The sequence below is a fragment of the Gorilla gorilla genome, chromosome 14, assembly GCF_029281585.2.
Source record: "Gorilla gorilla gorilla isolate KB3781 chromosome 14, NHGRI_mGorGor1-v2.1_pri, whole genome shotgun sequence".
Taxonomy (NCBI): Eukaryota; Metazoa; Chordata; class Mammalia; order Primates; family Hominidae; genus Gorilla; species Gorilla gorilla.
Genome location: NC_073238.2, coordinates 125,662,771 through 125,734,859, shown reverse-complemented (window position 1 = coordinate 125,734,859; position 72,089 = coordinate 125,662,771). Strand labels below are relative to the sequence as shown.

General features: G+C 44.5%; 1 long non-coding RNA gene and 1 pseudogene across 1 annotated transcript; both read right to left on the bottom strand.

The window, feature by feature from the left end:
- Positions 1–38,983: 38,983 nt before the first annotated feature.
- LOC134757022 (uncharacterized) lies at positions 38,984–60,752 on the bottom strand. Its single transcript, XR_010130627.1, has 4 exons — positions 59,522–60,752; positions 46,046–47,200; positions 42,153–42,739; positions 38,984–40,512 (listed from the first exon to the last, which is right to left on the bottom strand). It is a non-coding gene; the product is annotated as an uncharacterized lncRNA (long non-coding RNA).
- On the bottom strand, positions 54,374–59,512 carry LOC129526494 (poly [ADP-ribose] polymerase 1-like; annotated as a pseudogene).
- Positions 60,753–72,089: the final 11,337 nt, after the last annotated feature.

Below are 72,089 nucleotides of genomic sequence, written 5' to 3'. Positions count from 1 at the left end.
CTTTCTCTATGGCTGCCCTTAACATTTTTTCCTTCATTTCGAGCTTGGAGAATCTGATGATTGTGTGTCATGGAGTATCTTAGTGGGGTTATCTTAGTGGGGTTTTCTGTATTTCCTGAATTTGAATGTTGGCCTGTCTTGCTAGGTTGGGGAAGTTCTCCTGGATAGTATCCTGAAGTGTGTTTTCCAACTTGGTTCCATTCTCCTCATCTCTTTCAGGTACTCCAGTCAGTCACAGGTTCGGTCTTTTTACATAGTCCCATATTTCTCAGAGGTTTTGTTTGTTCCTTTTTATTCTTTTTTCTCTAATCTTGTCTGCCTGCCTTATTTCAGTAATATAGTCTTCCATCTCTGATATTCTTTATTCTTCTTGATTGGTTTGGCTACTGATACTTGTGTGAGCTCCACGAAGTTCTCAAGCTGTTTTTCATCTCCATCAGGTCATTTATGTTCCTCTCTAAACTGGTTATTCTAGTTAACGGCTCCTTCAACATTTTATCAAGGTTCTTAGCTTCTTTGCATTGGGTTGGAACATGCGTCTTTACCTCAGCGAAGTTTGTTATTACTCACCTTCTGAAGCTTACTTCTGTCAACTTGTCCATCTCATCCTCCGTCCAGTTCTGCACCCTTGCTGCAGAGGTGTTGCAATCATTTGGAGGAGAAAAGGCACTCTGGCTTTTTGGGTTTTCAGCATTTTTTTCATTGATTCTTTCTCATCTTCATGAGTTTGTCTAGTTTCAATCTTTAAGGCTGCTGACCCTTGGATGAGGTTTTTGTGGGGACTTTTTTTGTTGATGCTATTGTTGTTTTGTGTTTGTTTGTTTTTCTTTCAATAGTCAGGACCCGTTTCTGTAGGGATGTTGCAGTTTGCTGAGGGTTCACTTCAGGCCCTATTCATCTGGTTTACTCCTGCACCTGAGATATCACTCGAAGAGGCTGGAAAACAGCAAAGATGGGTGCCTGCTCCTTCTTCTGGGATCTCTGACCTCGAGGGGCACCGACCTGATGCCAGTAGGAATGCTCCTGTATATAGCATGTCTGACAACCCCTGTTGGGGGCAGAGGGTCTCACCAAGTTGGGTAGCACAGGAAACAGTACTTGTTTAATGAGGCACTTTGGCTGTCCCTTGGTGGAGGGGGTGTGCCGTGCTGGGGAAAACCCACACTTCTGGGCTGCCCAGATTCCTCAGAGCTAGCAGAAGGAAAGACTAAGTCTGCTGGTTCGCAGCGACTACAACCACCCCTCCCCCTAGGGAATCAGACCCAGGGAGATCAGAATTCTGTCCCTGAGCCCTTGGCTAGAGTTGGAGTTCCTGCAGGGAGGCCCTGCAGCTGCAGTGTTGGCTGCTGCCCTTCCCCCAAGGAGCTCAGACATCTTAGACAGCAGGCAGCCACAGCAGTGGTGATGGCCGCCCCTCCGCACAGGTGGAAGGGAAGTGGGTATGTCTGCAAAAGCCACCATGAGAGATCCTGGTAGTAATGGAAATGTCCCTCGTCTTGACTCTATTGATGTCCATGTCCTGTAATATTGTACTATAGTTTGGCAAAATGTTGTCATGGATAAATCTGGATAAAGAATACACGGAATCTCTCTGTATTTTTCCTTATAACTTCATGTGACTCTACAATGGTCTCAAAATTTAAAAATCTAACTAAAAGAAACTCCCAAAAAAGATTAAATCACAGCTCCTACTTTCACTTTTAAGCACATTCCCTAGATTTTAATAAGCTATTGTTAACACAGTTAGATTACACCTCTATTTATAGCAAGAAGGAAAGATTAATATAGAATTGTCAAGAATGTTATTGGCCATTTCATAATATATACATATTTCAATACATCGTGTTGTACACTATAAATATATACAATTTTTATTTATAATTTACAATACATTTTAAAATCTAAAAAATGAAAAAAATAATGTTTTTGTCATAAGACATTCTTACTAATATAGTAAGTTTCCTTTTTACAACAGAGAAGAAAGGGAACCTGTCTTGGTCCATTTTGTGTTGTTGTAAGAGAATGCCACAGACTAGATAATTTATAAAGAAAAGAAAATTATTTCTTAAAGTTCTGGAGGCTGGGATGTCCAAGATTAAGGTGCTGGCATCTTGTGAGAACCTTCTTGCTGTGTCATCCCATAGTGGAAGTTGCAAGGGCAAGAGAGTGCTTGGGAGAGCATAAGAGGAGCCAAACTCACTTGTATAACAAATTCAGCCTCTCAATAACTAACCCACTCACTCCAAAAGACATTAGAGCCCTCAGATCTAATCACCTCTTATTAGGCCCCACCTCTCAACACTGTTGCATTGGGGATTAATTTTCCAACATGTGAACTTTGGGGGATACATTCAAACCACAGCAGAACTTATTTTAAAAGAAAATGTAACTGATTGTAAAAGTCAAATACATGGCCTTCTGGTAATTAAAGTGGATGAAGTTTTAGATACTAAGATGGAGGCTTACTAAAATGTATATAAGAATTTTATATATAATTTTCCAATAAAACTTGGCATTTGTAATATATTTAGACTTGAATACTGTAATAATTTTACTCTCCAACTGCTTATATATTTATTGTTATTCTACCTTCAGAATAAGCTCTGCTAATAAAAGAACTACATCTTCACAGAATAAGGCAGGGAGGTAGCCTGTCATTCTAGGGACAAAGGATACGTTTTATGTTAAAAAGCAAATTTCTCTGCCCCACGATTGACCAGAGCGTGCCCCTCACTAGGAAGGGGCCGGGGCCTGTCCCCGGGATTGGCTTGCATCTCCCAGACTCAGGTGGCCCGGGGGCTCCCAGGCTTCAGTTTCTGAGATGGAGGCAGGGAGGTGAGGGTGGTGGCCCCAGGGCCCTGCTCCTAGGCCCACGGGAAACCGGACGGAGGACCCTGAGCGGCTCTGGCTGGCACCTCAGAGCAGAGCAGGGATGGGGGAGCGGGGGTGGCCTCAGAGCCAGAAGACCCCGGGACCGGAGCAAGCGCCTGCGGGAGGAGGCTTGCAAGCCCGGGTGTGCGGCCTGTGCCGTTGCGGGTAGGGCCAGAAGCCACGATGGAGAAAGAGGAGGTGCCTTAAAAACAGGCCACGGCCTGCACATGAAAAGAGACGGGGTGGGGGTGGCCCGGCAGCCCTGGAAGCCTCCAGCCAGGCCTGGTCCTCCTCGCCGAGAGCCTGTGCTGCAGGTGCAGGGGGCTGGACTACGGGGGGCCCCTATCTCCAGCCGGCGGGCTCTGCTGCCTCCCACTGTGGAAGCCAGAAGGAAGGGCACCTGCACTCCTGCCCCTGGGTCTACTGGAGACCAGCCTGGGGTCCTACCAACCACCCACACCTCCATCCATGCAGCAGGGCCCCTGCAGACTCGGCCTCGTTTTCTGGGTGAGGACGTGGCACCCCCAGGCCGGGCGCGCCCACCCCTGAGAGGAGCTCTCCTTTACGCACAACCCCAGTGTGGAACTCCCAAGTCATCCATGCTTGGCTGATGCTGGGTTTTGGGGCCCTGGCTCCCTAAGGGGCCTGATTGTGCACCCACAATGACGGGGAGTGGGTCTCACGCAGCTCCTCAGAGGCCTCACCCCATCCCAGCTCCCACCCTCCAGACCCGCAGGCACCCCCCAGGGCCGCACCTCCCGGAAGCCCTCCATAGCCCACAGATCTGACCTAAGTCCTGGTGACTCCTACACTCCAATGGAGTCGTAATCCCTAAAATTGAGGGGGGACTTTGCTAGGGTGGTTTCTACCGAGGATTAATCCCTGGAACAACTCTCTGAATAAAATAAAATAAAAGCTGGCTGCATGGTCAATAACCTTGGTAAACCTCTCTCGGAGATACACAATATGCCATAATTTCTAGGAGAACTTGCAGTGGAGAAACCTGTTTCAAATTTCTGATTTTATGAACTTGAAAACTAAAATTAAATTAAGTTTTTATCCTAAGAATTTCTGGCCTTTGCCATGGAATCATTTCTGCATGGCCAGGATTCTTGATGGCCCCTTTAGTTTTAAAGGGAATCCACACCTAAAGGAGTCAGAGGCAGATTCAGATAACTAAAGCACCGCTCCTGAGACCTAAGTGGTGACATTGCCTTTGCTTCTACACCGAAAGTCACACAAAATCTAATTTCTCGGTTTCTAATTATGATTAAATAATTCATATGCTGTACTACATTAAATCAAATCCTGTCAATCCCCGCCCCCCTGGCAAATGAACTGTCACTTAATAGACTATTCAAAAAACAGCCAATGCTCTGAAAGATAATTGCTTTCAATTTTCTAAGTTTTCACTTATACAGCATAATAAAGGCAAGCTGATATGACCTGACTTTTTACAGACACCGTTCTCCCAAGCATCTGGTCAATAGTATATAAATATTTACAAGGAAAAATTAGTCAAAGAAAAAAGAAACCTTCATTATACAAATCGATTTCTTTATAATGCTCATCAAAATTGTAAAAATAAAATACTTTGTTAACTTTCTAGTCATTCCTGTTGCCACACTGCTTCAGCTGGTGGCGTCAAGAAATTTAAGTTTAAGGATGTTTTTGTTCCACAACACTCCTACTCGTGTTCTGTACTATTTTAGAAGTTATCTAGAATAGTAAATTAAATCTGTAAGTGTAAACCTTGAAAGGAGAGAGAAAAGAATAGATATATGTAAGATACAAAAATTTTCACACTTTACAACCTTGAATACCAAGATAATAAAATGCTCTCTATATTTTCTATGTATTTCAGTTTAATCTAATAATATTGCAAAAAAAAGTTTCTGAAGAGGATGCTAAATAACAGCAATGACATTATCACTTTATAAATATACCCTTGTCGTAGATTTTGCTAAACAAACAGTTCTTTTAAAGTGACAAATATAAGTTATAACATGGAGCACTTCAGATTCAGAAGCCTCAGCAAATTATGGTATCTTTTGGCGATGAAGACTTTTAGAGACAAATGTGAACAGTGCAGCCAGCCTACTTGACTTAGTGATTTACAAATGCATTCAACTCCGACGTGTGCAACACGACGTGGCTTCTCCCACACGCCGCTCCGCTGAAACATGGCGCACTCGTGGGCAGAAGGGCAGGACACCTGCAGCATGCAGTTCCTGCAGGACGTCGATGGGAATTTCGTGTCTAGCAGTGCAACGAACATCACCCGCAGCTCCCTGGGAGGACCGCGAGCTTCACGTGTGGGAGCTGCGCCGCCCCCTGGTACCCAGAGACACGCGGAGCCTGGGCTCCCTGGCTTTGTAATGCTCGTTAAAGTCCAGCCTGAAGCTAAGAAACCGAAGACTCTCGTCAGAGCTGGTCGTCAGTAACACCAAAAACTGCTGCACGATACCCTAAAAAGAAGCAAAAGGAGTAAAATATTGTTTCAGAAAAGAACGACCCACAGACTTATTCCCTGTACCTTAATCTCCTTTGGGTTGGGTTTGTCTTTCCAGATCAGCAGGCCCTTAGTAAACGCTCACTACGGCGGGAGTCCAGGGAGCGAGAGCTGCTGGGACCATGGAGTGCACACGGCCAGTGCACCTGCATTAGGAATGGGCACCCTTTTACAAGGACAAATTAGCGATGAATACATTTTATTTGAAAGCAACTAACCAATAGGTGTTTTCACTTTGTTCTTAAGTTCCACAAGAATAAGCAAAACAGCAACGTAACAGATGTTAGAATATTCTATTCTTTTTATTTTGAATGCAAAACTCAGTGCCACACATTTCATCTTTCACATGACTCATGAAAGAGGATTTCGTCCTAGAGCCCTCACTGGAAAACAAATTGAGAACATTGGACGGGTCTACATTCCCAGCCATGACCTTCAGGTTCAACGCTGTTGGGTGTGAGGCTGCAGCTGCCTTCCTGATGGGCGGTGGCATCACTGCCATCACCTCCTTATGTGGGGTCACAGACCACATGTTCAAATGCCTGATGCAGAAAAATAATATTAAGTGGAATGGAATAATCTTTAATACTTCAGTTTTAAAATAATACAGATTACAAAGGACTCCATATTTACTTTGCACAATGTGATCTTATTTTATTAAAAATGTCATAAGCACAGTAAAAAGAAAGGTTTATGTAAAAATATCAACAGAGGTTATCTGTGACATGCTCAGTGCTTTCCTTAATAGATATTCAAAAATTTCTAAAATGCACAAATATCATAAAATTGGGGAGGGAAGTTTTTTTTAAGCACCAGTAACCATCACCCTTAATCATGGCACCATTAAGTCTTTCTTAAAAAAAATTAACATCATTTTCCTAGTATTAAAATGAGCAAGCCGAGATCAGCCAACTAAGAGATCCTTTTTTTTTTTTCACAGAAGACTACTTCTAATGATGAATATTTAAGGAAATGTCAAGACCAGGCTCAATTATATAGACACTTCAATCAAAACAATGATCACGTGGATTCAAATGTTCATAAAATGGAGTCCAAATCTTACACTTTCAGGGTACTAAGTGTTACACTCAGGAGTCTCTCTACTCAGGTCTCTCCTTAACAATTTTGTTAGCTGCAACTTAATAAAATATTTGAGAATCACTTTTCTAGGATCACTAATATTCACTAGCCTCACTCTTTGCATGATCTTTAACAGCAAATCAGTCTTCCCAAATTGAGATTATTAACTCAGTGATTTTAGAAGTAACAGGGCCTTGAGCTCTGAATGAATCTAGAAGTCTATCTGTTTCCTTCACATTTAACTTTAAAGTTGTATTAAAGCATCATTCAAAAGTAGCCTTTCATTTTCTTGGCCTCATAATCAATTCTCTGTAATTATTTAACATTGCCTTTGTGGTATGAGAGTGGGAAAAGCACACTTAACATAAAATGAATGGCTGGCACCATTATGTTACTCTACACTTAAATTACTACCTGGAAATCTAGAACCATAACATGAGATCACAACAACAACCACCTTTAGCTACACAGTGCATCATCCTACAGAACTTTATTAAAATTACAAAAATGTCCATCTTCCCCATGTGCATCCTAGAAAACAGCACAAGATATAAAATTCTAATCAAATTTATCAAAATTTGTTTTGTCATATAAGGAATTAACACCCTACATGTCTTTACAGCAGGCCAACAGCTTATGGGGTGAGTTGCAGGGTGCCGCAGACTTTGTCTTCCCCCTCGTTTCCCCAGGGATAATTCAGAGCATTGCTCTCTTCTCTTGGCTCATGTAAATCTGAAAATTTTTATTCCAGTGCTGTCCCAAAAAAGACAATGCTTAAGAATCCATCTCTAGGATTAAGATCCATGTATTAGTCTGTTCTCACACAGCTATAGAGAACTACTGAGACTGGATAATTCATGAAGAAAAGAGGTTTAATTGACCTACAGTTCCACAGGCTTAACAGGAAGCATGACTGGGAGGCCGCAGGAATCTTACAATCATGGCAAAAGGTGAAGAGGACGTAGTTAGTAAATATTATTTCATTTCATTTAATCGAAAGCACCTCTTTACATGGTGGGAGGAGAGAGAGACAGACAGCAAATGGGGATGTGCCACACACTTTTAACCATCAGATCTGGTGTGAACTCACTCACTATCATGAGAATAGCAGGGGGAATTTCACCCCCATGATCCAATCACCTCCCACTATGTCCTTCCCCCAGCATTGGGAATTATAATTCAACATGAGATTTGAGTGGGGACACAGAGCCAAACTATATCAATCCATTAAGATAGAAACCACCAAAAGAGAGAGGCAGTGAATGAGAGGGAGAATGTGTGTCTTCGTTATCATTTTCCTTTAGCCTAAAATGATTTAAGCGCCAGGGACACAGAGAACCTGACTCTGAGAAGTGCAAAGTGAGGATGTGGCAAAGGAAACCCTTTCATGCTTGAACAACAAGACAGGCATTTAGGAAATTGTGGCAGCAAAGATCTTTCTCCAACTGTGCCAAGGACAGAAACTGATCGTGTCCAGACTTGGTTTTATGAGAACATGCACTATAAGAACAAATCTTCAATGATAATACTGGCTCCTAGCTATAATCAAGCAAATATCTATACATGTCCATACATGTACATTTTTACAGAATAGACTTTACTGAAATGTTCTTAGGAAACAGGACTTGAATAGATGAATGCATTTCTTCAATAATATGTTTAAGCACCTTTCAATGTCAAGTTCCTGAGTTGAGTGCCAGAGGGAACACAAATTTACCTACCACAGAACCTGCTCTCAGGGAGCTCACAGGAAGACATGGTAAATGAATGAATGAATGTAGTAAGATGAAGGAGGTGATGAATTATGTGTGTCAGCCTGAAATAATAGAAATGATCAGAATCCAGTTTAAAAAGCTTATTCTGGTGAAAAGCTGGGAATGACCATCTGGAAGACAAAGACACTAGAGAAGTAGGGTCAGCACTTTGAACTTAAAAGTTGTTTTGCTTTTATATATAGTGTCATCTGAAGAATCATGAGGTTCATAAATTTGGAAAAGAGAGCTTTATTTCTCATAAAGGGTTGCTGCCTGTAGGCTGGGCATCCTGTAGGCTGGGAAGCGTAGCCTCTTTCAGAAGCTGAAAGCAGGCACTTCAAGGGAGGGAAGGATAAGACAGGAACTTATGTTGAACAGATTGGCTAGGTATACATATTCTACAGGTTATAAGAGGAGCTCTGAATATTTTACAAAGGGGAGGCATAGGCATGTGTAGTAGAGTAACATATAAGTAACATGTATCCCACCTTTACTTTGGGGTGGAGACTTATCATTTAAATGTATTATAATTAGATCCTATACATCAAAAGGTAAAGCAGATGACCTGAAGGCCCTCATTGTGCAGTCTCTTTAAACTGATCAGAACCACTCCATGGTTGGTGGTCTCTTACCAGGAAGGAATGTCAATCAGTTGCTGTCCACCAAACCGGGGTAGTGTCAGGTGATTGGTTGAAATCAGCAGTCAAGTAAGTCTTTCAGGAAGGCTGGTTTTTGTTTAAACCTTAGGAAAAGAAAGTCTAATGGCATTTAGCAAAGGAGGGTCTATCATGAGGCCCATCTGACATCCTATACTGTCATGGCTGAGAGCTGTTTTTTTTAAGGTTTCTCCAGGGTCCTCTTGGCTAAGAGGGGGTCTGTTTAGTCACATGGGGGGCTTAGGATTTTATTTTTTATTTCTCATTAGGCAGAAAACAAAGAAGTTTAGTAGGATTATAACATTTTCTATGCAAGGCTGGTTTATTAGTTGCAAAAATTTAATTAGTGCAGTTTGCTTTTTTCTCCATGTGACACGTTTTCTTTTCTTTACAGCTAGTTTTTGTTTCCAATTTAAAAGTGTATATTTAACATTGTATTTCAGGCAATGTGATAGCCAAAGTCTTTGTGTGAGAAAGGTAAGAAGGATGTGAATCTATAACAAAGATCACTAGTGAAGAGGGAAGGGGTCTTTCTTGTCACTCTTTAGTCATTTGCAGCATTTTACAAAACACTGTAGGTAAGGAAGAAGGCTAATCTATAATCAGAGAAATAAAGATTACAGCTGCCTACATTACAGCTGCCTGTTTGCATGACTCAGATCCCATAATCACATTTCCTTAAGGCTCGAAATATTTCAAAGTTTCAGTAGCTTAGATTTTGAATTACTTATTTTCACATGTGAAGCTAAAGTCTTACAGAAATTCAGAGAAGGAAGCTAAGATATTATGAAATACATATATTTGGTCTTTGCCAGTTTTCCTGGCATACAACTCCTAAAATCCTTGGAAACTTCAAAGTGCTGTCTTTTTGTTTGCTGATGTTTACTGATAGCTTCAGGATATGGTTGGCCACCAGAAAGATAAAGGCACAATTAGAGGGCTAGGACTTTCAGTCCCACCTCCTAATCTCCAGGGAGGGGAAGAAGCTGGAGGTTATGTTGAGCATCAATGGCCAATGGTTTAATCAATCATGCCTACATAATGAAGCTGCCATAAAAACTCAAGAGGACAGGGTTCAGAGAGCTTCCAGGTGGTTGAGCCTGGGGAGGGTCCTGGAGCGTGATACCCACGGAGGGCATGGAAGCTCTGTGCCCTCCCCAATACCTCACTCTGCATCTCATTATCTGTATCCTTGATAGATGTATCCTTGTAATATCCTTTACAATAAACTGGTAAACACAAGTTGGTGTTCCCCTGAGTTCTGTGTGCCACTCCAACAAATTAAACCCAAAGAGGGTCCTGGGATCCCCGATTTATAGCCAGTCAGTCAGAAGTTTCAGAGCCTGGACTTGCCACTGGTGTCTGAGGCGGGCTGTCTTGGGGACTAAGCCTCAACCTGTGGGATCTGAGGTTACCTCCAAGTAGATAGTGTTAGAACTGAATTAGAGGGACCCAGCTGGTGTCCACTGCTTGCTATGTGAAGAAACCAACCCCACCACATTAGGTCACAAAAGTCTTCTGCATTGATGGCTGCTGAGGTGTGAGAGGAGAGGAAGAACAGGGTTTGAGAGATTTTCCTAAACAGCTGAACACGTGGAGGTGCCTAGAGGGTGGCACACCCCTCTCCCATGCCCTGTCCTGTGCACCTCTTCATCTGTAGTCTTTGTAATGTCCTTTGTAATAAACTAGCAAACATAAGAGATTTCCTGAGTTCTATGAGCGGCTCCATGGGATCCCTGATTTATAGCTGGTCAGTCAGAAGACAAGTGAACAACCTGGGGTTTGTGATTGGCACCGGAAGTGGAGGCAGTCTTGTGGGACTGAGCCTTCATTCCGTGGGGTCTGACGCTGTCTCCGGTAGACTCAGCACTGACTAGGCTGGAGGACTCCCAGCTGGCATCTGCTGCGGAACAGATTGATTGCTTAGTATATGGGGGGAAAAATGCACACATTTGGCCATAGAAGTCTTCTGTGTTGATTGTGGGGTGAGAGCAAAGGAAAAGCAGTCTGTTTTTTTCCCTGCACAAGCCTAAGTCCAAATGGGAACAGTCACTTATTCACTGAACAAATTCTTAGCACCTATCGTGAGCCATGCATTGATCTAGATACTGAGGATACAGCAGTGAACAATTCAGAAACAGCCACTATCCCCCTGGGCACTGTTCCAGTGGGGAGATAGACAAGCCCATAAACAAATGAAGATGAAATTGGATGCATTTGGCACTCCTGGGCAATGACAAAAAGCAAAGGCAAGCTAGAGATAATACAAACAAAAAGGGTGTGTGGAGGGAGGCCATTTTAGATTGGCGGATTCACCTAGAAAGACTGTGAAGAGTATGTGTGTGTTTATGTATCTGTGTGTATATGTGTGTATATGTATGTGTGTGTATGGGTGTTATATGTGTGGGTGTGTATATATGAGTGTGTGTATATATGAGTATGTGCACACATGCACACAGGGCATGTTAATGTTGTCAAGGTCTTATGTTTGATTGCTGTAAATAAAGGCTAGATGGTATCAATTATGTGCTGCCAATCTCCTTTATAAGTAGGCATATGAATACATGTCAAAATGTTGATGACCATAGGGAAGAGATTTCTACATTTATTTTCAATTGCCATGTCTAATCTTTGGAGAACAATTCAAATTATTAACTCATTAATTGATCTTTTCAAAAATGTTTACTTCCTAACTTTATAGTCACTTTCAAATTTTAAAGAAGTAAACTAATAAATGCTTTGAGGAATAAGCAAAACTATTGTAATGAGGTTATCACCACTTTAGCATATAATTAAAGGATTTCTGTTAGAAGCCAAAACATTTTTAAACTCAGAATGAATAATCCGAAAGATTATCCTACCACAATCTTTGCTCTGTAATTTGCCATTGAACAGATTAGACTAATTGCATATATGCTTTTTATCTGCTCTTCATTTAAACAGAAGAGCTAGTTTTATAGGCAACACACAAATGTATCTTGACAATTGGAATGCAGCCGTATTTTTATCCGTATGAACGATAAGAAAATGTAAACCATTAGAACCTCAGACCATTCAGGCATCTTCAGAGGTTACGAAAGCATTTCTCCATCTAAGGGCAAGGCAACACACAGTCACTCCAGCAGCAAACACGAAGAGCTTGGTATGCTTTAGAATATAATTAACCTGTGAGAAATATAGAGGGAAAAGCCAAGGTCAGAATATAATTGCAATATGTTTTTATTTTATTGATGCATTTTCCATTCAAGTTTCTTTTTCATCATTATGTCAAACACAGAAAGAATTGAGAAAAAAGTTAAATGTAATTATATAATAATTTCTCATTAACTGTTGGACAAATGCCAATGACTCCTTGCAAAAAGCAGAAATGAAGAGGGTACTTTTCTTAGGAAGGGAATTAATTTCTAAGAATCAGATCAATTAATACAGACCATAAAAAATTCCAACTTCAATTTGCCAATCATGCAGGCAGCTACCAGGATATTTCTCCAAAGAGAAATCTCCTAGAGAAAATAAAATGGCAACTGGACCAGGGGAATGGGTGAGTTGGTCAGATTCTCTGTATAACAAAGGATAATTTACAAGATAAACTAACAAATTATAATATTCTGAGATGTATGGTATAAAAATGCCAAGGCAGTAAGATATTTTATATGGTAAACATTTAAATTTTTAAAATTCTTAGCAAAACAATTAAAGAAATAAAATAGCAAGAGCGGCCGGGCTCGGTGGCTCACACCTGCAATCCCATCACTTTGGGAGGCCGAGGCGGATGGATCACGAAGTCAGGAGTTCCAGACCAGCCTGGAACTCTGGTGAAACCCCATCTCTACTAAAAATACAAAAATTAGCTGGGCGTGGTGGCACACGCCTGTAGTCTCAGCTACTCGGGAGGCTGAGGCAAGAAAATCACTTGAACATAGGAGGCGGAGGTTGCAGTGAGCCAAGATTGTGCCACTGCACTCCAGCCTGGGTGACAGAGCGAGACTCCATCTCAACATAAATAAATAAATAAATAAATAAATAAATAAATAAATAAATAATAAATAGCAAGAGTGCTGAATGAATCCACAGAGATATCCCAAAAAGCAGTAACTGTGTTATTTATATTTTACTGACCTTCAAATTCAAGGATGTCGATTTTTTAGGGCATTAGAGTGTTTAAGTAAACATTAGAAACAAATGTGAACATTTTCTAACTTGAAAACAAGAGTGCTTAATTCTACCTTTCCCCTACTTGTTTTGCACCTGTTTGAAGCAATGATCCTTTCTTGCTCTGGTAAGTTTATCTTAAAATCTCACCACCCTCCTATTTACCTAACACTGAATCAACTTGATCTGTTTGCTTCAGTCAGTTCTTAGGGGTCAGAAACAATGTTAGCTACAAAAAGGCATAAGGATGTGACTTCCGTAGTTAGTTTAGTAATGCATGAGAGAAAATGCGGTTTTCTTACATAATACTGCCTTTCCTTCCAAAAGTAATTAGAAACTTTCCTACAGATTTTGAAAGTACTTTCCAAATTAATAATTTAGAATCCTGCTGAATTCGTATAGCCCTCTATTTTTGCCTGTCTTTGCATTTCAACATAAATACAAATGTAGAGAATAAAAAGATACATATTTTCTCACCCTTTGCTAGGTTTATGCCTGAGGCTCCTATAAGACAGATTAAGAAGAAGAAAGCAGACAAGTGTATTTAATATAATTTGTATGTGACATGGGAGTCTTCAGAAATAAAGACCCAAAGAAACAGGGAAACATGTTTTTTATGCTAGGTTTGATGAAGAGTGGACAGTCTCGGGGAAGTATGGCTGGACAAAGGGAGCGTGATCTAACGGTAGTAACCTGGGAGGCATAGGGTGGCTTAGTAAGGCCAGTGTGTTCAGATTATTCTCTGTGTCTCTGTGTCTTCAGAGATAAGAATGTTTCTTTTCTTTGGGTATAGGGTGTGTACTTCTTGAATGAGGGTCTCATGACCTGCTTTAGGGTAGAAGAGCAGAGTAAGATGAGAGAGACCTTCCTGCTTCTGCTGTTTTCTCAAATGTCAAAGTGCCATGCTTTGGGTTATTGTGTCCTGAACCCCTTTATGAAACACAAATAAAATATATACATAAAATAAAAGTTGGATGTCATTCTCTGCACTATTGCACTAACAGTTCATATCTTTTTTATATCAAAAAGTAAAATCACAGATGCTAGACTGAGGCAGCTTTTAATGACACCACACCAGAAATAGCAAAGCCCAGATGCCATCTGAAAGTTTCCCTTTCATGTTGAGGTTGAAAATCATCCAAGCCCAGTGGCAGCTGGGCAGGGAGGCAGTGCAGTGCTCAGCCATGGTCGGTATTCAAAGAGCTTCCAGGAAGGATGACAGGAGAAAGCCTTCACAAGTGGAGTGAGCTCTGATGGGCCATCAACAGAGAGACTGAGAAGTCCCTGAGACTGGCAGGAGCCCAATGCAAGGAAGTCCCTGAGGAACAGCTCTGGACAGAGACAGCCAAGAGGGAGATGCACCCCTTCCAATGGATCCAACGGGCATTCACCAGCTCCCAGGCAGGAGGAACTGGAGGTCGAGGTGAATTCAGGCTTTGGGTCACTACAGAAAGTGCAGCTCTCACACCAGCGCCATGCCCAGCCCATGCATTTCTTGTGTTTGCAAAAAGCCAGGTCAAAGAAAAGCCCTGAGTCCTGTTCCAACTTGGGTTTCCCTTAACCAGGGCCCATGGACAGAGAGTGCAGCAGGGGGCAGGAAGGTGGGGTTGGGAGGGGGTCTGTGAATTTGGGATAAAAAATAATCTCATGTTTATTTTCAGTAATTTTTATTTGAAATTTAGCTCTTCCTTTAATTATAAATGCAACTAACAAACTACGGTACCCGTACCTTTGTCACCAACAGAAACCATATATTTCACATGTTAAGCTGTTGCAGGTGTTTTGAAATAGCCACTAATCCTTATTTAATGTGTTAATAAAATAAGCCCATGCACTACCACAGCACTAATTTGATATTAAGTTTGGAAATGCTGGATAGAGCAAAGTTAAGGGGAGTTCTTTCTAAGGGAATTTCTTGGAGCCTGCACTACTGCACAGAGGAGTGTGAGTGTGGAGGGGAGATGAGTGTGTAGAGCTGGTGTGGAAGGAGGTAGCACTCTGAACTCAGCCCCCTCTCATCACCTCAATTTTAGAAAAAACTTTGCAGGTCCCCACGTGACTCTGGGGGTTGCTGCAGAGAATCCGAGGTTGGGTAGGCCGTGGTCCTCAAGTTTCACTGCACGGCAAACATTCCATGGGGCTCTGAGAATCCTCATGTCTACATCAGTCCACATTAAAACTCCTGCAAGGCCCCCCAGAACATCCAAACAGACATGCAGTGTGAGAGCCGCAGGGCTCTACTTAAACATAGTGACTCCATGGTGAACAGGAGCGCTTAAATTTAGCAGAGAGAGAGAAGCGAGACTCAGAAAAGGATCCTGGAAGTTGAATCTCATGGTCAGACCAATGACTTGGTCTAAGAGGCCCTCCTGACCCGCAGAAACTTCATGTTTTATTTTTGAGTAAAGGAAGTAGCATTTCTTTAGATACATGTTCAATAAAATTGTCTTAGTCCATTCCTGCTGCTATAACAGAATGCCACAGACTGGGTAATTTAGAAAGAACAGAAATTTATTTTGAACAGTTCTGGAGGCTGGGAAGTTCAAGATCAAGGTTTTGGCAGATTCAGTAGTGAGGACTGCTCTCTGCTTCCAACATGTTTTCCTGTTGCTGCATCCTCACCTGGCGGAAGAGGTGGAAGCAGCAAACAGCTCCCTCACACATCTTTTGTAAGGTCACTAATTCCATTCTTAAGAGCTCCATGCTCGTGACTTAATCACCTCCTAAAGACCCCATCTCTTAATACTACCTGATATGTTTTTGCTGTGTCCCTACCCAAATCTCACCTTGAATTTTAGCTCCCATAATCCCCACGTGTCATGGGAGGGACCTGGTGGGAGGTAATTCAATCGTAGGGGTGAGTTTTTCCCATGCTGTTCTCATGATAGTGAATAAGTCTCATGAGATCTGATGGTTTTATAAAGGGCAGTTCCCCTCCACACGCTTGCTTGCCTGCCACCATGTAAGATGTGCCTTTGCTCCTCCTCTACATTCCACAATGATTGTGAGGCCTCCCCAGCAATGTGGAACTGTGAGTCCATTAAACTTCTTTTTCTTTATAAATTACCCAGTCTTGGGTATTTCCTCATAGCACTATGAAAATGAGTTAATACACTACCCCACTGGAAATTAAGTTCCAACACATGAATTTTGTAGAGACAGATTCAGACCTAACGTTTCTATCAAGTTAATGGTTACCAACCACACAAATTGCTATTTAAAATGGATTGTACACTTGAGGAAATAAGATATTTCAATCCAAGATACCACCCACATTAGCCATATTGAGGAACAACTAACCTACATAGGAACTGAAAGGATAAAATTCTCAAGTTTTAATTATGTAAAGATCAAACATAACAATTATCTTTAACTTCTAACTTCCTATGGTAAATACATTATTTTGAGTAAATTGAAGAAAAACTTCGCTAAAATTAATCAAGACTAAATAAAAGCTTAGAAATGTAGAGCCTGTCAGAAACTCAAACAGCAGAGAATTGCAAATAAATACGAGAAAGGCTATAGACATTTTAGGCACAGAAGATATTCCAATGTTATCCAATGTTCTTTTTACATTAATGTAACAATGGGCAACATACTGAACACTTCCTATTTGTCTGACTCAATCCTCACACATACACAAAATCCTATGAGATAAGCACTACCATGTGCACATCTGGAAGATGTGGAAGGGAAGGCCCAGGGAGGTGAAGGTATTTGTCCAGGATTCAGGAACTAAAGCCAAGAGTCAGACTCAAATCATCTGACTTCAGAACCCAAGCTCTAAACAGCTACCTCACAGAGATAAAGCACTCAGATGAGTTATAACAAGATAAACTGGTAGGTGATATAAACCCACTGGCATTGCAATACTAAACATAGCAGGCCCACAGCAATGAACACAATATGCTTTACGTCAAGAAAGAGTAATTTTAACTCTATCAATCATGACGCATTTTTGAAAAATCCCACAAGTGAAACTAGTGAGGCAAACAATAGCAGTTGAAGTAAAAGGTGTCACTTGAGCAAAAGACATTACCAGATAAAATGATGAGCGATCTTGAACTTCCCAAAGCTCTACCTAAACTCACATCCTAAGTGTCAGGATCAGTAATTGTAGAACTTTGAGAGAGAGAGAGAGGACAGACAAGAGAGGAGAGGAGAGAGAGAGAGGAGAGGAGAGAGAGAGAATGCTAATGTAGGAATATTTCAGGAATGTAAGTGAAGAGTATTTAGAAAATCTTTGTACAATTTTCACAACCTTTGTGAAAGTCTGAAATTATCCAAATAAGCATTTTAACTAATAAAGTTATGACTTTACAGATGAAGCAAGACTAAGATATTTAAATGAGAATTTGAAGTGCTTATCTTAAATATATTGAATAGATATGAACATTTATATCATGGTTTATCTTTAAATAACTGAAACCTGCAAGTTTGTCTTACATTTTCACATGTGTTAAACAATGTGTTATAAGAGTTCAAATGATCATAATAAGAGTGTGCACAACACCAACACATGGCCCAGACATCACCGAAGAAGAAGGCTACGTGGGTGTGCTGTTTTCAGGACAAGTGGAAGAGTGCACACAGCTGGGTTAAGGTGATCAATAGAGCAGAGCACACTGCACAGCATGCAGAAAAGAATGTGGGACTAGGCGTGGTGGAGGGGAAAGGGATGGGAATAGACCTATGGAGATCACACCTCACAAGTCTAGGATGAGACCAGAAGCATTTAGACATCAATCAAGATTTTGACACCAATGCTCAGCCAATAATAGTAGCCTCTGAGCTCTCATGGCATACTCCTCAGAGGAGCATACAAGGTTGTTTCATTCCCCAATTGCTCCACAAAAGTGAGTAAAGTTCTATTTCCCGATTCAGAGTTGCAGCTCATGTGTCTTGAGGCAAACAACAAGGGAAATTGTCGTACAGAGGTGTATGCTGCACAGAGATACAGTGTGCATTGTAGGGTTGGAAAACATTTCCTCCACCCTCTTTTGCTCAGTGGCTGGAGTCTGTGAACAAAACTGACAAAAGTCAGATTAACAGGAGAAAAGGCATAAAAATAGTATTAATATTTTTAATTTTGTGTGCACAAGGGCTTCACAAAAAAAAGAAGTAAAAAAATAAATAAAAAACAAAGAAGCAGTTAGACTTGAGAGATTACATACCATTTTAACAAAAGGCAATAAATTTTAAAGAAGTGACTAGACAAAGGAGAGGGGTTTTAGGCTTCTAGGGGTGATAACTTGTGGGAAAGTGACTAGCAAATATATCAGGAAACTACTGAAAGTAAGGGTTATTTTAGTAAGGTCTTTTTATACTGACTCATCTTGGTGCTGGCTCTCCATATGTGGTGATAAGGGTAGCTCTCTTCATCCCGGTTCAGGAGAGGGAAAAATTCATGTCATTTTCACAAAGACAAGTTTATGCATTGCTTTTAGGCACGAAAGAAAGGGTAGAGAATTTTTCCTGCATCTGTTGATTCTCAATTGCCTTTAGCTCAAAACAATCCTTATGCCAAGGAGGGTTTTTTTGGAGTGGCATGTTCTGGACCCCTCAGCACATTTCCACTCATGCCTGAAACTCTAGGTTCTTTATCCCTAAATGATTGCATTGGCCCGTTTTTGGCATGAGTTTGATTTTGGAATAAAATTAGTTCTTAGCTCCTCACTAAAGTGAAATTGTATGGCTCTTCCTCCCCATTTGCTTAATAGTTTCTTCACCACAAAGCTTCAGTTCAGTGACCATGTCAGCCATCTTCAAGAGCTGAAATTAGATGTACCTAGTAAAAATCAATAGAAACAAAATGAAAAGTAAAAGACCAGTGTCTTAGTCTGTTTTTGCTGCTGTAATAGAATACTATAGACTAGGTAATTTATAAAGAAGAGAGATTTAAGTGTCTCAGGGTCCTGTAGGCTGGAAGGTCCAAGACTGTAGGGCCATAGGTGGTGAGGGCCTTCTTGCTACATCCTAACATGGCAGAAGGCATCACATGGTGAGGCAGGTGCAAGACACAGAGAGAAACGGGGCTGAATTCCCGAGATAACAAACTTACTCCTATGTTAATGGCATTAATTTATTCATGAAGGCAGAGCCCTCATGACCTAATTAACTCTTAAAGGTCCCATCTCTTAATACCATCACAAAGACAATTAAACTTTAACATGAGTTTTGGAGAGGACATTCAAACCATAGCAGCCAGATTATTTTTACAGATCTGTTTGTGTAAGACAAGTTTGCATTGAAGTCCTGGACTACCTGGAGACTCCAGAACAGCTCTGCATTTCAGTCTCAGGTACACAAAGGCAATGAAGCAAATTTCATAAGCAGAGATCAATGATGAGACCTATTAAAATGGAGTCATTTGGTCTATTCACTCCAACAGCTACTGGATTTTCAAAAATAGAAAATTCCAAATTGGTTGTTAAATGTTCAATTTCAAATTGAAAAAAATTCTGCATTTGCAATTATGTCTCAGTTACCTCTCATTGCTTCTAGTTATCATATTAATTCATTTCAATGTGATTTTAATGCATTGCTTTCTCAATTAGCCAGTAAGATGTGTAAGGAAGAATTGGGTAACATAAGTAATGTTTCTCGAAAGATATTAGATGTTTTGTATCTAGCTCTGATGATTGCTCTCTTAGTACTTAATTAGTACTTAATTCTCTTGAAGCTGTTCTTTTTTTCTTTTTAAATTTTAAGCTGCATCACAATATGTTTTATGTATTATATTCAGTTTTGTCAAAACTATTTGTTAACATTTCTATTGAATTTCTTATTTTTATTTAACAAGAAGGGGCCAATACAAAACAAAGCCCAGAAAAATCAAATTGAGTTCAGTTAACACACTAGTACTGATTTGTCTGGGCAAGTCATGGCTTTCTTAAAGAGCTCTGCAACTTCATGTAACTTGTTTTAAAACTGAGTGTATGAGTCCATTTTCATGCTACTGATAAAGACATACCAGAGCTGGGTAATTTATACACAAAAAGAGGTTTAATGGACTCACAGTTCCATGTGGCTTGGGAGGCCTCGCAATGATGGTGGAAGGCAAGGAGGAGCAAGTCCTGTCTTACATGGCTGGTGACAGGCAAAGAGAGAGAGCTCATGCAGGGAAACGCCCCTTTATAAAACCATTAGATCTCATGAGACTTATTCACTACCACAAGAACAGCATGGGAAAGACCTGCCCCCATGATTCGATTACCTCCCACTGAGTCCCTCCCACAACATGTGGGAATTCAATATGAGATTTTGGTGGGGACACAGCCAAACTGTATCACTGAGCTTCTAAACTCATTAACTGTTGAAAATAAAAGGGAGATGTCAAAGGCTTTTGTTTTATTGCATATAGAAATTTAAAATTAATCTGATTTCCTGTAACAGCAACATAGTAACCTGATCTCAGAAAACATATCCTATGAGAAGACAAGGAAAATAAATGAATGAACAAAGGAATGAAGTATGTATGAATGTATGAATGTTTAGATGGACACAGAAAACTTTTAGGAGATTTTCTTACTCAGGCAAATCTTCCACTGTTGCTTCCCCAGAATAGAGAGCATTCCCTATTTTGCTCTCTTCATTTTTGTTGCCAACACTTAGAATTACTAGTAGAGAGATCTCTGACCATTGAGGTCGAGGTTGATGAGTCCAAGAAGATGTCATGCACTGAAGTGGCCTTGGTCTGGTCAGCAGCAGGTCTTCCCAGATACCATTTGTGGATTCTCCCTAGGCAGGAAGGACCATTGGCCACAACTCTGCTGTGGCGCTCCATGATGGATCTAGGTCCTTCTGTCTTTTAAAACAGCAACATAATGTCTCCAGGATTCATCTGAAAAGCACTAGAACTTTGTGATTCTGACACAGTTAATCACTCCCAGTATCTCTGTTCAATATTTTCTAAAGATAAAAGTTAAAAAAGACAATTATACAGATTACAGAGACCAGAGTAAGAAAGGCTTGGAAAAAAAAGAGAAACTTAGAGTGCCAACAACAATATAACATAAACAGACCAGCAAATAATAATGCAATTTCCCAGCTAATAGGATTGCTTAACAGCTGAATACATTCACACGCCTGATTAAACAGTAACAACATACACTTATAAAGAAAGACTGTAAGTTGTAATATGTCTTTTCAAGAAACAGCATATTAACCACTGTTTATGCTTCTCTAATTACATTCCTTTAAGTTTTTCATTTAGAAAACAGTTTACATTTTAATAGCCAGCATCACTTCTGTTTTTAAAACAATTGGTCACATTTATATTGCCAAATTAAGGATATACAGGATATTTTCATAAGAAAAAAACAAGTGCAGGTGTGCTTTGAAAATGATCTTTAACTGAGGAGTCTGGTTACGTAAAGATGAATGGTCTAATGATCTCATCTCTTCCCAGTGGTTTGAAACCCTCTATTTTTAATTATCACGTTTTTCGGGAGCCGAAATTTGTTCTATGAACTTAGAAATTCAAAAAATGTGACATTATTACAGCACCTTCTTTGTTCCACCCTCTTTCCCCAACTCCATTTCTTTAGGCCATAGAAAATGAGGCAGCCTACACAACCCAGTCCTCAAACTCTTGCTTAGAATAGGGTAAAGGAATGTGAGGAGAAAACAAATATGACTTAAAGAAGATTGGAAAATGACCAAACAGTCATTCACTGTTTATCATAATAACATCTGAGAGACATGCCCAAATACAAGCAAAGTGAAAAGAAATACACAGAATAGCACAAACTTATTAAAACAATAGCAATCAAAGAAAAAGAATACCAGGCAAAAGGCCAAACAAAACAACAACACAGAGGAAACACAATACAAAAGACAGAGGAAAGTCCTCTCAATTCTTCATGGGATGGAAAAACTGACACATTACAAAAAAGCCCAAAGATGAACAAAACACAATAGAATTGATATAGAGGGGCATAATTAAATTGAGGATCTAACAATATTACAATATAGATAATAGAAACAAGAAATAATATAGGTATTTCTAGAAATTAAATGACTTGCATGGACAAAAACAAGATGAATAGAAGTGAAAAAGACAAAGGAGTAACATTAGTCAGTGAAAAGCTATTAGACATTGAAGACAGACAATGAAAGTCCAATATAAGAAAAACCAGTGTCCCTGAGTCAAGAACCAAACAGATACCTGATGGTACACACAAAGATTAAGATAAGAGAAGTTCTTGAAACTAAAAGTTTAAATTTGCATATCAAACATACCTTTTTTTATGTGAAACTTAATGGGGAATAAAAACATCAAGATAAATCCCAATTATGCTATTGAACTTCAAGATAAGGAAATAATACTTCACGTGTTCAAACAGCAAAGTAAATCTCACACAGCAGAGAACGGTAATCACATTGGCCTCAGACTTCTCCACAGCAATATTCAGTATTTCTCTAAAATTTATAAGGAGGTATATGGAAACTTTTTGCTCAATTTTTCTGTTAACTTAAAACTACTCCAAAAAATAAAATATTATTTTTAAGAAATTCTGAGGAAAAGACAGCCTGAGCCAAGTGTATCATTCCCAATCATTTCGTTGTTAGAATATAAACTCAACAGACCTGAATTCTCAAACATCAGTGAAGTCACAGATTATATATCCATGCGTTCATTTTAAGGGAAATGAAAATGTAATAATAAAACATAAAGCCCAGCTAATTGAAATTGAATCAAACAAGAATTTCGAGGTGAAAAATAATGTTTAAAGTGGGAAAGTCTTTTCATACCCCCATATCAGCAATAAAAAAATAGGGTCAAAGATCCCTGGTGGTCAAGCCATCCTTAGGGTCCTGACCTGGTCTCAGGAGGCACTGTTGTACGTTCAGGACCACTTCTTTCTCCCTCTCTACCATGGAGCTGAGATTTGAGGGCTGTTCACCCGGGACCCCACTCCTGGCCCAGTCTAAACCAGGTGCCCCACTCTGCGCCCTGGACATAGGAGTCAGTCCAGGGGTGAGATAGGATCCAGGGGAGTCAACCAGAGTGACTCCTTTGGGGTTTTGTCACTGTGCTGATGAAGAAAGCTCTAGAAAGTCTAGGAAATCAAGCTGGGAGGATGATAACATGGAAATGCAGCCATGTTCTCCTCTTGTGATGAAAGTCTCACTGCCAGGGGGAGATTGGGGCTGATGCTGAGAAAGAAGGTTTGAGGGAAAGGATGCTGAAACCTGGGTCATCTGTCTCCTGTTCTTCACCACCCTGGAACTTTGAGGGTGGGAGAGAGTGGAAGGGGACATGGGGCCATGGGTCTCTGTTCTTTAAGGCTCTGTTCCTCAAGGGGCCTTTAAGAGGTGATTAGACCCTCTAGATCTGTTGGTTCTGGCACTTGCTCTGTAACTCAATGACCTCTCCAGCATCCTTCAAATACACCTCTTTCCATGGGAGCAGATTTTGTCGGCTTTTGGCTACTGGCACTTAGAGTTCTAATTAGTGTCTACCCCTTCAGTCCTCAGAGTCCTCAGGATGGAGGAAGTCACCATAAAAAGCAATGGGAGAGAGGATCTCTGTTACCTTAAGACTCCCACCAACCTCCTCCCTCCTACCCAGTAATAGACTGGATAGAAACTCTGCTCAGCCCAGGCAAGATGCCAGCAGCTCCCTTCCTGGTCATGATGTCACAGGTCCTGACATTCCACACTGTTCTGGAGACCAAGGCTGGGACACTTAAGACTTTTATAAGGTCCTTCTCCCTCAGCTGGAGGGAGCATGGCAGTGAGCCAAGGAGACGGGACCCTCTGCTTTGTCCTCCTCCTGTGCTGCTGGCAAGAAGTGAAGACCTGGCCAATAAGAATGAATTCAGGTAGAGTCCCAAGTAGATGGTTGGGCAAACAGAAAACCATGGGTCTGAATCAGGCAGGTGACAGTCTCTTCTCCCATGAGTCCTTCTCTGCTGTGGTTTGAATGTGTCCCCTCAAAAATTCAGGTATTTAAACTGATAGTGATAACATTAAGAGGTGGGACCTTTAAGAGGTGATTGGTCAAAAGGGTGCTCCCTCATGAATGGGATTAAGGCCCTTATGAAAGAGGCTTTGTGCAGCATTTGGCTCTCTTGACTTTCACCATGTGAGGACACAGGGTTCCTCCTCTCCAGAGGACTCAGCAACAAGGCGCCATCGTGGATGCTTAGAGCAGCCTTTGCAAGACACCAAACAAGCCAGTGGCTTGATCTTGGACTTCCCAGCCTCCAGAAGTATGTGAAATAAATTTATGTCCTTTTTAAATTACCCAGTCTCGGGTATTTTTGTTATAGCAGAACAAATAGATGAAGACACCATCCTTGCCTATCTCCCTGAATTTTTTACCACTGGACATTTATTCCTTGGGCAATGGAGGAATTTAAGAAGTTTTTCTGTATTAAAGCCCTTTATAATTTCAGAACTCCATACATACATTATATATTTTAACTTTTTGTTACTTTATGGAAATGTTCTAACTTGCAGGAAGTCAAGGAAGAATACCATGAACACCCACATATTCATCCTTCAGTTTCAATAATTGTGCACATTTTTCCATCTTGCTTTTTCTACACACAGACACACACACACACACTTTTGTCATTATCAGGAATATTTTAGCACTGCCCCAGGTGTCTTATCACCTCCTGTAAAATGTTTTCTTGCTAACAGATTAAAGCACTGTTTTTAATGTATCCACAATGACATAATCACACTAACAAAATTAACAAAAATCCTTATAGCAGCTAATACCCAGTCCGTATTTTAATTTCTCCCCCATCTCTGTCCCTTTGCAGACATACAAAGTCCCTATACAACCATAAACTCTGAGAACTGCATCACACATGGCTTGGGGCCCCCAGTGGATCCCCTGATGTAGTTGGGGTAAGACTTCCCTCATAAGGGGTTTGTTCAACATTTCTCTCTGGTCTGGCAGTACCCATTTTCCTTCTGAATTCTCTTTAGCGCCTATTTTTATTAGTTTTTCTTTTTCAGTGGAAGAGAAAATGGGGATTACTGTAAGAGGAGGGAGACAGGGAGTTAAGTGAAAAATACGCATTTCAGAAGACACAGCAGCCTGCTTAGCTACCTGATCTGCTAGGTTATTTCTTCGACTTTCAGAAGAAAGGCTTTTCTGGTGGCTGGGAACATGGACAATAGCTATTTCTTCCGGCAACTGAAGATTATTCAATACTTGAGTGATCAGCTCCTCGTGAACAAGGCCTTGACCTTTACTATTAATGAGACCTCGTCCAGTCCAAATGTTCCCAAACGTATGGGCCACTCCAAAGGCATACCTGGAATCTGTATAGATGGTTCCTTCCTGGTTCTGTTACTTTAAGGATTGGCTGAGTGCAAACAGCTCACACGTTTGAGCAGACCAACTGTTGGGCAATTTTCCTGATTCTATTTCTATAAGAGTTTCTCCATCAATCACTGAATACCCATTTTGTCTTTTTTCCTCAATCACCCAGGAGGAACCATCTACGAATAAGTGCCGTCCAGTCCAGAAGGGGGTTTCTCCTATGTCTGGTCTAAAAAATCTAAACATGTGTGTTCCCTCCTTAGATTTGGATTCCCTGTTAGGAAAGCTGCTGGATTGAGTGAATTATCAGTGGTCAATGTTAAATCATCCTTTTCTAACAGAATGTCCTCATACTTTAAGATTCTTGAGTCAGTAAGCCATCTCCGTGCTCTCTGGTTTAAGATAGTTCTAACTCGGTGAGGCATGCTTACTGTCAATTTTCCTCCAAAGGTTAACTTTCTGCTTTCCTTGACTAGTATTGCCGTAACCATGATAGACTGGATGCATTGAGGCCATCCACAAGTGACTGGGTCTAAGATCTTTGATAGGAAGGCTACAGGCTGCTGGTGGCCTCTGTGTTCTTGAGTCAGCACTCCTAAAGCTACCCCACTGTCCACATCAACAAAAAGGTGGAATGGCTTTTCTAGGGAGGGTAAGGCTAAAGCAGGGGCAGCTATGAGCCTTTTCTTCAGCTCCTCAACTTGATCAACTTCCTCAGAAGTCCACAGGAGATGGTTAGGCTTCTTCTGGGCAAGTTTTTGATATAACAGTTTATTGTGTAGTGCATATGAGTCAATTCATAAGTGGCAGTATCCGATTAATCCTAAAAATTTCCTGAGTTCTTGTTAGTTTGAGGCAAGGGTAGGGACACGATTCCCTCGATTCATTCAGGCCCTATTCTTCGCTTGCCTGCACTTATCAAGTGGCCTAAATATTTAACTTCGGGCTCTACATACTAAAGCTTTCTTTTTGAGACTTGTAGCCCCTCAAACTGCAGATGGTTAAGAATATGTGTAGAGAAGTCAGTTACCTTCTCTATATCTTCACCAGGTATAAGAACGTCATCCACGTACTGAAGAAGGCATATTTGTTCTGGGATGACAACTTTTTCTAGTACTTGTTCTAAAATTTGGCCAAAAAGATTAGGGGAATCTGTGAACCCTTGAGGCAAGACCATCCATCGATATTATTGTTTCCGCCCTGAGTGGGGATCCTCCCATTCAAAATATATCTCAGCTATCTTCAGCCAGGGGACGTGCCCAAAAAGCATCCTTCAAATCTATTACAGTAAACCATTGATGATTATATAGAATCTTGCTAAGAATGGTGTAAGGACTGGTGACAACGGGGTGGGTAGTCTGGACTATTTGGTTGATAGCGCTAAGGTTCTGTACTAGCCGGTATGACCCGTCTGTTCTTGACTGGCAGTATTGGGGTGTTATATGGAGACATACAGGGCTTGAGAAACCTGTCCTTAATAAGGCCTTTGATTATAGATTTCAACCCTATCCTACCTTCTAGGGGAATAGGGTATTGCTTCCTTCTTACTACTTCTCCCGGGGTTTTTAGCATGATGTGGATCAGAGGGACTTGGAGTTTCCCTCAGTTTCCTTCTTTGGGCCAGACATTAGGATTAATACATTTTTCATCTGCATTGGTGAGTAGGTTTCATGAAGTGAGGAATCCTCTTGGGCTGACTTGTAGACCTATGCCCAGCTTTAACATTAAATCCCTCCCCAGTAAATTAGTTCCTGCTTCAGGGATTAACAAGAACTAAATATGAGCTGAGTGATCCTCGTATCTAACTTCTGTGCTTTCTAAAATTTTTGCTCTAAACCCTTCCCCTTTTATCCTGGAGACTAAAAGTTCCTCTGAGGAGGAGACAACATTAGATGAGGGGAAACAAACAGAGGAGTGAGCAGCCCCTGAATCATCTAAAAAAGTGATAAGCTCATGTTTAGGTCCCACCTCCAAATTTATCAGGGGCTCCTGGTGGGACTCAAGATAAAAGAGACAGAGCCCCTGACTCCCTTATTCTTCCTCGAAAGTCATGAGTGGAAGGGCTTCTTTCTCCTTTCTTAGTTCAGGACATCCTCTCTTGAAGTGGCCTGTTCTTCCACATCTATAGCACCTATCTTGTCCTTCCTTCCTCTTAGTTCTGTGATTCTTTAACTTTGCTCCCCCATACTCTTTAGGGGCCTGGTAAACTTGGACCTTGGTCCTCCAGATGGAGGCTGGGGTCCTTTAAAATAGGGTTTGGACCCTTTATAGTTTCTGGCTCCCTGGAAACTCTGTCTAGAAGTACCTGGGTTTGGAACCATCTGTTGGAAGGTGGAAAACATAAGTTTTGTCTTTTGTTTCTGTTTTTCTTCATCCCTTTTCACATATACTTTCTGAGCTTCCCTGAGGAGCTCACTTAGCAGATGGTCTTCCCAATTGTCTATCTTTTGCAACTTTTTTGAAGTGTCTGGCCAACTTTTAGTGACAGACTGGAATTTCAACATTCCTTGCCCAAAGGGATCATCCAAATTGAGGCCTGCATATTGCCTCATTTGCTCCCTCAGTCTGTCTAGGAATCTCATAGGCCTTTCATCCTTTTCCTGTTGTATAGCAAATGCTTTAGAAAGATTTTGGGTTCAAGGTACTGATTCCCAAATTCCTTTTATTATCATCTCCCTTAGGTCCTGCATATTTTCCCAGTGACCTGCATCATTATTGTCCCACTGGGGGTCTCGGGCAGGGAATTTCTGGTCTGCGGTAGGAAAGTTTTCACCAGGAGGGTGCTCACATTCCTAAACTACCATAGCAGCCCTGTGAATCATACTCCTTCCTTCCCCTGAAAAGAGGATGCCCAAGATGGACATTAACTCCACCCAAGTGTATAACTGAGGTCCTAAGAATTAGTCAGTTTGGTCTGCCACTCCATAAGGGTCATCTAGTAGTGGTTTAAGCTCCTTTTTAAAATTCCAGACTTGTGAACTGGTTAAGGGAGCATTTACAAAGCCAATGGCCCTCCCCACCTCGTGGTACCTCTTTCAAAGGGAAGAGCGTCAGGGCTGACCTCTTAGGTACAGAGAGAAATAGGAAATTCTGAATATCTTTTTTACATTGTTCTACCTCACGCTAGAGTCCTTTTGGAGAGGGATATTTAGGTTGGGAGGGAACAGGCTGGTGGGACAGTAATTCCCAAGAGTCAGGGTTATGAGGAGGAGGGACAACGTGAGTAGAGGGGAAATTTGGAAAGGGATCTGAGGCGGCAATGGCTGTCTGAGGGGAAAGACTGAGGACACTGAATGGGGGAAGATAGTCTAGGGGATTCCATGCACTGGAGTCTTTAGGCATGAGAGCTGGCTCCTCTGACTTTTAATTTTGATGTGCTAGATTGGGTTCTTCCCTATTTGTTTTTAAGGGAAAAAGAAGGGCAGGTCCTTCCCTCCAACAAAGGGCATAGCCTAGTTCTTCTTGAGACACTGGACTTTTATCATTAACGTATCAGATTAGAAGCTAATACATTACATCCTCATTTGATCCAAACCTTGGCCAGAAGATTGAGGGTCTGAGGATGGGTCCCTGAGTCCAAATAAAACAGCAATATTTTATCATTTGTTGCTTTTTCCTATGTTTAATCCTTTCATTATTCTTCCAGTATTTTAGCATGAGACCTAGGGGGCTATCTGGGGGGATATCTTTGTTACCATCTTTATCCTTCTTGCTCCCTGTCTTGCTTGGGGTATTTCCCATCTTGATGGTTTTGGGGTAGAGTTCAAGGTTCAATTTCCCTTACTGGAAATTTCTCACCCTTTGGGGTGAGGCTCAATTTCCCCCACTGGAAATTTCTTGCCTTTTGGGGTGAGGCTCAATTCCCCCCACTGGAAATTTCTTGCCTTTTGGGGTGAAGTTCAATTTCCACCACTGGAAACTACTTGCCTTTTCTATTACTGGAGGTTTGTGTGAGGTTCAGTCCCCGCCAATGGGGATGTCTCACCTCTTTTTAACCTCCAAGCCACCCTGACCAAGAAGTACTTCACCACCCCCTGCCATGGCTTTCTTACCTTGCTCCCAACCACCAAGGAAATACTTTACCGGCTCCCATGGTGTCTTTTCCTCGGTCCATGCACACACTTGTGTGGCCCTTATGGAGGATCCTTTAAGCTAGGTTGCTGGCCAGTTTCTTTCCATGTAGCTGAGAGCTCAGGTTATTCTTCACACTGGGTGGATCTTGATTTCTCACCCCTGAGGCTGCCACAGTGGGGTGGGGTGCACTTCCTCACAAGAGAGAACCAGAGACCACCCCGGAATGTAATCCCGGATGAGCCCTCAAATTGTTATAAGTAAAGTTTCGGTGCCACAAAAGAAATAGCACTCGAATATAAAATTTTCTTTTTAATTCTCAGCAAGGCAAGGTACTTCTATAGAAGGGTATGCCCTTACAGATGGAGGACTGATGAGTGCACACCTGGACAAAGGAGGGAAAGGGGTTCTTTTTCCTTATGCACGTGGTCCCTACTGCTTTGTCATTCCCCTATTGGCTAGGGTTAGACCGTACAGGCTAAACTAATTCTGATTGAGTAATTTAAAGAGAGTGACAGGGTGAGTGGTTTGGAGGGAAAACCGGTTATGAAATGAGTCAAGGTGGAGAATGAGTCAGGGTGGAGCAGGTAATCGGAGTGAGTCAGGGTGGAGAATGAGTCAGGGTAGAGTAAGTAATCAGAATGAGTCAGGGTGGAGAATGAGTCAGGATGGAGTAGGTAATCAAAATGAGTCAAGGTGGAGAATGAGTCAGGGTGGAGTAGATAATCAGAAAAGGTTGCTTTACAAGGAAGTTAAGTTTAAAAGTAGAAGGCAAAGAATTGAACATACTGTCATATTAATTCTTTGAAGAGAAATTTATAACTCATATTTAACATCATGATTACACAGCGTTCATCATTAAGATGAACATCATGGTTCATCTTAAACCGTGAGGCTGAAGTCAGAGGTGACACATGAAGGATATGGCAAAGCCACTCCACTTGACAATGAACTTCAAAAACCACGCTGATGTTATAAAACCCAAATATTTTACTGCACATGCTTACTGGCTGACTTGCACAATACTTCCATTATAATTACGGGACAGACACAAAATGAAAAGAATATTTTTAACAAAGCACTTGCACGATGCAGCCGTACCCATTCTTAATGATCATTAATGTCTCATCCAAAGAGAACTGTACTTTGTTTGTTTCATTTACTGAAGGTCAGCATACTGGGAAGCAATTGTCATCACATCTCAGACCTTTTTGCATATTTTTCCGTGTTGTTCTGAGCCTGCATGTGCTCAGACTAGTTGATTGGTATGTAGATTGTCTGTCATTAAAGCCATTTGGAAATCAGCTTTGTCACTGGTTTAGTGTTGGAACTTCAGATCCTAGAAGACACCACTGGAAAGCTCTGTGCACTAGGAAAGGGAAGGTGCATGGCCCTGCTGAGCCCAACCTCGGGGCTGGAGGAAGAGACTGACCTTGACCTTGACCTTGACCTTGAGCCTAAGCAATGCCCCAGGACACTGAGACACCACACCTCCAATAAAGAAAAACTGTGAATGGCAGAAGGAAGGAACCATTGTGTGGGGGCTAACAAGGAGAAAGAAGTGCTCAGAATCACCATTCACTGTCGGGGTCACTCAGCAGGGTCAGCTGCTGTCAGCCAGGCAGCCGAGGCTACAGGTCAGGAGGCCACAGGTCCTGTGAATAACCCACATTCCAGACATCAGCATTTCACCCACATGACTCCACCTCTTACCTGCAAATGGGACCACCCTGAAATCACTTTGCTTATGAAGGAGGAGAAAGGGGGTGGCCCGTCTCTCTGAGTCCTGCCCCTCCTAAAACAGAGCCATGAAGCCAGGTCTTCATGATGCAGCCATAGCATTGCAAACTGTTTCCCATTTCCCCAGAACATGTTTCTAAGCTTCCAGGTCTTACCGGAAAGGGGTCCTAATCCAGACCCCACAAGAGAGTTCTTGGATCTCATGCAAGAAAGAATTTGAGGCAAATCCGTAGAGTAAAGTGAAAGCAAGTTTATTAGGAAAGTAAAGGAATAAACAAATGGCTATTCCATAGACAGGGCAGCCCCAAGGGCTCCTGGTTGCCCATTTTTATGGTTAGTTCTTGATTATATACTAAACAAGGGGTGAAGGGGTGGATTATTCAAACCTCCCCTTTTTAGACCATATATGGTAACTTTCTTATGTTGCCATGGCATTCGTGAACTGTCATGGTGCTGGTGGGAGTGTAGCAGTAAGGATGACCAGAGGTCACACTCGTCACCATCTTGGTTTTGGTGGGTTTTGGCCATCTTCTTTGCTACAATCTGTTTTATCAGTAATGTCCTTACAACCTGGATCTTGTGCTGACCTCCTATCTCATCCTGTGACTTAGAATTTCTAATCTACTGGGAATGCACTCCAGCAGGTCTCAGCCTTATTTTACCAAGCCCTTACTCAAGATGGAGTTACTCTGGTTCAAACACCTCTGACATTTCCCTCCCTCTCTTTTATAGGAGAACCCTTAATCCTAAGGGTTGTAGAGGGTCAAAGACCATCTTTTGTAATTTTTTTAGGCTGAACAGGGGCAATGATATTCCTAACTATTGAGTTTCTTGCATTCGGGGTAGAGAGGAGTTTAATTAGAAAGCATTGGTGTGGCAAGGGCCATTCATAACTTTTGAGTTCCAGCAAAAGGTGATATCTGGAAGATTAATAAGTATTTAATTTAAGAGAACATTTGGTAAGCTTATTCTGCTTTTTACACAAAGAGTACAATGGCAATATATTTTACAACAGTAAAGCAAAATAAGTAAAATTATCCCAAGTAAACTAAATTAGAAGGCTTTTTATGAAATGGGCAATTGTTGAAACTGAGCTGATATGGGATTGCTAGCTGATTTTAATACATGCCCAAAATTAGAATATTGATTTAGACTTTTACATTACCCATACATCTTGTTTCTTCTGAGCAGCAGTCAGAGATCACTGGTTGGTTCACAGGAATAAGAAAAGTTAGTCTAAATTGCAGGAAAAAACTTAAAAACAACTGATGAGACTAGAATTTAATAACAGGTACACCATAGTTCTTGAAACATAATGTTTTTTCTTTCCAGTCTCCCATTTTTACCAAAGACAAATTGTGGTATGACTGATTTGCTTTATTATACTTGGCCTGATTATTTGTATAAAGTGCAGCAAGAATAATTATTATTCACACAGGCTTTTAAAATTGGCTTTGATGGAATTTTGTTCCATAGAAGGAATCTCAGTTAAGACAGTTTTTTTAAAAGCAGAGTTCAGACATGGGTTTGTATCCTCAAATACCTATATGAGTTGGGTGAATTTTTTTCTTTTGAGGTTTTAAGATAACTTGGGGCTCCTGGGCCTGTCAGAAAGTGACATTTTTTACTTAACACAGGTCAGGAACCCTGTACAGGGACTATGTAGACAAGGTATGAGGCCAGTTTTACCAAGGGGATTTTTTTTCTTTTAAGACAAGAGTCTTGCTCTGTTGCCCAGGCTGGTGTGCAGTGGCAAAATCTTGGCTCACTGAAGCCTCCACCTCCCAGGTTCAAGTGATTCTCATGCCCCAGCCTCCCAAGTAGCCGAGATTACAGTCACATGCCACCACACCCAACTAATTTTTGTATTTTTAGTAGAGACAGGGTTTCACCATGTTGGCCAGGCTAGTCTTGAACTCTTGACCTCATGTGATTTGCCCACCTCAGCCTCCCAAAATGCTGGGACTACAGGCATGAGCCACTGCGCCCAGCCCCCAAAGGGTTTTCATTGGCTCTGTAAGTTAAGCTTGATTCCTTAAAGGAAAGCACATCATTCCAGTGAAATCCTTGGTAAAATAACCAGTTTCTTTAATTGTGTCCTGTTGCAAAAGAAAGCAGATTTTTATTTCACTTATGCAAATAACTGTATTGCCATAAGAATACTTACAAATAGTTTCCAAATTCTGAAGAAATCAGGTAGAGAGAGACAAATATGCTTCAACTTTTGTTCACAGGAGTAGACTTAATTGTTAAAAGCTGTAAATAGCTTAAAAGAAAAGTTTCCTTGACTCCGAAAAACAAAACAAGGGATAAAAGACTACTTTAGACTTCTATTAGTTCGGTCCATGCATAACTCTGGTTTGAGATTTATGAACATTTTAGCTGTCCATGAGTGCTGAAAATTTTTTTCCTCTATTCTAATGTTACAATCTCCAAAGTTATTAGAAACCTGCATTTAAGCATACCTGTTAAAGTCCTATAGTTGATTATAAAACCACCTTTTGAAGGAGATTAACACAAGACAATTGTTTGTGGATGGCAAAGTCTTAGGGTAGCCATGGTCAAAACCACAATTAACAAATTTTTTACCTCAGCGTCACACAATAACACAACAATTATAATTATTACTGATAATGTACACGAAGTCCTATTAGAATTATAAGAGTTTTCCATAATTTTGGAACACATACCAATATTTAGTGCATGTAAGATTTTTCATTTGCCAATTTTTTAATTTGATTACTGGCTTCAGGGTGGAGCCCTTGGAGAAATGGGGCTGGGAAAACAGTTTCTACAGCCTAATAAGCAGGCACAGCTGGAAGACAAAACAAATCCCCCAAAATTAAAGGTCTCATTTTTATATCAGATTTTGGATTCTAAAAAGAGAGCATTAGCCCATTCTGTGATCAGCATTTCCCCCATGAGGGTCTTATCTCTTAGTGTGTGTGTTAGGGGACACATTTCCATAACTTTTAGGTGGCCAAGAGCATGCTTCTCTGATCCAAATGTGCAAAGAGCAGCATATCCCCCCATAACTGCCATTAGCCATTCATAAAATTACAGTTTTTACCTAGTTATTACACACCAAAGCTTTTTTATAATGTGAAGTAATTTTTGATACCCCCAAAAGTCATAAATGTCAGATAACACAAAACAAAATAGAATAGAGCCTTAGATTTTGAGAGGGACATATCCATTCTTAATTCCCGGGGTTTTATGAGAAAAACAGAATTTTTCCAAAATGGGGTTTGTGGTGCCTCCTCTGTTTTTCCCAAGGAGTTCCAGCAGGTTAGAAATTGAATATCTGATTTTAATTAAGCTGATTTTTAACCACAGAGCTCTTTTTTTTTTTTTTTTTTTTGAAATGGCATATCGCTCTTGTTGCCCAGGATGGAGTGCAATGACGTGATCTCAGCTCACCGCAAACTCTGCCTCCTGGGTTCAAGAATTCTCCTGCCTCAGCCTCCCGAGTAGCTGGGACTACAGGCATGCACCACCACACCTGGCTAATTTTGTACTTTTAGTAGAGACAGGGGCTTCACCATGTTGGTCAGGCTGGTCTTGAACTCCCGACCTCAGATGATTCACCCGCCTCAGCCTCCCAAAGTGCTGGGATTACAGGCGTGAGCCACCACGCCCAACTGAGCTCAAAAAAAAAAAAAAAAAAAAAAAAAACCTTTTAAATTTCTTATTACCCAACTTTAGCCAGGCCAAACGGCCAGTATTTCTGGCTTTTGAACTTTACCAAAGGTAAACTCCCAGGAGCTTAGAGAAGGGAAAATTTAAAACCGTTTGTGGAGGGGAAGAGAATTAACAAATGTTTACACAGATATTAAACCAGAAAGGACTTATTTTTTAAGACAGGAATTGAGCCCTGAACCTGGGCCGCCACTGTGAAGAGACAAAGCCTTAGCTACTGACCTACATACAGCCTTGGGCAGTCTCCACTGCTCTTATCAGAAGGAGCCCAGAGCAGCCAATTTTGAGCTTGTGAAGGCTTTTCACTGCTTGAGATGATTTTTAGGGATAACTGACATGAACTCCAAAATTCCTGTTCTCCAGATGACAGAGACCAAGAGAAAGTACCGCCATGTGGTTACAAGGTCAAGCTCCCAAGGACATGAAACAAGATGAGAAGAAAACTTTATTCAGTTTTTTTTTCCTCAGGGACCTGCAGCAAAGTTTGTTACTGACCAGTTTGCAAGGCCATTTTGAACAGCAGGCTTATGGGGTCCTAAGCCTGCATTCTATCCTAAGTTACCCCTCTTTATGACAGAACAATACAGAAAGATATGCAAAGCACACCAGATTTACTACAGTTTAAGACTAGCCTTACGAATCCCTTTTCCTATTAATCAAAACTTTATAGAAGAGATAAACTGATTTTTACCATTCATTCAACGGGCACAGAGAGAGAGAATGGTTTGCACAGAGAGAACGAGAGAGGCCAGAAGTCTGACTGGTAAGAAATCTTTTCCCTTTTGCTGGCGTGCCAGGCTGCTGGATTCCCTTTCCCTGAATGGCCCTAGTGACCTGGCTCGCTGCTCCACAGCCCTGGGGACAAAGCCGCAACACAAAGGAAAATAATCTTTTTCTGTTCTGGCCAGAGCAAAATACATGTGACAAAACATGGACATTAGCCACTATGCTTAGCACTCAATATCAAACTGGCAAAGCTCAAGCTTGCCCCCGGTTGGGCCCCATCACTTTTTTGTTTTTTGTTTTTTGTCTTTTTGAGACGGAGTCTCGCTCTGTCGCCCACGCTGGAGTGCAGTGGTGTGATCTCGGCTCACTGCAAGCTCCGCCTCCCGGGTTCACGCCATTCTCCTGCCTCAGCCTCCCGAGTAGCTGGGACTACAGGCCCGCCATCACGCCCGGCTAATTTTTTTTTTTGTATTTTTAGTAGAGACGGGGTTTCAGGGCCCCATCACTTTTAATCCAACCCCCAACCGGGAGTTTCAACTTGTGGCCTCTGGGCAAGATGGTCGCCCTGAGTAATAGAAAAGATAAGAAAGGAAAAGGAGAGAGAGAGAGAAAGCAGTGCCTGTGGCAGGGTGGGGAAGGTGAAGAGCTCAGGGAGGCCAGAGAAAGACCCAGCCACTGTAGTGACACTGAAAAGTTCGGGCAGCCGCTTGTCAGTAGCAAAGGGATCTTTTCCAGCAGTCCCATCAGCTCTCAAGTTTCCCCCTTTAGGGAGCAAAAAGCCCCCCATGTCCCATGATTCTGTCACCCATAGCCGTCAGCAAAGAGTGCAAGGCAGATTAATCCAAAGAGAATAGCAGTTAACATCCCTTAGTGCCAAACGTGTTCTTAGCTGAGAGGGACCTTACTGAGAGGGGCCTCTAACCCCCTAAATCTTAGGAAGGACTCTAACCCTCCTAAGTTGGGCCTTGAACCCAAGTTCAGTCAAGCTTTCTTGCCTTTTATTAAGAGTTGCCTTTAACCCACTCTGTCTTAGGAGAGACTCTAACTCCCTTAAGTTGGGCCTCTAACCCAATCCCACCCTTCACCCGGGTAAATGCAACTGACTTACAAGGTCAGCCAATCGGTGTGCAATCTATTTCCTTTGGGTTGGGGGTCTCTTTAGTATCATCTCTTCCATGGTTCACCAGAAAGATTTTACAAGAAAGTGGTCTCAATCCAGACCCCAAGGGAGGGTTCTTGGATCTCATGCAAGAAAGAATTCAAGGCAAATCCATAAAGTGAAAGCAAGTTTATTAGGAAAGTACAGGAATAAAAGAATGGCTATTCTATAGACAAAGTAGCCCCAAGGGCTCCTGGTTGCCCATTTTTATGGTTATTTATTGATGGTATGCTGAAGAAGGGGTGGATGATTCATGCCTCCCCTTTTTAGACCATATAGGGTAACTTCCTGACATTGCCATGGCATTTATAAACTGTCATAGCGCTGGTTGGCATGTAGCAGTGAGGACGTCCAGAGGTCACACTTGTTGCCATCTTGGTTTGGGTGGGACTTGGCCATCTTCTTTACTGCAACCTGTTTTATCGGCAAGGTCTTTATGACCTGTATCTTGTGCTGACCTCCTGCCTCATCCTGTGACTTAGAATGTCTAACCTCCTGGGAATGCACTCCAGCAGGTCTCAGCCTTATTTTACCGAGCCCCTACTCAAGATGGAGTGGCTCTGGTTCAAATGCCTCTGACGCAGGTGCATGCATTGCGGGTGCTGTCATGAAAGAGGTCAAAGTGTTGCTTTCACAAAAGGAGATGTGCCCTCTTACTTTGCTTACCTCAAAACAGCTGGGTGAGCCTAGACATCCTTGGGACCAGGATGTTGTCTCGGCCTCTCGAGGGGTGATTCCAGGGACCAGGAGGGCAGGCTCAGCTCAGAGCTCCTGGGCAATCATCCTCCATCCTCACAGCCACCCCGAGGATGAACATTTCCCCCCATTTTCCAGACAAGAAGCCCAAATCCCAGAGAACTTTCCCAGGGCCATCTCTCATGGCCTGCAGGAGGGACTGGAACTCAGGCAGGGCTCTGTCAGGCCTCTGAGCTGGAGCTAAGCCATTGTAACCCCTGTGACCTGCACATATACATCCAGATGCCCAGCAGGAGCCAAGAAGTCTGGAGCAGCCAAGAAACCACAAAAGAAGTGAAACAGTCAGTTTCTGCCTTAAGTGATTAACCAACCTTACGACATTCCAACATTATGACTTGTTCCTGCCCTACCCTAACTGATCAATTGACCCTGTGACATTCTTCTCCTGGACAATGGATCTCATGATCTCCCCACCATGCACCTTGTGACCCCCATCTACTGCTGACAACAGATAACTACCTTCAGCTCTAACTTTCCACTGCCTACCCAAGTCCTATAAAGCTGCCCCTCTCCTACCTTCCTTCGCTGACTCTCTTTTCGGACTCAGCCCACTTGCACCCAAGTGAATAAACAGCCTTGTTGCTTACACAAAGCCTGTTTAGGTGGTCTTCTATATGGATACGCGTGACAGGCTCCTTCCTCTAGAGGGGGCTGGTGGGCACCCACAAAACGGTATCCGTTTAAAGAGAAGCAAATGCAAATTCAATGAACATTGTTAAACTATAGGGCTTTTATTTCCCCCTAGGTTCAAGTTCTGGACTGCCGTCAAGTTAGTCAAGTTTTAAAAATATGGATGACGATATGACCACATATTTGGTATTTGGTATTTGGTATTTGGTATTTGGTAAGGAAGCCCCTCCTATCAACCTCTGGCCTGTACACGAAGGGGGCTGGATGGTTATCTGTGGCTTTTTCCCAGATAACCTGGTACGAACTGCAGACAGTGGAGGGAACTGATTGGTTTGGGGCTAGAATCATATTCCAATGGCCCATAGCTTTACTGCTGACATCTAAGAGTCAAACTCTCAAGAAATTAAGGAAGACAGAATTTTAGACCATCACACCTAAAAAGTGCCTGGGAGCCTTGCTTCTCAAAGTGAGGTCCAAGGACCCTCAGCGTCTGCATCATCTGGTTTGGGGAGCTTGTTAGAAACGCCCAGCGGCAAGCCGGGCCCAGCCCTCCAGCACCAGCACCGCGTTCAACCTGATGCCACCGATTCCTGTGCACCTGAGAGGCCCATGGCTGAGCCGTCCCCTCCTCTACCGCCTCAGCCCTGCCAGCCCCCTGGAAAGATGGTGGAAACTACGGACTCCCTGGCCTCACCCTAGGGATGCAGACCGTGTTGGTCTGGCTGAGCCTGGTGCCTCTGTGCTTTTCTAGGGCTCTGCAGGTGATGCTAAAATACAGCCAGCTGAGAACCACTGCCCCGGGCCAGAGCCGTCCAATAGAAACACAGCATGAGCCGAAGATGTGCTTTTCATTGTCTAGTGGCCACATTAAAAAGATGCAGATGAAACTCATTGCAATAACATTTTATTTCACGTAATGATTTCAACATGTGATCAGTGTCAAATTACTAATGAGATGTTTCAGTCTTTCCATCACGCTGGATCTCCACAGTTCCATGTGTCCTTTGCCTTCATGGCCATTTCCATGTGGACAGCCACACTCCAGTGTGTGAACGTGTGGCCAGCGCCCGCAGTTCTGCTCTGACCTCTCGTTTTACATGTGGGGAAACTGAGGCCTAGAATGCTGGGACTCAGAGCATGCAGTCCTGACCCCTGCTCACATCGATGCCCTTGGGAAACAGTCACCTCCCAGGACTTCTCTGCCAGCATTGCCTGTGGAGTGGGGTCAGGAGTAGAGGGTGGGGCCACCTTCCACCCAGCAGGGCCTGGGACTGTGGCTGTGAAGGCTGCACGGCCTCGAACAGGGGCTCCCGTGGGAACGCAGGGCCCCCAAGTGCTGGGCCCTTTCCAGGAGCTGTCGCTGTCAGAAGTCAGGCTTTGCTCCCTTTCCACATCTGGGTGGGAGAGGCCTGGGAAAAGCTCTGCCTGCCTGCGTGTTTGATGGGTTACGTGGATGGATGAGTGAGCGCTCCAGTGAATGAATGGATGTTCCCATTCTCGCTCCTGCCGCCCCGTCCACTTTCTGGGTACTCAAGCGAACTGCCCCAGGCAGGAGTTAGACTCCCCAGGGTCAAGGAATGGCTGTGACCGTACTCACTTTCCTGGTGAATCTGGCGGTTGCCAGATGCTGAGAGTTTTAGTCCTGAGACCAGCACCTGCTCCAGCCAGTGTCTCAGCCACCCCCGGAGAAACAGTGGCCTCAGAAAAGGATTCCGGAAGAGGAAAGAGTGGCTGGCGTTTCTGATAGTTTTCCTGGGTCCTGACCAACTAAACCTAGAAGGAGGCGGCAGCTCTTACCCCCATCCACACCCCCAGATTTCTTCTAGGTAGAAAGCTGAAAGCATTGACAGTGAGAATTCAAATCCCTGTGGAGGTCAGCGCAGCCCACCCAGGCAGGCCAGGCCGAGACTGTCTGTCCAGAGCTTGCTGTGGGAGGGCAGTCACCACCATCACGTGCAATTTCAGAGCCTCCGAGTCACCACCATCCTGTGCAATTTCAGAGCCTCCGAGTCACCATCACGTGCAATTTCAGAGCCTTCGAGTCAGGCAGGGGATGAGGCCTCACTAGGGCAAGGGAAGCCCAGGTCCCAAGGAGGCTTTGACCAGGGGCACTCGGGGTGGCTCATCAGACGGGCGGCAAAGGGTTAGTGAGGGAGCGTGTGTGGCTTTCTCTGGTTGGCTCCGAGTTGGAAGCGAAGACAAAAGCCATAGGAGCTGTCGGTGATGGATGCATTCCTGGCCCTCTGGGGCTGGCTAGTCCAGGGATTGCGCTTTGGCTGCCTGAGTCGTTGCTAGAGGAGGTCTGATTTCTGGCAAGTCTTACTGCGGAGCAGGCCAGCCCCCTGGACTGGCTGCTGCAGGTGTGGTTGGCTCTGTTTTGATGGTTGTGCTCGTCATTGTTTGTATTTCAGCCTCTCCTGTCTCAAAAAATTCAACCATCAGCAGTTAGACATGGTTTTAAAACAAAGAGCTTCCTAACCTTGTTCCACCTGCTGGCTTCATCTCTACCTAAAGCATTTTTCTAGCCCTGACCAATCTCCCTGAGGGTAGGGTGGCCCATGGAAGGGTCAAGGCAGCCTTTCACCCTGGGCAGCTCACCATGGGGTGGCTCGGCCTCCTGCCTCTCTTTGGCCCCCAAAGCCCTGACTGCTCTCCGAGCAGGAACCCGCCTCCCCGCAGCTGGGCCTCCATCCGCCCATCTCAGGGAATCCCAGGGTGTCTGCAGCTTGAGGAGTTTGGGTCCCCAGGAGGCCACTCCCAGCTTCGGGCATGGAGTGGACTGGGTCACAATGGGCCAGGTCAGGGACTGTGGGTGCAGTTGTTAGAGATAGAGAGTTGCAGAGACAGCCCATCCGCCATGGACGGGGTGATCCCCAGTAACAATGGGGCAACCGAAGCCAGAGTTGGCCAGGAAGTTCAGACAGTGCCCCAGGAGGGCTCACTTCTTAGGGCGGGTCAGCTGAATCCTGTCCTGTGCCTGCCCCAATCTGCCCTGGGGACAGGGCATTTGCCCTTGGTGGGTGCTCTGTTACTGCTGACCTGCTGTGCCTGCTCACAGCTATAGAATCCTGACTCCTGGACATGGCTGGCTGGAGTGGGACAGAGACCAGTGACTGAGGCTGGGCTGTCTTTGGCCCCCAGTACCTGGGCAGTGTCTGGTTCAGATGAGTGCCCAGTAAATGCTTGCATTCAAATGCATATCCACTCTTCTCCAAGACCCCATCTCACTGGACACCACGACTGTTTAGGAACTTGGAATTCCTAAGATTGGTGCTTCCGTCCAATCACTGGCCCCAGCGGACAGAGCCTGAGTGGCAGCGCCCAGCCCCTTGGCTGGGATCCTGGGGCACCCACGGCTAAGAGGCAGGTGGCACGCAGCTCTGGTCCGGCAGCTCCGCAATACGAGGCCATGTCCCTGAGGTTGTCCTGGCCTCTCTTCAAGCTCATGCCTCATGATCAAGGATAGTGTCCACAGTGTCAGACGCCTCATCCACTCCCAGGGCAGGAGGCGGGGGTGCAGGCCTGGACACTGGTTCCCCTTTTATCAGGAGGAGCAAATTCCTTGCAGAGCTGGTAGACTCCTCCTACCTTACAGGGCTGTAGCCCACCCAGCCGCAGGGGGCCTGACTGGGGGCACACATTGCCAAAACCCAGCTCTGTGAGCGAGAAAGAGGGACAGCACGGCTGCTGGGAGAGACACCAAGAGCCCAGGACAAAGCATTTTTCTCGGGCGTATTGGTGGCATCTTCATTTCCAGCCTCTTCCCCTTTACTTTTGAATTCCACACAAGCTGGTCCTAGGGAGACCAGATACCCACTTTGCCTGGGGCTGAGGAGCTCCTCATTGAGGGACTTTCTGGGCTAAACCCAGAGGGCCCCAGCACACCAGGACCCACTGCCCAGCCCAGCACTGCAGCCTGGCCTGGTGACTGTGCTGCAGAGACAGCGGTGACTCTCAGTTGCCACAACACCTGGCCATGGCCCAGGCTCCGTGCTGAGCACCTTCTGCATACACTGCTTTATTGGACCCTCAGAAAAGCCCACAGGCAAATACATACCCCCGTTTTACAGACAGGAAACCAAAGCTCAGAGCCGTGAGGATGCTTGTCCAAGATCACATTCTGGTGGGAGCAGAGCTTGTGAGTTTTTTCTGGGTCTGTCAGGCACAAAGCTCAGGGCTCTCATGGTAAAAGCTCCCTAGGAGGGCCCATAGGGACGTAAAAGAAGAAAATGAGGCTGTGTTGACACAGAGATCAGGAGCGACGCTTACTCACACACAGAGGGCAGCTTTGGGAGAGCCTCAGAGATGGGACAGAGGGACCCAGGGCAGGAAGGAGACAGGACCACGTATGGGCCAAGCGTCCAGCCTTGTACCTTTGGGGGACAATGTTCAGTGTCCAAAACGTCCAAATGGTCTCAGTTTTTCCAAAATTATTGAGGGAGGCAGCGGCCTGCCCACCCAGAGAAGGTTCTTTCGAAAGTCAAGTCCCACATCCCCTGGGTTCCCGGAGTTCCTGTTTCCCATTCACTGTGTGTACAGATGGCCTTAGGGGACAGGAGCCAAGGGCCAGCCCTGTGGGGCCGACTCTAACGTGATCTTGTGTGCTTCTCCCAAGATGAAATTCTGGTCCAGGAGATTTTGGATCTGAATAAAACAACACCGAGTGAAATGCCAAGTACAGCATCAACATTATCAACACCGATACGTAAGGAAAAAAGCAAGCACACCCCTTTCTAACCCTCTAATTGCCCTTATTCCTGGAGGTCTGTGGTATGAAATACGTGACCCTATAATTTGAGCATTAAGACCAGCTACTTCTGGGGCAAGGGCACATGGAGAAGTGAACAATATGGCATCTAAAACCATTTCTACAGCTTCCCGAGACAGAGGAAGTCAACCCTAGACTGGCAGGGATAATTCCCTTTACTCTGGGATCTCTGGAGTGCGTGTTCAGGCACGTTCTCGCCCTCGGGAGCCACTGCAGGAACACAGGGCACAAGAACCTGAGAACCCTGCACTAACCAACACTTTACAGTTCCTCCCACATGCGCCCATGCTCTCACTTCACACTCACCCAAGGCTTCTGAGAGAGCAGGGCAGTTATCATCACCCCATTTGACAGAAGGTAAAACCAAGGTCTAGCAAATGACTTGCCCAAGGCCATACAGTGAGTCATGAACCAACACAAAGAATGGCCTTCCCCAAGTGCAGCTTCACATGATCAAAGACATACGCAAGGAAATAGAACAGCACATTTAGAACCAAGACAGAGTACTGAATCAACACTTGCCAAGGAGAGAACTGGGAATCAGAAGTCCCCACGCAGTGCATGAAAATGTATTCAGCAGCAGGAAAGTTCAGCACTCTCTTGAAATCTTGCACCCAGAATGTAAATTTCAGTTCCTAGGATTGGTTCACCTGCCATCTGCCAAGGTCCACACTGTTGGTTCAAGGGAGTCAGAGGGCACCTGACTCTGTTTACACATTCACTTGCCAACGCACATTTCCAAATAGAGCTTGCAAACCGTATTAGCATCCCATCCCTACATTTTAAAATAAAGCATGGGCCAAAAATGTTTATACATGTGTAATCAAGAAAACTTTTCCCCATTTTTTCCATGTTCTTAATCAAAGAAGTCCATATTAAAGAGGATTATGACAACAGCACTTCTCAGAAACATCAGAAAAAGCTACCCTCTTCTGGGAATACAGGCAGATTTTCCTTCGATGGTAATTTCAGCCTTGCAATTACCCCTGCCCAAGTCCAGCTGTAACGGAAGAGGCAGGAGGCGGGCAGACGCAGGCAAAAACATCTCCTTTGTGGAGGATAAACCCTTGGTGGGAGAATGCCCCGCTGCCCCCAGTTGGGCAGATCTCCCGGTCTCTGTCAGGACTGAGGGACCCCTAGCACCCCCGACCCCCTGCCATGGGGCCAACCCTGGAAAAACCACAGCCCAGAGAAGCACAGCAGAAATGTCTCATGGGCAGGCAGATGTCAAGACAGGGAGGCAGGTGCTGCCACAATGCCTGGCCCTCTCTCCCAAAGCTTCAGCTATGTCACTTCTCCTCCCCGGGGCAGGCGCAGAGAAAGCCAGAGTGCCCCTGGAGGGTTCCCTCAGGAGTAAGGAAAAGCCTCCCTCCAACAGATGAGTTTGCTGCAAAAAATACAAGTGTGCAAAGGCTCAGAGGGTGAGGCACTTAGACTCCATAGGGTGTGAAATATCTCCTCTTTACCCTAGAGATTCAAATCCAGAAAGGACACCTGCCCAGAACACATGTGCAGGATGTCTGTGGTATACCCCACACCCACGACCAGGTCACAGCTCCCGAGCCTAATTATGCTCCAGGCACCAGGAAGAAGAGCTTATTAAATACACATCCCTGAGTCAAGCATCTCTGTTGGGGCCCAGGAATCTGCATCCCAATCCATTCCCCAAACAGTCCCCCAGTAAGCCAGCCTCTGGAGCCAGGAAGGATTGAACTGGAGATTTTCTGGGCTTATGCAAGAATAAGATTCTATTCAAACCTAACATTCTTAATATCTCTGAATTTTTCCCATTCATTGGCTTGTGCAAATTGCCTGATGTTATGGGTTAAATATCACTGGGCATCTTATTGGCGGTCGGCCCCATGGCAGGCGAGGTCACAGGTGAGTCTACAGGAGGGACCTCAGGATCCAGCTCTGTGCATCAGACCCATGAACGCACTGAAGGAATGAGAGGAAATAAGAACAGACTGAGGCCCGGAGGCCGAGACTGAGATGGAGGCAAGGGGGACGGTCTGAGTCTAGGGAAGCGGCGGAGGAAGAGGGGACAGCATAAGGCACACCTGGCTGTCAGAGAAGCCACAGAGAAAAAGCCCTCCAGGGCCCCGGGGCCACAGCCACCCTCTGAGGGCATGGTGGGCATGAGGGCAGCCCAGGAAGTCAGCCCACACAGTCCTGAGCCTCCACCCTGTCGTTGCTGCCTCCTCTGCTCAGCCCTAGAGGCTGCTTCAAGGCCTCCAGGTGGAGCCTCCCTCCCTACACAACTCCTGAGCTCGGGACAGCACCAGACTCCTTTGGGCCCCAAAAGCCACACTCTAGTGTAAATGAATCAATTTAATTGAATTGTTTTGCCCCTAACCACCAAGCCAAGACCAGCTGCATTAGGGACTGAGCGAAAAGAAAGGTAAGTGATGAGTTTGGGATAATGGGGAGGGCCAGTCTAGAAGGGGACGTGAGGACACACAGGCTAACATGACAGCCTGGTAGACTGGGGAGAGGGAAGGCGTGGTGCCTAGAGATGCCAAGCAAAGGGAAGGCAGGGGAGATTGGAGAGGAGCGTCCCCACGTAGGGTCTGCAGTGAGCAACAGATACTTGGTGACATGGTGTATCAGTCTGTTCTCACGCTGCTATAAGGACATACCCAAGACTGGGTAATTTATAAAAGAAAGAGTTTCAACTGACTCACAGTTCTACAGGGCTGGGGAGGCCTCAGGAAACTTACAATGGCAGAAGGGGAAGGAAACATGTCCTTCTTCACATGATTGCAGGAAGGAGATGTGCTGAGCAAAAGCGGCAAAAGCCGTTATAAAACCATTAGATCTCATGAGAACTCACCCACTCTCACGAGAACAGCAGCATGGGGGTAACCGCCCCTATAATTCAACTGCCTCCCACTGGGTCCCTCCCATGACATGTGGGGATTATGGGAACTACAATTCAAGATGAGGTTTGGGTGGGGACACAGCCAAACTGTATCACATGGCATCTCAGAAAGCTACCAGTCTGCAATAGCTGCTCAGTGGGCAACTGATGGCAAATTTAAGATGTTAAGTGGCTCTATGAATATTCAGACTTTTTGTTTGTCCAAATATTTTGTTGAGGTGGGCTCCTCTACCTTCACAGTCACCAGGGGACAAGCAGGCTAAGGGCCCTGGGCAGGAACAAGGCTGGTGGTGTCACTTACCCCTCTTACATATGGGGACACATGGCAGAGGCTTCACATCCTTAGGCCCAGGCCCACCGTGCTGGGGGCGGCCTTCCTAGGAGCACCCATCACAGCTTCCCATCAGAGCACTTCCCATGGGGACCGTGCAGCAGGTAGGACCACAGGTGTTGCTGTTTGCATGGTCAGAACGGCCCGGTGCCCACCACTCCCTATGGCCTGTCCAGCCCTTGGAAGCTTCTCTGGGTGGTGTTCCAGGCTCCCTGAAGGGTCAGGCCGCCAGGCCGGTGTCCATTTTGCTTCTCTCCACCCTCGATTCTGGAAACACCCCAGCTATGCAGGAGCAGATGCAAATCCCAATGCTTCTGGCATCAAAGACAGGGCATTTCCTTGGCCGGGCTGCCCCTTCCAGAATCCCACTCCTCCTCTTCAAACAGAGGCACCTGACAAACACCTGGCATGAGGCCTGGCTCCCAGTAGTGGGTTTTGTATCCATTTATTCCACAGGTAGGGCCATCCCAAGGATCCTGGTCCTCATTGTTTAGGGCCAGCCCGAGCTCCACCACTGACTGCTCCAAAGAGAGACAGTGCAGGCTCTGCAGAACCGGCCGTGGGCCCCACACCCTGCAGTTATGAGGCAGAGAGGTTTCAAAGTGGGGCTCAAAGGAACGAAAAACTCTCAGTTGTCACAGCAGGGAAAACCCTGTGGACACTGACCCCCTCCACCCCCCAGTTAGGCTAGCTTCCTTACACAATGGAAAACCTGCAGACACTCACTGGCTCTGCTCCTGGGGCTAGGCTAGCTTCCTTACACAACGGAAAATCTGCAGACATGACGACGAGGGAAGATGGAGCCTATCATGTGATTTCTCCTTGTTCTGATGCCTGATCTTTTTTGGCATAGTCTTTTATATTTGGCTTCTTAATGATATCAATCATATTCTAGTGGACGTTCCAAGAATGGTCTCAGAAGATAAAGGAAAAGTGGCACACAGCAGTGACTTCACTTCACTTGCCGGTGAAAAGACAGAGGGTGGTAGGTCTACACTCTCAGATCCAACCAATTCTCTCAGCATCTGTCGGAGCTGTTGGGGCATGGAACGAGGTTTATGGTGGCTCTCCAGGACTGGGCAGGGTCGAAGCTAATGGCCTGGAGTCTAGAGCCCCATGGCATGGCTGAAAGGAAAAACAAGAGCTTGGAGTTAAGTCATCATTTTTTGTCAAATCTTGATCATTGTCCTTAATTTTTCCCACAGAAGAGGAGAGAGAAACAACGTGCGAGATGAAAAGCCTCGCAGCTCTGGAAAAGGTCATTGACACTCTTCCAAGAGCTTCAGGTAAACAGAACGTGAGACCCTTCTGATGACAGCTAAGTACCAGAATGGTTGCTGCTAGGGGATTTCTTTTCCCACTCAGCAGACACGTGTGTCTCTGAGCAGCTCCAGGAAGAGCAAGTGAGTCCAGCCCCCAGGTGGACCCACCTGAGCTCCACGGGAGCCCCGTCCAGACATTCACCTGTCCCAACAAGTCCAAATTCAAGGAGTCGCAGGCCACATCAGTGAAAGCATGCTCGCCTTCTCGGCCCAGGAATAATCAGGACTCATAAGGCTACCACCACCCACCTACTCAAGGGTCTCAACCACGTGATGACGGGAGCCTGCTCCCCCATGACAGGCCCAGGAAGGGCTCCCACACCCCCTTCAGGAGGCCCCCCCACCCTCTCGTGGGGTGGGGAACCCCAGTCCAGCCCTTCTCCACTCCCTGTTCACACAGTCCACCACTGTCCGCCTGCTAAGAGTTGGCCATGCAGATCCTGTGGCTTCTGTCCCTGGCCCCAGGCTTCTCCTCAGAGCTTTCCAGAACACCTGGGAGCCAGTCCTGGGTGAGGCTGACAACCCTCTTGTCCTCCCGGTATCCCTGAGTCACATGGCAGCCCATTGTGCCCAGCCCCTCCCCCCATACCCTGCAGCACTTGCCCGTCCACGCAGCCTGAGACCCTCCATCTGGAGTGCGTCACACCATGAATCCCAAGCTGCTGTCTGTGAACGCCAAAGACTTTGGCAAATGAGTCATTGCTGAGCCACATGGCTGGCTTTTCATAGCCCAAGCACAGAGCCAGATGTTGAGACCCTGTCACCTTCACTCACCTCCACTGGTGCTTCCCAAGCACCCACGACGTGCCAGGCACTGTCCTAGGCTCTGGGGTTTCTCACATAAAACAGAGAGCCCCGCCTGGGAGCTCACCTGCTAGAGAACAGTTAGGTGGACCTCCCTGTCCCCTCTTAAAGCATTGGGGTTCTGACTTTTCCATCCAGCCTGTCGGCTGCTGCTCCCAGCCCCTCACTGGCCACAAGCATGGGAAGCCGGCCAGCTCCTCCTTTGTTAAAATGCCGAAGAGGACGGTCCCGGGAAACGTCACTGGAGACCTCCCTGCTACACGAGTTGTCATCGAGCACAGGCCAGGAGCTTCTCTGAAGTGGGGCCCCCAGCCCCCCCATGTTCAGACTTTGCCAGGCCAGTGTCAGTCCCGGGACCACAAAACCCCAGGCCACAAGGTCTGCTCGTGCCCCCAGCAGCAGGGACCAGGCCAACACAGGTGGTGTAGAAAGGGCAGTGAGCGGTCGTTCAAGCTACGGCCAATTTCCCAGACTGTGCTGCTGTCCAGGACAACCTCTGCTGCTTTAGATACAATTTCATGATTGACCTTGTCAAGGTTCCAGTTCCCTGGGACCTGACTGTTCTGCAGGGAGAACCACAAATTCTCCTATAACTCTAACAGCAAAAGACAGGGGCCTCTGCACTGATGAAGCTCCTGTATGTCACCAGCACCTCTAGGTGTGGCCGTCGGCAACAGAAGCCCCGGAGTTGACAGTGGGGACTTCCAGAGCCCTGGCAATGTTGAACAGTGAAGAACCAGGAGTCCCCAACCTCCTGGTACTGACATCCCAGGAATGAGATCCACAGCCGGCCGCCATGAGGGGAGGAGAAGGAGGACCAGCCCAGCTCCGCCAAGCTCGGAGTTGTCAATGGGTTTTGAGGGAGAGTGCGAGGGAAATGACACTGGACAGGGTGGCCCACGGGAGAGCCAAAGGCAGCCTGACGCAGCCAGTGCCCCCTCCGTCCTCCTGCCCCAGACACATCCATAGGGCTCTCCCCTCCCTCCACAACTGAGTGCTCAGTTCCTCCTGTCCCCTGGTGTCCCCCCAGTCCTGCTGGTGCCCATCTCCCCTCACACTGCACGCTGCCAGGCTCAACTGAGCCCCCATCCCCGTGCCCATGCCAGCCTGGCCCTCTCTGGGCCTCTTGAATGCTAGCACACCCTGAGCACCCCCAGGGGCCATCCCAGCACCTCCCACTCAGACGACCAACCGGCCTCACTCCATTCGAGGTGCCTCTCCCTGTCTCTCTTTCCAGTCACCCAGCATCTTCCTGGGAAACTGAAAGCAAGAATTCTGCTCCCTGAGCCCCACACCCACTCATAGAGCCAGAGGATCAGGCTCTGTTGGGGGCTGGGTGGGGCTGGAGCACAGGCTTGGAGCCGGTCTGACCTAGGTTCCTATCCCAACTTGGCCCCTGTGAGCTGTGTGACCTTGGGAAGACCTTGGGCAAATGACCGCACATCCTAAGCCTCCGCTTCTTCATCTTCAAAGTGGGATAATCACAGCACCTGTACTGGGTGTTGAGGAGATGGAAGGAGATGCTGTCTGCAGAGGGCTGAGTGCAGGGCCCGGCACACAGGGAGCGCTTGGTACTCACCCCCTGCACCTGGGGAAGGCCACCCTGTGCAGCCCTAAGAAGGCGTCTGTGTGGGGCGTGGACACTCAAAGAAGTGGAGTCTAATGCTACCAGCCACACCCGTCAGCTTCACAGCCCATGCTCATTGGTGGAGTGAGCCACGGTGGGTCTGAAACACAGGCTCTAAGAACAGTTAATGAAACACCCAGTTTCTCAAGAAACTCTCTTCTTTCCAACAGGAGATCATCTAAAGCAGAAGAGAAAGCTGCATGAAAGTGTACTGAGAGCCAGTTACTACAGGGGGACACCACGCCAGGCTAGGACTAGGGCCGCCAGCAGAGCCTGCACTCACTACTCACTCCCACCCTTGGGAGTGGAAACTGAATTATGGAACATTCTGTATAAAGGAAAACTGTCTTATTCTAAGGATGACAAACAAAATAAACATATTTAAATATTAAGTTAGAGGCAACATGGTTTTTTTCCTTAATAAAAAGAGATGAAAACCTAATTGACTCTGGAAAATAACAGCATTCGAAGCTTGCTACTGTCTGATAGCATAAGCTTTGAAGAAACATAACCTCAGAGCCTGCATATTTGTCAGCGTTCTCCAGGAAAACTAATAGGATGTGCGTGTGTGTGTGCGTGTGCATGTGTGTGTGCGTGTGTGTGGATGTGTGTGCGTGAGTGTACATGTGGTGTGTGTGTGCATGTGTATTTGTGTGTGTGAATATATGCGTGTGTGTGAGATATTTATAATACAGAATTGGCTCATGTGATTATGGAGGCTGACAAGTCCCAAGACCTGCAGAGTCTACAAGCTGGAGAATCAGGAAGAGCTGATGTTTCAGTTCCAGTCTTAAGGCAGGAAACAGCTGGTGTCCCAGCTGCAGGCAGGCAGGAGGAGTTCCGCGTATTCAGGGCAGAGCCAGCCTCTGTCTTGTTCAGGCTTTCAGAGTTGGAGGACACCCACCACCCATCTAGGGAGGCCCGTCTGCTACAATCAGGCTACACACTCAAATGCTAACCTCTCCCAAAACACCCTTACAGACACACCCAGGAGAATGTTTGACTGAATATCTCAGGATATCACAGGCACCCTGTGGCCCAGTCAAGTTGACACATAAGATTCACCATCACAGCCCGTGATGGATTATGTCTAAGAACAGAGTCTAGGAAAGTCTGCCCTCTCACCCTTTCCTATGGCAGCACATTGCAAAACACACATACACAGGTGCAGAATATGTGTGCACACAGAGAACACCACTGCCTCCTGGTGCTCAGCAAGGGCTCTTTGCGCTTTTGTGGTGTGGAGAGGGAACAGCATTACCAAAGTGTCTGGGTTGAGTGTCACAGAAAGCCAGGGTTCATATTCTGCCTCTGTGTAGTCAGGCTAGTCACGACCAGGGGCCAAACTCAAAGGTTGTTAACAGTATTTTGAATGTCAGCCCTGAAGGAAACCAAAGTCTCTACAGAGGAAAACAAAACAAAACGAAACAAAAAACAAAACGCTTTCCAATTCCCAGGAAATAACTCACTTTCAAGAAATTTTCAATGCATTGAAATTCCAGTTTATCAAAAGGGAAAAAGCTATGGTGAAAAGAGAATGGAAGGTCGTTGGGGAGCTGGCAAAGACTTGTACAGATAAACCCTGTCATCAGTACTTCACCTGCAAAGGACTCAACTCACCAACATTCTCTGGGAAACAAGAACCTTTCTTTCAGCAACTGTCAGCTTGTTGCAAGTTTTTGTATGCACACTGGTTCTGGCTGTAGACAAGCTGTACCTACCTCTGTTCAACACATTGATATGATCAGGCTGGGGGGTGTTATTTACATCAAAGTGTGTGATTTTTTCCATTTCTCCAGAAAGGCAGGAGAAGTTCATGATCGTATCTTAGAACATCTCTAGATAGAGAACTTTTGTTCCCTAGGGACAGTCTTAGCAATGGATTGGTGTTCTTTCCAAAACACCATTCCAAAGGCGGTTAGAAATGGAATCAAGTGATGCCATTTTATTTGTAATTCCAGCTGTGCTCTCTTCTGAAAAGACAAAAATGTCCCATCACCTCTTTCCATGATGTCCTGCTACTGACTTACTCAGTAACCAGTGAGTCACTAGTCGCTGCCTCAGTTTTCTCATCTGGAAACAAGGGGTTGCATGAAAGGCCTGGAAGGGCTATTCCAGTAAAAACAGTCTCTGATTCGAATCCCTCAGTCCTTTGTTCGCCCTTCCAGTAAGTCGGTAGCAGGGCAGGATGCAAATATTTCTGATGCCCAACACTATCCTATTTCTACTAAACCATTCCATAATTGTTTATCAATACATGGATCAACAAATGGATATTTCACTGTTTATTTATTTATTTATTTATTTTTGAGACGGAGTCTCACTCTGTCACCCAGGCTGGAGTGCAGTGGTGTGATCTCGCCTCACTGCAACCTCTGCCTCCCAGCTTCAAGCGATTCTCCTGCCTCAGCCTCCCAAGTAGCTGGGACTATACAGGTACCCACCACCATGCCCAGCTAATTTCTGTATTTTTAGTAGAGACAGGTTTTTGCCATGTTGGCCAGGCTGGTCTCGAACTCCTGACCTCAGGTGATCCACCCACCTTGGCCTCCCAAAGTGCTGGGATTACAGGCATGAGCCACCACATCTGGACTTCATTTTTGTTGTTGTTGTTGTTCTTTTTTTAATTTTTAGTTTTTCCTCAGCCCTCCCCTCAACAACTGGATATTTCAAAAAGTGACTATTTCGATGTGAATTATTTTCTTTGTCTTTTGGCTCTATACTTGACTTCCAAGAAACATTTTTAGACTACTTTGTGATTGATGAATTGTTCCCATGCACATTACGTCACTGAATCCTCACAAAAGTGCTGTCAGATAGACATCACCTCCACTTTATATGAGGAAGACTGAGGACTCAGAGATAACCAACGACTTACTCACCGTCACACCATCACGTGGCCAGTGGTCAGTGGGGATCAACATTCCAGCCCAGGCCTTCCAATCCAGAAGCCACAATCTCCCCACTAAATTTTTTAAAATCACGACCACATCATTGTTTGCCAATCAGGATATTTTGATGGAATCAATTTTCCCCCAGGGAATGCTCTGACACCGTACTGACCCCAGATAAGACTGTATTAGTCCGTTTTCATGCTGCTGATAAAGACATACCTGAGAGTGGATAATTTATAGAGAAAAAGAGGTTTAATGGACTCACAGCTCCATGTGGCTGGGGAGGCCTCAAATCATGGCAGAAAGTGAAAGGCATGTCCTACCTGGCCGCAGGCAAGAGAGAATGAGAGAACGAGTGAAAGGGAAAACCCCTTATGAAGTCATCAAATCTCATGAGACTTATTCACTACCCTGAGAGCAGTGTGGGGGAAACTGCCCCCGTGATTCAATTATCTCCCACCAGGTCCCTCCCACAACACATAGGAATTATGAGAGCTACAAATTCAAGATAAGATTTGGGTGGGGAAACAGCCAAGCCATATAAAAGACAAAATATACAAATCCTCTTTCATTATCTTGCTATAGGTTGAACAAGTGTGCTTGACCTTTTCCTTTCCTGTTCTACCCCTAAATCTTATAACATCTCTCATTACAGTAATTTTCAAAACTAAAACTTTAATAATTTAATATTTTGGTCACATAAAAATGTTTCCAATCTAAGTGACAGTATCAAAAAACAGCTGAATCAGCATGTTGGGTCCTTGGCAGCCAAATTTTCATCCTCACCCAGTGGCACTGCGGGAGCAATGCTAGCGGCAATGCCAGTCACAGCCAAATTCTGCCCCACCTCCTTCCCATACTGGCAGGGCCCAGCAGGGAGCTGAACGTCCACCCCCACCCATACCTACATGCAATGCATAAATAGCTAAGTGCCTGTCCAAAAAGACTGAAGAGGACTCACAGTCTTACAACATGATGCTGAAAATGTTCGGGGCATGATTTCAAAACTGCTGAATATACCAGGAACTAGGATGATTGCAACTTGAATAAGAAAAGACAATAAACAGATGCTGTAGTGGGTTGAAACAGTGGCCCACAAAAAGATAAGCTATGTCCACCTTTTGGAACCTACAAATACAGCCTTACTAGGAAGTAAGATCTTCATAGATGTAATTAAGTTGAGGCTTTTGAGATTTGATAACCCTGGGTTCCAAATTCGCCGACACATATCCCCATAAGAGGAAGGCAAAAGGAGATTTGAGTCAGAGAAAAGGAGAAGGCCATATGAAGATGGAGGCAGAGACTGGACCTATGCAGCCCCAAGTCCAGGAATGCTGTCAGTCACTAGAAGGAAAAAGCAATGAGTGCAATCTTCCATGGAAGACCCTCTGGAGAGAGTATAGCCCTGCTGGCACCTTGATCTGTCTTCTGGCCTCCAAAACTATGAGAGAATAAATTTATGTTGTTTTAAGCCACACAGTTTGTGTTGCTTTGTTATGGCAGCCCTAGGGAACCAACACAGATGTGAACACTGAGATGATATCTGACACGATTTTAAAGCAACAATTCTAAAAATACTTCCATAAGCAATTATAAACCCTCTTGAGACAGAATTGAGAAGCTTGGAGATAAAAGCAACAGGTTGCCTCTTTCCCGCCCACCCCCTCCATCCCACCAGGTTTGAATGAGCACCCCAAGGACCTGGTCTGTTACAGACAGATGAAACATTTTATTTAAAGATAGGAGGGCCAGGACTGGGGCTGTGTGAGGGCTTGCTTTAAATCCTCCACTGCCTTAATTTCTTCAGGGGTCGGGTTCCCTTTTTAGTAACTTAAAATACAGAATCTTTGTCCTTTGAACATATGAGTCCATCCATAACCTACAGTAGCCAGTTAAATCTAAAAATTTTTGGAGTTCTCTCTTTGTCTTAGGCAAGGGCAGACCCACTATTCCCGATATTCTCTCTGCGTTTATTCTCTGCTTTCCTTCACTAATTAGGTGTCCTAAATATTTAACTTCTCCTACAAATTGCGATTTGGTTTTGGAGACTCGCAACCCCTTTTCCCCTAGGAAATTAAGTAAGCTTATGGTGGCTTCTGATACGTCGGCCCTCCTTTCCCCAGAAATTAGAAGATTATCCACATATTGTAACAACTGGGTTTCTTTGGATGGTTGGAATTCCTCCAGAACTTTTTCTAAGACTTGACCAAGTAAGTTTGGGGCTTCCATGAAAACTTGTGGCAGCACAGTCCAGTGATACCTCTGCTTTCTCCCAGTTATGAGGTTTCCATTCAAAGGCAAAGAGGTCCCTACTCTTAGAGTCTAGGGGACATGGCCAGAATGCATCTTTCAAAACCACTATGCTGAACCACTTATGTTTATAGAGTATTTTATTAAGGAGGGTGTAGGGGTTAGGCACCACAAGATGTCAAGTTTGGACAATTTTATGTATAGACCTTAGATTTTGCACTAATCTGTATGACCCATCTGGTTTCTTTACTGAGAGAACTGGAGTATTGTATAGTGACATACAGGGTTTCAATAACCCATCTTTTTTTAAGTATGAAATCAATTTCTATTTTTAACTAAAAATAAATGCTTAACGTCTTTCCAAAATCAAAACTAAAGACAAACAAACAAAAAAAAAGGGTGGAAACATATTTTTTCTTCCCTGGGGAAACCACTAAGGCAGATATTGTAGCAGAGCTTGGTTTTTTCCAGAGGACTAATCTATGCAAACAGAATCTCTCTCCAGCTTGTCAGTTTTATCTACCTGGCAAGAAAAAAACAAAAACAACCCCTCCCCACAAACACAACACAAAACAAGAGACTAAAAAATTTGGGAAAAAGCTTTTAACGCGTTTCTGCAAAATTCTTTCTGAGGAGGTTTAGTACAGGTACTACCCACCAGCAACTTAGCCGGCCAGGTGAGTTGGTGCAGAAGCACTTAGGGTGAATTAATACCAGAGTCACCGTGTGCGACTCAGCCACCTCTCCCAATTACCACAAGGAGGTCTTAGAATTGAATTTCAGTTTCAGCAGATATTTCAGATTTACCTGAGCAATATCATAGACAATGTACTCATTATACAGTAGACAGGTGTCATTCACACCAGATGAAACCCTGGTCCCAAGAAGAACCTCTACACCATCCAGAGTGATACTAGCTGAAAGGTCAGGAGTAGTTTTGCCCAAACCTTTGACACTATGCTTGCCCTTGGGTAACTTGCTGATATGTGAAGCATGCTTCAGTTCACACACGTTTCCAAGGGCAACTTCTTCCAACAGGATTAACCCTACTGGGTCTTCCTAAGATGTATGGCAGTAGTTGGCACTCTTGGAGACAAGGTCAGCGAAACAGATCACTTTACCAAACATGTAGCCCATCACAGGTGCTTCAGGTGGGGCTATCCAAAGACGCAGGGACAGGATCCCAGCAAAGTTGGTGGTCCTGGACCCATGCCACAGCAACCTTCAGTTATGAAGCTGCCTAAAGGGCTTGTAGTGCTGGCACTCCTCTTCACACTCTATCTTAAAGCTATCAACGACTTCCAAGTCATATGCATCGTGTGTGGTTGGTTGCATGAGTGTTCTTAACATACTTCCTGATGATCTCAGCTTCTTCAGAATCTCTGTCAACCACCTTAATGTCAGTTTTGAGCTTCTCATAGTTGACATTGATGGAGTCCTTGCTGCTATCGTGAGACCCTCCCCTGAGCAGACCGTAGGCTACCTCAATGTCCAGCAGGTTGTCCAGCATTTCTACCTTGGCCTGCACACTGTCTGCATTGTTCAGGAGCAGAGGCTCCTTCATCCCAAAGTCGTGGGGGATCAGGATGTAAAAGCGATTTGAGAGATCCAGGATCTGAGAGTCGCTGCTGCCCTGGGACACCACCTGCTGGACCTGAGGATGGAGTACGCAGCCTGGATTTGCCTTTTGCTCAGCTTCCCCAAGGGCATCTGAAGGTCGATCTCATACCCCACCATGGCTTTCCTCATATTTTCCACATCAAAGATCATCTTGATGAGGTCCTGAACTGGCTTGGGGAGCATGGACTTGGTGCCAGGATTTACTGTCGGCTTCTTCACTGCCTCTTTGTCCTGGCCGTAGTCAATCTCCAGGGGGTAGAACTTTTTGGGATACTTTGTGAATTTTTGGAGTGCCAAGCATTCCTAGTTTTTCTTCATATAATTTCATGAAGTGTTCAATGGTGTCCTCCTTGGACAGCATCTGTTCCAGTTTGTTGCTACCGATCACCATGCCCACACGGTCCCAGGACTTGAATATCCAATGCCTGCTTTCCTTGTCATCCTTCAGCAACTTCAGCTTGTAATAGGAGTCGGTTCCTTTAACGATATCCACCAGGCTGAGGGTGGCACTGAAGACCTTCCCACCTTTCTCCAAGACATGCGCAGAGTGTTCCAGACCAGAGTCAGGATCCACAGCTGCTCCTCCTTTAAGAGTTCATTTAATTCTCTTTTCAGATTTGTTGATACCTTCCTCCTTGACCTGGCCCTTGCTTTTTTTGGAGAGCACAGCTCCTGACTTCCCTCTTGGGGCTACGACTTCAACAGGCTCTGCCTTCACCTCTGCCCCCCAGGGGGACAAGATGTGCACTGAGAACAACTCCTGGAGCCCCTTGGTGGAGGCAGAGAAGTCCTGGAGGAAGTCCTTAGACACAGCTCAGATGTTGGCTTCTTTCACGTCCTCCGTCTTCTTCTTCTTCTTTTCCACCTCCTCTATCTTCTTCTTCTTCTTTTCCACCTCCTCTTTAGTGCTGATGCACGGGGAGGCCTTGTTGGCCGTCCCCATCAACTTTCCCCCGAGTTTCTCAATTGCGGCCTTCACTTCATCCTTGTTCCAGGAAAGCTTCCCAAGAGTAAGGATCTTCATGTTGGATAACGGCTTATCTGCTGGAGCAGAGGCGTTCATGGCAGCAGGCTCGGAGGCTGTGGAGGGTGGGGGCATGGCCGCCACTGGGTCACTGGTTTCTGGGGGGAATATACGGTCCTGCTTTTTAACCTTAAATTTCTTGAGTTAAGAGATTTCTCAGTGGGATCACCTATTCCTTCTGGTTGTGTGTCCATGTCCTGACCATACACTTGGTCCAGGCAGTGACGTCCCTGGTGCAGTAATAAGTGTCACTCTTGAAGACCAGCTGACCTGAGCATTCCTCACAGGGAAGGAGGGCACCGAACATCATGCTGTCAGCTACTCGGTCCAAGATCGCCGACTCCCTGGAAGGCACCTGCTGCCTGTTGAAGACGAGCATCTCCTTCAGGTCATTAATAGAACACACTTTCTTTAGCTCGTCCTTGATGTTCCAGATCAGGTCGTTCTGGGCCTTTAGGGCCTTTTCAAGCTTACCATCCTCGTCTTTTTCTTTTTTAGATTTCTTCTTGGCCACTTCATCCACTCCATCCACCTCATCGCCTTCTCTCTTTCCTTCACTCTTGACTCCTGGGAGCTGCTTCTTCAGGGTTTCTTTATCCTCTGCAGCGAGGAGGGTGAAGCCCTTGAGCTGACTCGCACTGTACTCCGGCTGGAAACCCAGCTCCTCCCTGTTCTTGACAAAGCAGCCTGGGTGGTACCAGGGGTCAATCATGCCTAGCTGTGGCTTCTCAGGGTCCAGCATCTTCTTGGATAGGCGCATCTGGCCCTTTTCTATCTTCTCCATAACACCTCTTGCACTTGCTTCCACTGGACTTGGCCTACTCTGCTGCAAAGTCACCCAGCGTCTTCTCTGCCTTGCTACCAATTCCATTCTGGTCTTTGCCCGTCACTCCTCCAGCGTCCGCTGTCTTCTTGACTTTCTGTTGGTCATCCCACCAAAGCTCAGAGAATCCATCCACCTCAACGTCAGGGTGCCGCATAGAGTGGCCCACCTTCCGCAAGCAGGAGAAGTGGTACCAGTGTGGGACTTCTCCATCAGACATGGACTATTGCACCATGATGGCCATCTGGAGCGAGTCCTTGGGGATGCTCTCGCTGCATTTCTCGCAAGAGGTGCGCCCGCTCTTGGTGTACTCCGCTCAGTAGAGCTTATCCGAGGGCTCTGCCATCCTCCCACAGTTGCCGCCAAATCCCAGGAGCCCGACGCGACGACCTGGAGACACGTGCTTCCGCCGCCTGCGCCTGGAGCTTCCGCCTCGCCGCCCCGCCCACACTCACCTGGCCGCAGGCTCCCGAGTACCCAGCTCAATAGTTCGTCTTTAATTTGTCCTTCTATTACCGGTTGGAGACCCTTCCTCCCTTCATGGGTATGGGATATTGTTTCCTGTAAACTCTTTCTCCTGGATGTTTTCCTTCAGTCTGTAAGGGTGTGATTTTTTAATCCTCCCCTGTTGCCTTCCTTAACCCACAAAAGGGGATTAATCTTACCTTCTTCCTCCTCTGTTAGGAGAACCATCATTAGTTTTATTTGTCCCTCCTCTACTCCTAATCCTAAAGCTAAATCTAATCTACAATCAGGTCTCAACCCAGGAGGTTAGTTCCTGCTTTGGGAACATGTAAGAGTGACTCCTTAATTGGTTCTGATTCCTGCCTAATTAACATTTTCTTGAATATTGGAACTTGAAATCCCTCCCCTTTTACTCTGATACTGTTAACTTTTCCTTAGAGGGTATGTGCCCCTTGGTGGCTATATTAAGGAAGAGCAAGCCACTCCAGTGTCGACCAAAAATGTCATTTTTTTCCCCTTCGGGTCCCACTCTCAAGTTTATGAAGGGTTCCTTGTGGGACCTGGTTAGAAGGAACCCCTGATTCCCAGTCCTCATTAAAATTCATAATGGGGATTACCTTTTCTTCCTTTTTCCATTCCGGACGTTCTTTCTTAAAATGCCCCAGTTTCAGCCGGGTGCGGTGGCTCACGCCTGTAATCCCAGCACTTTGGGAGACCGAGCCAGGTGGATCACGAGGTCAGGAGATCGAGACCATCCTGGCTAACACGGTGAAACCCCGTCTCTACTAAAAAATACAAAAAAATTAGGCGGGCGTGGTGGCGGGTGACTGTAGTCCCAGCTACTCCGGAGGCTAAGGCAGAAGAATGGCATGAACCCAGGAGGCGGAGCTTGCAGTGAGCAGAGTTGGCTCCACTGCACTCCAGCCTGGGCAACAGAGCGAGACTCCATCTCAAAATAAAAAAAAAAAAAATGCCCTGGTTTCCCACATTTGCAACATCCACTTACAGTCTTGGGAGTTTTTCCTTGTATTTGCCTCCAGTCTCTTTGCTGAGACCTAGTATTATCTTGTCCCCTCTGAGAGGGGTCTTGATCTCATCTCTTTCTGATTACTTCCTCTACAGTGGAAAACATGATTTTTGAATTCTGTTTTGCTTCTCTTCCTCTCTTCCTCTCTTCTTACAAAGACCTTCTGAGCTTCCCTCAGTAATTCCTCAATCGGTTTCTCATTCCATCCATCAATGTTTTGTAGTGTCTTAGTAATATCAGGCCAGCTTTTAGTTACAAAATTAACCTTTAAAACGCCTTGCCCTACTGGGTCCTCTGGATCTATTTCCTGAGTATTTTTTCATTTGATCCCAGGGCCTCTGCAGAAATGCAGAGGCAGTCTCCTCTTTTTCTTGTTGAATCTCAAATGCTTTCAAGACATTTTGTGTCCCAGGAATGGAGTCTTCAATCCCCCTGATTAGTTCCCTAAGGCCTTGCATTTGGGCCTGATGCCTGGGGTCATTGTTATCCCATTCAGGATTCGCATTTGGGGATTTCCACTCAGCCAGTAGGACTCCTTGCCCAGGAGGATGCTGTCTCACCCAAATGATCATGGCTGCCCTTCTAATTATTGCCCTCTTTTCTTCAGTAAACAGGATATTCATGATAAACATTATCTTAGCCCAAGTATAAAAATTGGGTCCTAAAAATTGATTTAGCTGTTCTGCTAAACCAAGGGGATCTTCTAAAAGTGGCCTCATTTCCTTTTTAAAATTCCTAACCTCAGTACTTGTTAAAGGCACACTCATAAATCCAACTTCTCCCAGTCCCACAGGGCCTTCTTTAAGAGGAAACATGTTGGACATCTCCTGTTTAGAGTGAATAGGGAAATTCTTAATGTTCTTCTTACATTGCTTTAATTCTTTCCTTAAGTTCAGATAAGGATTTAAGGGAGCAGTGGGTTTAGTTTCCTCATGGCCCCCAGATTTCTCTTCCTCCAGCCTTCCTGTTGTCCCCTGATCTCCCTGTTCCTTATTTTGTGAGATGTATGGCGGGGGAAGAGGGGGGTACGCAAGTGTGTTAGGGCATCCCAGGGCTTTTTATCAGGTGAGGGCTCTTTACTATGCTCTTTTTCTTTTTCTTTGAGGAGGAACATGGGGGCTAATTCCCTGACCCAAAAGAGAGCATAACCCATCTTTTCTTGTGAGGATGAGGTTTTATTATTCATATGTGGAATTAAAGTTTGGCACACCCAATCCTCATCTGAGCCAAACTTAGGCCAAAAGACCAAAGGCTTACAAATGGGATATTTGGGCCCAATAAGACAGCAATCTTTATCATCCTTTGCTTTTCCTTGTCCCTGGTTTGAGGGTTGTCCCTCCAAACCTGCAGCATTCTCCCCAACAGACTATCCGTGGGAATGTCAGAGGCAGTCTCCTTAGTTCTCTGTTTCCTTTGTTCCCTAGGCCTAGAATTTTCAGTTAGTCTCTTTGTCTGTGCTTTTCCCTTGGTATGCAGCCCCTGCTACAAGAGCTTTCTTGTACACCCTGAGAATGGCTTCATCCATCTCTGGCTGTTTCCCTTGTGGGAGAACAGAACCACAGATTGGGACTCCACACTTGCCTTGTATCTAAGATACATCTCAGTCACACACACTTGACCTCCAAAAATGCCCCACCACCAAGGCAATACTTACAGTCCAATTTTCCGACCTTGGCTAGTGCAAAAGGTTGCCTGGTTTCTGCAGTGCCTGCTTTTTTACCCTGTGTCGTCTCCACTGCCTCCTGAATAACAGTCTTGGGTTTGTTTATGACTTCTGCAGGAGCTGCTATGCCCAGACAGAGTGGGCCACCTAAAGTGGGTGGGATGCATCTCCCCTCTAGGCTGGAGTCCCACTCCATGCAGGCACAGATATCCCGGATGAGCCCCCAGGTTGTGAGAAACAAACTCACCGCTTCAAACCTAAAGAAGGGACTCAGAGACACAGAAAGCAGCAGAAGCGAGACTTTTAATGACAGTCTTGCAAGATTGGGGGCCTGGTGGACAGGCACACTCAACACGGTTACCATAAGCAATTTATCCCCTAGTGCATGGGTCCCTCCCCTGATTCCTCATAAGATGAGTACTATGGGGTCACAATCTTCCCAGACATTGCCTATTGGTCATTGAGTAGGGGCTTTTAGGTATATTTTTAGGGTCACCTCACTGCATTCTGTTGCAGTCCACAATGTGTTGCAGTTATAGTTAGCTCAGGGGCTTTTTAAATATTTGACCTATGACCTAGGTAGGCAAGTTGATGAGAATAGATAAAGCAAGCTATTTTGGAGGCTAGTAAACTTTTTTTCTAGACTAAACTTCTTTGGTTTGGGTGAGGGCAACTAAGGGGCCCCAACAAGCAGGTGCTGGCTATCAAAATAGGGGCCTTGTGTAGTCTGTTCTTTGGTGGTTTGCAGACCCAAGCCTATTCGAGGTACTTTATCTTGGAAATGGACCACCACATACATTATTTCCTTCAATACCTATTAAGACAGCTAAATTAAAACACAGTGATAACACCAAATGCTGGTGAGGAGGCAGAGAAGCTGGACCTCTCATGCATTGCTAGTAGGAATGTAAAATGGCACAGACACTTTGGGAAATTATTTGGCCATGTCTTATAAAATGAAGCACAAAAATACCATACAACCCAACAGTCACACTCTTAGGCATTTATCTCAGAGAAATAAAAACTTATATTCACACCAAAATCTGTACACAGATATTCAGAGTGCTTTTATTCATAATTGTAACAACCTAGAAATAACCCCAAAATGTTCAACTTTGGTATATCCAAACAATGAAATACTACTCACCAGTGAAAAAGGAGCAATCCATGATACAAACAATCTGGGTAGATCTCAAAGGCAATTGTGTTCAGTAAAAAAATCATAGGGGCATTACTCTCAGTGGAAAAAGCCCACCTCAAAAGGTTACATACTGTGTGATTTCTACAACATTCTCAAAATGACAAACCAAGAGAGATGGAAAACATCGTAGGTGCCAGGAGCCAGGGACTGGGAGTTGGGGGTGCAAATATAAAGGGGTATTGTAGCCTGCACAACATGGTGAAACTCCATCTCTACAAAAAAATACAAAAAAAATTAGCCAGGTGTGGTGGTGCATGCCTACAGTCCCAGCTACTTGGAGGGCTGGGAGGTGGGAGGATTGCTTGAGCCCAGAAGGTCGAGGCTGCAGTGAGCAGTGAGCCAAGATCTTGCAACTGCACTCCAGCCTGGGCAACAGAGGGAGGCCCTGCCTCCAAAAAAGAACCTGGGAGGCGGAGGTTGCAGTGAGCCGAGATCACACCACTGCACTCCAGTCTGGGCAACAGAGTGAGACTCCATCAAAAAAAAACAAAACAAAACAAATAAAAAAACAAAACCAACAACAACAAAAAAACCCTAAAAACTGAAAAAATAAATAAATAAAGGAGTCATGAAGGAACTCTTTGTGCTGGCTCAATAGTTCTGTAACTTGAATGTAGTGTTGGTCACATGAACCTGCACAAGGGGCAAAATTGCACAGGACACACACAGACATGCACACATGCATGCAAATGTGGTGCACATGGCATGGGGCTTATAATACTGTAGCAATGTCATTTTCCTGGCTTTGATATTGCACTACAGTTAGGTAAGATACCATCATTGGGGGAAGCTGAGCAGGAGGTACCCAGGACCCTATGTACTCTTTTCACAACTTCTGTGGAGCTATAATTTATTTTATAAATTACTTCAAAGGTTTTAAAGATGTTGAGCCCAGTATCCTCAGCAGTTATGAAGTGTGCACAAGTCCAGGGATTTTTCTGAATGCCCTAGGAGACGTATAATTACAGGCTTCAGAAGGCTTACAATCTAATTTTATGAACAAAAATAACTTTATGAATAAAAATATAAGTTTAATATTAGCTAGCAAAAACCAGTGATAAATCAGTTTATAGATAGCAAATACTGAAGATTTGCTGCTGAGCTGGAAGTGAGCCTTCGTTGTGCATCTAATCTGACGGGCACTCCAGGGAGAAGGAAGAACCCCCTGAAGGTGTAGAAGGTGTGGCGGCTGAGCAGGGGAGATTGCCTCTGGGTGGCCATGGCTGCCACAGAAAGCCTTCGTCCCTGCTGTGTGTGGGACGGGATGGAAGACACTTTGGAGTGACACTCCTCCCTTCTCCATAGTTTCAATCCTTTGAAATTGAATGAGAAATGTTCCTCATCTCTCAAAATATTCTTGCCTCAAGAGTACAATTGTTCAATATTCATTTGAATATGCTTTCGTTTAACTAGTATTTGCATGTTATATTATTCTCCTCTTTTATTTTCAACTTTTTTGTGCCCTTATATTTAAGATATCCACCCTTATATTTAAGGTATATCTTTTGCAAACCACATATAGGAGGATTTTAGAAGTCTACTGCAACCATTGGTTTGCCTTTAACTGGAGTATTTACTCCACTCGATGAAATGTAACTGGGGATGTAGTTTGGCTTCTATCTGCTACCTCAGTATTTGTTCTCTATTTGTCCCATCTGTTCTATAGTCCTTTTCTCTCCTTTCTTGTCTTCTGTTGTATTTATTAGGTATTTTTGTTTTCCTTTTTCCTTCTATTAAATTATTGAACATTCTTTTAATGATGATAGCTATTATGACATACCTCTCTGCCTTACTAGAACCTACAATCCATCGGTACTTTTGCGACTTTGCGGACAATGCAAAGGCAATAGAATGTTTAACTCTTGTGCACTTTTCTACGTTTTCCATCATTTTTCCTCTTTGGGCTATAATCTGGATATAGCAAAAGTGAACAAGGAATCCCTCCCTCCCACTAGAGGCCAGCCGGTGCCAGTGTGACAGCCAGGGTGGGGGGCTGAGATTCAGCCCACAGAGTCTCCTTGGACAGATGCTCTTGTCCAGTGCCATGTAACCTGAGCAAGCACATGCAGCGGCCCAAGACCAGGAGCTCAGTGAGGACCGGGTAGTCTTGGCAAGGAGAAGACACTCCATCTTCCGAGGAATTCGTGAACGAGGAGAGAATGAAGGTGTAAGACTCTGGAGGTGGAGGAGAGTCTGCAGTCTCCAGGGAGGCACCTGCTGCGCCTTTGTGTCCCCTCATCCCTGCAAAATGTAAGCAGATGCTCCCCTAGTTCCACATCAGGCAGAGCGGGTTTTAGGGTTTGAAGCTGCATCTGCATTTTGGTTTTGCAAATTAAAATACATCTGCATCACATATTCCATGTTGGCTTCTTTTTCACACATTCTATGTGGGCATAGTTTCTTGGGGAAGATGTTCAATACCTCAACATGTTCTTGGTGTCATTAATCCCCAACTACCACATAATTTTAGTTATTTCCTTTTTGCTTCTGGAAAAATACTTTTTAATTTCCATGAAATTAGGGATTTTTTAATTGCTATTTTTTAAATTTTATTACGGACACAGGTTGTGTAGTATTTGGGAGAAGGGGGGTTAGTGGTGACTATTGAAATTTCCATTTTAGAACTGAAAAATAAAAGGGAATTTGCCAGACCATATTTCAAAACATATTATGAAACTACAGGGTATGAAACAGTATGGCACAAGAATAGACAGAATATCAATGGGATGGAGTAAAGTGTCCAGAAATTCTGAGAGTCCTGGTGTTTAGCATATGATGAGGATGTGGAAGATTTGGGAACAATGGGTAAATGACTGGGAAAACTCTGAGTTCAAATGTTAACACATACCACACAATAAAATAAATTGAGATGAGCTAAATATTTAAATATCAAGAATAAAAGCATGGAATGACTAAAAGGAAATATAAGGGAATTGTACCATTCTGAGTCTAGTAAGTAACTTAAACAGAACTTTAATATAAAGAATTATTAAGTGTGATTAGGGAGTAACTATAAAGACAGATTAGTAACTATAAAGACTGTAAAGACAGGCACACCAGGGCTGAGGGCAAGGGCCCCAAAAAGGAGAAATGTGGAAGGAGCCCTGTCCCCGTGGCCAGGGTCCAGAGTCACTGTCCAGGTTTAGCTGCCAACCATGGGGTTGTGAGGATGTTTTCTGGCCAGAGCTGCTCCCTAGCCGGGCACGGGACACAGCATCCTGGGCCTGGGCAGTGGGTGGGCAGGTGAGGTCTGGGCACACAGGTCACGTGAGGAGACTCCTGGGCAGGGATCCCAGGGTCAGGCAGCTGAGGGGCTGCACCCTCTGAGCAGGGGCTGTGGCAGAGCCCCCTGGAATGTCCCCACCTTCCTGCACCACAGAGAGACCCCTCAGTAGGAACAAAGAAGAGAAGAGACACAGCACACCTGGCCCAGGAGGGAAAAGTCCCTACCTCTTGCCACATCCTCTAGCATCTTCCGGTGGGGACATTTAACACTGTGAGCCCACACAGTGGCCACCTGTGGTCCCAGCTACTTGGGAGGATGAGGCAAGAGGATGGCTTGAGCCCAGGGGCTCAGAGCTGCAGTGAGCTATGATCACACCACTGCACTCCAGCCTGGGCAACAGAGTGAGACCCTGTCTCAAAAAAAAAAAAAATTAACATCGATAAGGAGAAATGCTTAAAAAGACAAGTCCATATGGCAGAGTAGAGATCAAGTTTGAAGGTAGGAGGCAGTAAATCAATAACTGGCAAATAAATATTTTTATAATCAGGGTATGTCTCTCAATGTCACTCCAGCCACGGAAACTCAAAAGAGAACATAATGCCAATCTTGACTACCTGAAATAGAGACACTTTGCACAGTGAAGGGTGCTGCGAAAACAGGCAAGACAGCTCTGCAATACAACAGAGAGCTGCAACCCTTGAATAGAAAAAGACTCGTAAATTAATAAAACACAAATAATCCCAACATGCCAAGGGCAGCTCAGAGCAGAAACACAAAGCACATGAAAACATAAAACACATAGAAATACATTGGTAGCAGCCTCATTGACAATTTTTAAAGTGCAAATTAACAGTGGCATATGGTGGGTGCTTAATAAATACTTGTTGAATGAATTATTTTTGCATAAAAATATGGGCAATACCCAATATTAGCCAGGGTGTGGGAAAACAGGTACTCTCAAACATTGTTGGTGCAAGTATAAATTAGCCAAAATTTTCTGGAAGGAAATCTGAAACTTTTCCAGGAAATGAGACCTGGAACAGCCATTATAATGTGCATAAAACTGGCCCAGAGATTCCACCTCAGAAAATGAGACAAACAAGCAAAGAACCATACACAAATAAATTCACCTCAAAATTGTTTATCATTGCAAAAAGAGATGAATTCACCAATAAAGGAGGAGTAAATAAATTATGCTACAGGCACATATTGGGATATTGCACAGCTATTAAAAACAATAGTAGAGATGTCTATTACCAGCCTGGAAAGCCTGAAATTTGTTAAGTAAATGACTCAGGTTACAGACAGTGTGTGTAATATGATTCCACATTGAAAAATCATGAGTATATTAATATATAAAGATACAGGTTGAGTACCCCACATCCAAAATGCTCAAGACCCGAAGTGTTTTGGATATGGAGTTTTTGGAATATTCGCCTTATGTATACTTACCAGTTGAGCATCCCATATCCAGAAATCCAAAGTCCAAAATTCTCCAATGAGCATTTCCTTTGAGTGTTATACTGGTGCTCAATGTTTTGAATTTTGGACTATTTCAGATTTCAGGTTTTTTGATTTGGCATGCTCAATCTGTATTTATATCTATGTGTGTGTGTGGAAATGTACACAACAAATGAAATTACCTCTGGGATAGAATTACAAGGGGCTTTCATCTCACTTTCTTTTTGTTTTCTTCAACTTTTATTTTGAGTTCAGGGGTACATGTGCAGGGTGTGCAGGTTTGTTACATAGTTAAATGTGTGCCATGGTGGTTTGCTGCACAGATCATCCCATCACCTAGGTATTAAGCCAGCATCCCTCAGCTGTTCCTCCTGATGCTCTCCCTCCCTCGATCCCACCCCCAACAGGCCCCAGTGTCTGTTGTTCCCCTTTGTGTCCATGTGTGCTCATCATTCAGCTCCCACTTATAAGTGAGAACATGTGGTGTTTGGTTTTCTGTTCCTGTGTTAGTTTGCTGAGAATAATGGCTTCCAACTCCATCCATGTCCCTTCAAAGGACATAATCTCATTCCTTTTTATGGCTGCATAGTATTCCATGGTGTATACGTACCACATATTCTTTATCCAGTCTATCACTGATAGGCATTTAGGTTGATTCCATGTCTTTGCAATTGTGAATAGTGCTGTGATGAACATACGAGTACACGTGCCTTTATGGTAGAATGACTTCTATTTCTTTGGGTATACACCCAGTAATGGGATTGCTAGGTCAACTGGTATTCCTGCCTTTAGGTTCATTTTCTACTTTATATATTTCTGTAATGTCTAGACTTTGTTACAAGAACCATTATTTTTTGCAAAACAAAATGCTCATTTTAAAAATGAAGCAATATAGAAATGTTCCAAAGAGAAATGTCCCCAACATGTACCATTCAAAAACTCTCAGGTGAAAATCATTTTCCAGATCTATCTATGGGGAGAGAGAAGTATAATTGTACATACTTAGTAAAGAGAGAGGGAAGAAGGGAAAGAGAGAAGAACAATTCACAGAGCAGACGATAATGTCAGATACAGCTCTGCTCCTGGAGCCCAGCAGTGAGTTAAAAGACCTGGCCCTGCTGTTCACTCAGCTGCTCTCCATCCTCCTGAGTCTCTTGTGGGCATTTTGCCACCCTGGGTGGGGTTCCATTCTTTAAAGCCATTTATTTTTTTCTTCAAGATGGGCCCCAGGTCAAGTCTGGTACTGAACCAAAGAAATAGTATTCTCCTAGCAGAAGAAACAAAACAACTAGTTATGTGATTTATTGATAGATGAGGTACATATTAGTCTCCAGTATCCCAGTGCCACTGTATTAGTCAGGGTTCTCTAGAGGGACAGAATGAATAGGATAGATGTACATATAAAAGGCAGTTTATTAAGGAGTACTGACTCACACCATCACAAGGTGAGGTCCCACAGTAGGCCATCTGCAAGCTGAGGAGCAAGGAAGCCAGTTCAAGTCCCAAAGCTATAGAACTTGGAGTCCGATATTGGAGGGCAGGAAGCATCCAGCATGGGAGAAAGATGGAGGCCAGAAGACTAAACCAGTCTAGTCTTTCCAAGTTTTCCTGCCTGCTTTTATTCTGGCCACACCGGCAGCTGATGAGATGGTGCCCACCCAGACTGAGGGTGGGTCTGCCTCTCCCAGTCCACTGACTCAAATGTTAATCTCCTTTGCAAACACCCTCACAGACACACCCAGGATCAATATTTTGCATCCTTCAATGCAATCAAGTTGACACTCAACTATCACAGCCACTCAATAAAAATAAAATTTGAGATATATATGTTATTTAAACCCTTTCCCTAACCACATCCCAAGTAAAGAGAGACAGGTGAAATTAATTTGAACAATATATTTTCTTTAACTCAGTGTATCCTAAGTATTATCAATTTATTATATCAACATATTTACATATATTAACATACATTCAACATTTAAAATGATTAATGAGCTATTTCATATTCCTTCACTTTCACTCAGCCTTGGAAGTTCGGTGTGTGTTTCACAGCACATCTCAATGGGGCACTGAAGTTTCACTGAGAAAAGTTGATCCTTACTTAGATTCCAGACCATTACATTTGAAAGAGTTCCATGCACAGATCTAAGTTGTTCCAAACCTACTTAAGAATTTTCCAATAACTGAATCAGGCTTCAGTTTTTAAGTTCACATTTAAATAAATTAAAATTAAATAAAATTTAAAATTTAGTTCCTCAGTCTGACGGGCCACATTTCAAGTGCTCAAAAGCACCCTGTGGCCAGCAGCTGCTACGGCCCACACAGCTTTCTACTGTCCTTTACAAGCAATTGAAAGAGATTTGCAAGTGTTACAGGAAAGGGGTCCCCAACTTCAAGAGAGGGTTCTTGGATCTCCTGCAAGAAAGAATTCAGGGCAAGTCCCTAAAGTGAAAGCATGGTTATTAAGAAAGTAGAGAAATAAAAGAACTGCTACTCCATAGACAGAGCAGCCCTGAGGGCGGCTGGTTGCCCATTTTTATGGTTATTTCTTGATTATATGCTAAACAAGGGGTGGATTATACATGCCTCCCATTTTTAGACCATATAGGGTAACTTCCTGACGTTGCCATGGCATCTGTAAACTGTCATGGTGCTGGTGGGACTGTAGTAGTGAGGACCACCAGAGGTCACTCTCATCCCTATCTTGGTTTTGGTGGGTTTTAGCTGGCTTCTTTACTACAACCTGTTTTATCAGCAAGGTTTTCATGACCTGTATCTTGTTCCAGCCTCCTATCTCATCCTGTGACTGGGAACGCAGCCCAGTAGGTCTCAGCCTCATTTTACCCAGTCCCTATTCAAGATGGAGTTGCCCTGGTTCACACGCCTCAGACACAAGGGCAGTTTCGACTGGGAAACAAGCAGCGAATGATTCGAATTTGTCACTCAGTCCCTAAAGACAAAACTCCACTGTAAATTTAGTTTTACCTAAATTTATTCGTTAAATCATTTAGTTAAATTCTGAGCATCCGCTGTGAAGGAGGCCTTGTCTCTCTGGGCCATCCATTCAAGGGGGCCAGGACAGCTAGTGAGAAATCGGATCATTCCAGAGGTACGTGCTGGGAAGAAAGCAAAGAAGGATGGAGCTGTGGAAGACGACTCGGGCTGGGGTTCAGGCCATACCATTCCTCTGAGATGACATTTTAAGGGGAGGCCTGAAAGACAAGGAGTCAGCAGTGTGAATTTTGGGTGACAGCATTCCCAGCAGACAGAGCTGGGTCCAGGAACAAGAAGCCCGAGGCCTGCATAACCTCAGTGAGGGCAAGAGACAGCAGTAAAAGGCTGGGCTGGAGGGGAACCAAGTCTCTATGCCGTTTGTATTTTGTTCCAAGTTCAATGAAAAGGCATTGGAAGGTTTTAAGCTGGCGCTATTATTAGATTTATACCATAAAAAGATCCTCTGGCTGCTGGACAGGAAAAGCTGAGAGGTTACTGTGTCAGTTTAAGTGAGAGAGAATGGGTCAGGGAGATAGGAGGGGAGAAAGAAAGAGGTGTGTGGACTTGAGATATATTTGGAGGTAGAGCCCCCCTGAGCTTGCAGATGGTTTGCACGTGGGAGTTGGGAAAGTATTGACCTGCAGGTGCTGGACTCAAGCCCCTGGATAGGTGGTGGTGTTATTTACAGAGTTAGAGAACACTAGGTATGTGTGGGATGGGCAGCAGGTGTGGGGAGGGTGACTCAAGAATTTAATTTGGGGCATGACTAGAGATGCCCCTCAGAGATGCAAATGGAGATATTTACTAAGCCACGGGATCTGAGTCTGGAGCTCAGAGGAGAGGTCAGGGCTAGACACATAAATTCAGAAATCACCAGTTGTAAGTAGTGTTTGGAGGTGTGGGATTAAATGACATTGCCCAGGAAGAAAATGCAGAGAATGGAGGATCTAGGACCCAGCCCTGGGGTCTTTGAACATTTGGAGGTCCAGCAAGAGTTGGTGTGTCATGGAAGCCAGGACAGAGTGTTTCAAAAAGGAGCTAATGGGCAACTTGTTGCATGCTCCAGCAAGATAAAGCCAGATAAGAATAGAGAATTGAGCATTTGATTTGGCAGATTTGAAGGACTATGATGAATTTCACTGGTTATCCCTGGGAGTGCTGCGGACTAATGCCCAGTTGGAAAGGGTTGAGAAGGGCCTGGGAGACAATGGCTGCAGACAATCCTTTGAAAGGACAGAGGAGGGATGGGCAGGAGCTAGAAGGGGGTATGATGAGTGCGTGTGCTTATATTAAGGTAGAGAACCACTGTAAGTGGTCGCAGCAGATTTGCCTGATGAGGGACTAATCCATTCAGTAGAGCAGATAAATTACTGATTTCTGAGCATCTTGCTTATTGGACATTTGTGTCTGTTTCCAGTACATTGCCTGTCAATATCCTTTGCCCCCGTTGCTCATCTCTCTCTTCTTGATCTGTAGAAGTTCTTTTTATATGCTGAATGCAAATGCTTTACTGTCACGCCCTTCATACAACCTTTTGGTCAATGACAGGCTGTATATACAATAGTGGTCCCATGAGATGATAATACTATTAATATATTTTGACTGTACCTTTC